Source organism: Lutjanus erythropterus, chromosome 3, assembly GCF_056507025.1.
Source record: "Lutjanus erythropterus isolate fLutEry1 chromosome 3, fLutEry1.hap2, whole genome shotgun sequence".
NCBI classification, from domain to species: Eukaryota; Metazoa; Chordata; class Actinopteri; order Lutjaniformes; family Lutjanidae; genus Lutjanus; species Lutjanus erythropterus.
The window spans coordinates 7075177-7146801 of NC_139319.1; the positions used below are offsets into that span (position 1 = coordinate 7075177).

Sequence of the window (71625 nt, forward strand, 5' to 3'; positions counted from 1 at the left end):
ACTAGCAAAAGGCAGCTTTATTGTAAAGTTTAAAACCCATCATCATTAATTAATAGCTTACTACCCTTTATAACTGACAAAGGAGACCCTTACTGTAAAGTGTAAAGCAGTAACAATGCTGAAAATGGTGTAGGTAAGCAGTATTGTCAAAGCCTTAACGGTGGTTTAATGCTTGTTAAATATCTGGTAAAGCTGACAGATACAAATGCCGAGGCTTAATAGTATAAATAAATGGGATCTCTACTTGGCACGCAACGGATCATTGTTGCTCTTTTATCTGATGTGTTGTAACAGATTATTAATTATTTAAAATTCAATTTAATTTAGTAAGATTATTATGTATCACTTATTTATTAGTATTATTATAAGTATTATTATTTTAAAAGTATAATGAAGTCTTACTGTAAAGTGGTACCTTAAACAGTTTTTTTCCCCTTTAAATGGCTATAATTAGGTAAAGTTATGCTCATAAAATAAGATAGTGCTGATCTAAATCAAAAATAACGTTCTTAACAGATGGAAAAGTGTCTTGCGGTATGTATTACGTAATATTTGTGGTATGTCCCTTCATCCGTGGCTGACATTTGTAGAAGACTCAGAAAACTGCTCCCTCCTTCCTCAATGTTTACGTTCTGCATTTGACCTACATTTGACGTAGGCACGTGTGTTTAAAGCTCCGTATGGATCTATTTTGTCAGCTGTATAGACGTTATACATCTAGCCAATCGAAAGCGGGACTCGAGTGGAGCAATCGCAGCGGCGTTTGCAAATACTGCCCAGCTGGAAGGAGCTTTGCTCGTTATTGCTTCCGAATTCATTTTTTTGATACGGAACTCCTCTCACCCGTGCTGTTAATACGATGAAAACAAACGGCCCCGCGGAACGCCCCTGCGGAGCGACACAGCGGAGGAATGCAGTCGGCGGTGCTTCGGTCTTTATATTCGCCAGTGACTCCCTCCGCCCGTTCTTCATTTCCACAACAGTACAAGTGATTATCGACTCTCCGTGGAAGCTCTCCCGCGCTAAAATGGCAGTGTGAAGGCGTGCGGCTATCCTTGCAGCGGCAAAAACCCGGCAGTGCAACGGCTAACTGCACTGGCTATTTCTGGCAAAATGGCGTAAGTATTATTTATGTTTTTGGGACAATTTCACCACCCTGAGTATGTGTGACTTCAACAATCGCAAATGTCAACTCCACTGTCTAGTGTTGATAAAGTTAACAGACTTGTTGATTTCGGTTAAACGGCCGGATTGTTGTTCATCACTACTTAATAGAACTACTGGTAAAATAGCAAGTGTATCCCGTTGTGTGTAGACAGATTTCCTGGTTCGCAGCTGGGCATAGTGTCAGATTACAGACTGTCACTTTTAATAACCAGCCGGCGAGACAGTGTGTGTTGTGTTGGCATTAAGGAGGCATGTTGACGGTTGACTCGGTGAACCCGGTGAAAATTTTTCAAGCCCGTCATTAAAAGCTATATATTTTACAATGACAACAAGGCTGTTGAGTATTTTTCAATATTTGGTAGTGTTTGTGTGTATTTAACACTGACAACGTGGCGTGTCCAAAATGGCGCGCACTGTCCTTTTCACTCAGCCCTCGCACAGATGGCTCTGTTGTGAAAATGGCGGTTCCCCTCCCACATCTCCGTGGTGACTCGCTGAGGAGGGCGGGGTTACCGGCAAAAGCATGACCAAATTAGGAAATATTATCTCCCGGTGGAGGGCGGACCGTTTCCCATCAACCCATCGCTTTCACACTTCAGTGGAACGGATTAGCCAAAATTAGCATCCCCTCCCCCCACGTGCGAGACATTAGCACCCCTAATGACCCCAAAGCACAGGCTTAGAAGAAGGATGGATTGACAGTTGCAGTGTTTGCGTTAGGGTTGTCACAGTTACAATATGTGTACTTTTTCCAGGAAGTGCATCCTCTGTGGTGTTTATAGATATACAGATGGGGCTGGCCCATTTAACCCCCCCCCCCCCATTTTACAATGGTGGTTTTTATTATTGCAGTGTAATTTCTTGGAGTATTTGCAAATGAGTAATACTCATATTTGTACCCCTCAAATCTGTTTAACCTGAAGTGTTACATAATGCAATAAAAAAAGACAAAGTTGAAATGGTGTTTTGCTGAATAAACACCCAAAACTTTGATCGTGCTTTGAAGCTGCAATAATTGCAGTGTCGGTGAATATTAGATTAAAATAAAACATTTGCACGATTTAACATAACTTCTGGTATAAACAAAGCCGACTGCTGGTCTTTTATCCTAATACAGGAACAGATAATTTTGTTGGCTGAGCAGACACACATAATCTCTGTGCACCTTCCTGGTTTCCATTTTTATGTAATGCAGTGACATCACAATGAGCGTACACCATGATGGCAAGATGGAAGCCTTAGTTTTCTGCTTGAAAAAGAGTTAATGTTCTAGCTATTGTGGAGTTTTACATTTAATAGATTTAAACGGAATTACATGGGGGTCTGTTTTCAAAGGGTTAAAAGTGTTACCAGTCATGTGGCATGATTTTGTAATAGTATTTCAATATGTTTGTTTTGTCCCTACACCTTTTTCTGAAGGATAAAACATGGCTGTTCAGACTTGATTCCCTTTGTGATGGACATTCATTAGCTTAGTGAAAACTCTCAAAATGTTCCTGCCCATATTTCACCTCTTCAGTCAACATTCAAACTGTATACAGTCATCACTTTCTCTCCATAACATGGCTCGCATCTCTTTTTGTCCTTTACACAGGTCTCTCTCGGCAACCACCCTCAGCTTTGCTGCCGTCGACAGCAGTACCGAACCGCTCGACTTCCTCACGTCACCAGACTCTTTGTTGTTATTCACCCGTTCACGGCTATCACTGACCAGCAGCAGCCATGACACTCTCCCAGCTCGCCTTGGAGGACGTGGAGGCCCTGTACTTCGGTTAGTATTATGATGAAAAATGTTCACAAAGCACAGCAAACATTATTGTACAGCCCACAGAGCACCCATTATAGACAGGCTCGATAGTGTGGCAAATCCTGGACTTTTGTTTAACTTTCCAACGTTTTTGTTTTTTTTTAAATCAGATTATTTTAGTACGATATGAGATGGCTAGATGGCTTCACTGGGATATAAATTCAAACTAACCTATGTTAAGTAAGTATTTTGTGCAGAAAATTAGATATCTGATGAGGAAGTTCTTGTCCACAGGGCACTCGTTTCTGATGGCTGACCCCATGGGGCCCCTTCTGGACCAAGATGAAGAAGAAGCTCTTTCTCCCTCCTCCTCTCTAGAGGGGAAGGCGCCAGCTTCGCCCCCCCTCTCTTTCTCCTCCTACGCATCTTCCCTGTCTCCCTACCAGACCTTGTCGTCCTCCCCTCTCTCTTCTGCCTCCCCACCTCCCTCCCCTCCCACGTCCTTGTTCCTGGGAACCAAGGCTGGAGTGGACTCACTGTCCCTCCCCTGGCTGGGTGCCAGCGAGCTGCTCGACACCCAAGTTGGAGCAGACGATGGTAAAGGTGAGACTGAATTGAAATTTAATATTTAAGATCAGTCAGCTGAGGTGAACAGAAACTACTTGAGAATGAAGTAAAATCAGTAGCTTAAGTGTTGCTCATGTACAAAGTAAAATCTTGTGACTCCAGACGCACATTTTTAGTGTCAGTGAGTTCTTTTGTGGAAAAAGAACTTGAGGGCCAAAATGTTTCCACCACTGTTCTTAGAGGCAAAGCTGGGAATGTTAATTGCTTTCAGGCAAGGCATAAATATTTTACATGGGTGGTGGTAAAGCACTAATGGTTGGCCTGCAGGCAACATGACCTAGATGTTAAAATCAGGCTGCACTAAGTCACATTGTCCCCTTTTAAAAATGTTACTACATTACTACACATTTGATCGAGTCGAAAATGAAGAATGGTGGAAATATCTTTTGCAAGATGGCACGCATTGTCAAACACCAAAATTAAAGACATGAGTGAGTAATTGGTAGGTGTGGTGGGCAGTGGAGAACAGCCATTGGTTAGGAGATGGCAGGTGTGGCTCTGAAGGGTGTAGTTGAGACTGCCTCAAACTGGTTTTGTTAAGTGCGTAATTTCACAATGACGTGTATCCCTTTGTTGCAATATCCCCAAGGCCTGGTGTGAAGCTCATTGTGGTTCTTGGCATCTGTTAAGCTCAAGGTCCCTTGTTTACAATCTGAGGTCTTAATATGCGTCATCAAATCATAACAATACAGTGTGGCAGTCAAACGTTAACTTGCACTTAAGGTCATACAATAAATGAGTATCAAGACTCACATGTGATGTGAAACAAATTCCAGCGCTTGTATTATTTTGTGTCTGTATTCACTGAAAACATGGGTTTCTACAAGATAAATTTAAGACCATTATAAAGGCTATTTAAAGGGACAGTTCACCCCAAAATCAAAAATGCATATTTCCCCCCTGGTTTGCAGTGCTATTTATCCATAAACATTTTATTTTTGGTGTGAGTTGCAGAGTTTTGTCATTATCAGCTAGCTCCTTCAGAAATCTGCTCACAAGAAAGGGCTATGGATTATCTTGAATAGCTGTGTATGATTTTTGGAAAGAACTTCACAGATGTATTTTGTTGGTGGTTTGAGCACCACAAGCAGAGTGCCATTATGTCCCATTATATTAAAGAGAAGGCAGGCATCTCTACAGCTGATGTCTTCAGAACTGAAAATGTTTTGTTGTTTTGGGTGAACTGTCCCCTTGAGACATATGTCCCAAACTTGCTGGCAGAAAAGTAAAAATTATATGATTTTTCATGACTGATGTTTCGCTACAGTGTGTAAAATCCAGAGCACATCCACTTTTAATGTTGCAGTAGATCCAAATGCTGCCAGGTCGTTGCATACTGGAGTTGCAGGAGTTTATGTTGTCAGTGCAGATTAGGTCACTATGGGACCCGACATTGTTGATACTCCCAATACACAGAACACTGTTGTGTAATGGCAGGCATTTGCTGGTGGCTTTTTATGGAGGTTTGATGTTTGTCTTCTGTCCCATGTAACTCTAATGCCTTAAAACCAAATTTCCTAATTTGACTATTTGCCTGTACAGCCAGACTATTTTACTGTGCATCCACCTTCAAATTTGTTGTTTTCAGCAGGCCTCAGTGAAGCAGTAAATGCGCCGTTCTTAAGCCAGATGTGGCTGAACTCACATTTGCCTTGAATTACATGAAAGAATCTAAAGCATTTCTACTTAAAAGGTTTAAAAGTGCTATTATTTTGCTCACGAGAAGACACTGTTAGCTCATGCACCACATCACAAGACACAAGCTGGGTGTGCTCTGATAAATTTTGACCAGGCTGCACGGTTTGCATAAATGCTTATTGGTTCCATTTTAGTTTTGTTTTGTTGTAGCTGTGTGATTAATAAAGCTTTTCCCCTAACACCTTTAAAAACATTTATTTTAGATAATGCAACTTTACAAAAATATTAACTTCATTTTTAAGACACTCTAGGGCCTAAGTTTCAGATCACTGGAGTCCATGGAAACCCTGAATACCCAATCACCTTAGAGGACCTTTAAAGTGCCTGAAGTGATTTGTATCACTTATCTACTTCATCATTGTTTTGATCAAATATTAATGAATACTTCTCTCTGTCAGCAGATGATGCTTTTGCTGGCATGGACTGGATGTCAGAAAAAATCGACCTGAGTGAATTCGACCTGGAGTCCCTCATTGGCTCCTGCTCCTCTGATGAGTCTCCCAGCTCCCCCGAGGATCTCCTGGCCTCCCTCGACTCCCACATGGATCTGGATCTAGATTCATTTGACACATCCATCCCCATCCCACACGACAACCTGGAGCTGGGTCTGTCGCTGCCCAACATCCCCGCTCTCCCCCTGGACCTCCCCCTCCCCGGGCCAGCTGAGGCCAAGAAGACAGAGGTGGCTCCTGATCAGGAGATTGTCATGAAGTCTGAGCCTCCCTCCCCGGCTCCCTCTTCGTCTCCCCCCTCTCCAGCCTACACATTAGAGCTGGGGAGTGAAGTGGATGTCCTGGATGCAGAGAAAACTGCCACCTCCCTCACAGCCACCATCATTCCAGATCCCAGCGGAAGCCTTCAGACCAGCAACCCCATTGTGCTCTCTCTTCCCACCTCTGGCCACATTGTGGTGGTGCTCACCAACAAGGATGAGCCCTCCGTGGTGTCTCTCCCCGACCAGTCCGTTAAAATGTCTCCTCCATCCAGCTACAGTGACAACGACTCCGGCATTGAGTCCGTCGCTGGCTCACCTCCCCGCCTCCCCTCCCCTCCTCCCACCCCCTCTCCGACAGCTGGATCCTCCAGGACCAAACCCTACTCCAAACCAGAGCCCACCTCTGCCTCCTCCCCCTCGGCCAAGACATCCAGGGTCAAATCGGCGTCCGGCGCTCCCAAGGTCGTGGAGAAGAAACTGAAGAAGATGGAACAGAACAAGACAGCAGCTACTCGCTACAGACAGAAGAAGAGGGTGGAGCAGGAGCTCCTCGGCACAGAGCTACAAGGCCTAGAGAAGAGGAACCAGGAATTGACGGAGAAGGCTGAGTCCATCAGCCGAGAAATTCAGTACCTAAAAGACCTGATGGAGGAAGTTCGGAAGCACCGCCGAGGAAAGACCAGCTCAGTGGCTTAGTGACCAGATTGTCTGCTGTTGCAGAGTAGTGACAGCGTTGTTTCTGCTCCAATACTCACATGCCATTTAAAAAAAAAAAAAGTACACTTCAGTATTAGAAGTATGTGTTAAAGAGATTAAAGAATGGCATGTGAGGGCGGATGTATGAAACTCGCGACTGAACAGAAAAGAGGGAATGGCTGGATGAGAAATGAAAAGCTTATGGAAGTTGAGCTTATTAGTGTAGAGCAGGGGGCTGGGAGGTAGTCAGGTGAAGCATCTGTACATGCTTGTCTCTCAGTCCCCTGTTAGAGCCCCAGAATATACTTCCTGTCTTACTAGCAGTAGACTACTTGTACAAACAGGCAGGTTGTGTATTTGTAGACTAGGCATGCAAATCATGAGTCACCATAGCTCCTGGTATTGTAGTCTTGTAACCCTTTGACAAGAGATTCCCTCACACTCCCAGAATTAATGTCCAGACCGACCACACCCCCCCAGCTAAGCTTCAGTGAAGTCCTGTGTCAGTAAAGTGAGATACCACTTCTACCTTGTTGTTACCCACTCCTCTTTAACCCACTGTCACCCCCATTTTGATCTTCCTCTTAACAGCTTCAAGTCCAGAAAGGGGCCTCAACATATTTATGAATTCTCGATGTTACACTGTCGACATTTTTTTTTCTTGTGTATATACAATTATATACAATTGTGTTTTGTTATTTAATGCTGGATAAAACCTACTTATTTCTGAAGTAGTTCAGACTCTTTTAGCGCAGCTGTTTGGCTTGTAAAAAAGCTTTTCTTTTTCTAATAAATATCTATCAGTGCTCAAGTGGCGTGTGTCGTGTGCTTTACTGATGGCAGAAAAGCAGTAATGAAAGTGGATTTTTTAATTACCATTACTCAAGAATGTTTAGTTATGAGTGCACTATAAACTACTTTAGAACTGTGCAGTATGGTAAACATATTGCAATTACGATTCGTTTTTCATTCAGTACTTATGCTGTTAATTTACAGTTACCAAAAAAATTACAGCTTTTGTTATTTTGAAAAGAAATTGTTGCCCTAATTTCTTTGAATAATAGACTATAAAATGTTTGAGAAGAATTCTTGTCACGGTTACACAGAACCAAAGGTGAAATATATTAAGTATATTATTTAAGATGAATGAGTTTAAATAATAAAAAGTTCCTAACAAAGAAAGATGAAGGTGTAAAGAATAAATAAATTTATATAACTTTTTCACAGAAGATGTATTGATATATGTAAAAGGGTAAACACAGGTGTTTCCAATGATACTAATTAAGGTCCAGTTCCATTTAGTCTTTCCAGTTCAGAACTGTATTTAGTATCATTAGTAACACCTGTTTACAGTTTCATGCTAAAAAGGCTGCTGTGAAAAAGGTCTATTGACAACAAAAGATTGTTTACATTATTAGTGGGTTATTATAATGCTGATTTGCTTACAGTAGAACATCAGGAATAAAACCTATAATCTCAAATATGGTCAAAGTAGAAACAGTTAAGATTTATTGTTGGAAGTCAAGCTTAAATTAAATGTTAACAGGCAGTCATAAACAGTATGTACACAAACTAAACTTGGCTGTAAGAACGGAAACATGAAGTGTGTCATGGAGACGAGGTTTGGGGAAGTCTCATACTGGTTTGACGGTGCTTTTCAAGAGTTGTACCATCCTCATATTTACATGATCCCTGCATGAGTCATACAGTGTTTATTACCAGGTTTTGTTTGATGTGTCAAAGTGGTTGAACAGTGGTGAAATAAAGATGGATTACTGGCACAAAGACAAGGGTGTGAACAACATACCAGGTAGTTAGAAAATATTTTAAATTCTGCAACAAGACAAGGCAGCAGCCACCAATATTTACATGTTGAGTGATTCAAAGCTGTTATGTATCTTATTTGTTATTGTCAGTCTCGCTAAAAATCCACAAACTAGATCACTGAGCGTTTGTGTTAGCGTGTGTACCACTTCCTCTAACTTTATCAGGCAGACCAGTTCAAACTGGTCAACTTTCAGCTGTAAAAAGCTGAAGTGAAGTCCCATGTCGCTGCCCTGGAGCTAAATCTGCAGCTTTCGATCAGGAAACGAGAAACTAGGAGGAAGAAAGCGAGAAACACCTGGGCAAATGTTTTATGGGAAGGGCCTTGTAATTGCGAAACCAGACTGCACTCTCGAGTCTCACACCATTCAAAGACACGGGGGTGGAGGGAGGTGGGGGATCAAACCACAGATGTCACTGCACAATTTGCTTCAAAGCTTGGAGTGCCACAGATGTGTGTGTGTGTGTGTGTGTGTGGTCACATTTGGAGACATATTTTGGACATCAAAGCAGTTGATTTCAGCCTGTATTGCTGTTAACCATAATTACTATCTTAATTTCTGTCTTAATTGTGATAACGTCTAGGTGAGGGTTTGGTTATGATTACAGATAATGGGACTGGAATAAATCAGTGTAGTATCCCAGAAAGTGATCCTAACTTGTGTGTGTTGCAGAGTCGGCTCAATGTGAGGACTACTGTCAGGCAGCTGTGTAAATTTAGTCTTGGCAGTAAAACCACTGAAGCACACACGCAGACACACACTCCTCCCTGACAGATTCCACAGTAGTGAGGCCTTGCCCTCCTGAGAAGACAAAGATAAGAGGAGTGATCGAGCTGTTAGGCAGAGGGAAACAGATAATACAGGCTGCTTTATTATGACTTTAATATGTTGTCTACAAATGAGTTCTTCTGAAGATTAATATCTGAATGTGAAATAATTGTTGATTGACTGCATGTAAATTAGGGATGTCCAGATGTGTCAAAAAAGTACACACATTCTGTACTCAAGCAGAAGTACAGATACTTGTGTAAAAAGTGCAGACTCTGACATGTACTCAAAGTATAAAAGTAAAAAGCAGCCCTGTCTGTCTGTTACCTGTTCTTAAGCCTTTTACATCATTTTTCTTTTTACATCTTTTTCGTCTTATTGCATCTTTTGCATCTTGTTACATTATTTTGTCTTTTATGTTTTTGTTACGTTTTTTTCTCTTGTTGTCTTTTACGTTGTTTCTTGTCTTATTATTTTTTTTTTACATCTCATGTCTTGTTACGTCTTGTTACATTGTTTACATCTTTTTATGTTTTACGTCTTGTTACATCTTTTACATCTTTTTACCTTTTTTTTATATCTTATGTCTTTTACGCCCTGTTACATCTTTTGCATCTTTGTTATGTTTATGTTACCTGACCTTCAATCAACTTGAGAGTTGAAATGGACTGAACTTTAATTTTTGGGTGAACTATCCCTTTAAAAACATTCAGTACATTATCATTACATATAAATACACCATGTTGTTTTTCCTCATTGGTTATTTTATTCCTTACATACTTGTCTGAAGAAGTAGCCTATGTGTACATATATCTGGATGATGCATTGACTAAACAATCTATTAATTAATAATATTAAAGGGCCACACACTTCTCAGTGTTGGATTTACTCTTATTAGTCAGCTCTGACCTTTTTCCCCGGCAAACATTTTTGTTGTATAGCAGGAAAAGCGGAGGTGTGACTAATAATATGAACTGCCTCCATTTCATTTAAGAGTTCCAGGAAGCCAGTAAACAGTAGCTGACTGTATCCCAATTCACACTACATGCTGCACACTCAAAAAAAACCTGTTCATATTCATACTGACTCTTTAAAGTATACTTTTTTGGCAGTTCTGTAATGTGGATGTACTGCAAACCTGCGAAGAATTAGTATGTCGTATGAATTTGTGACTCAAGTGAGTATTTATGCTCATTAGTAACTGCCATTATTAATGTTACTGATTACACCTGTGCTCGTTCTCGGACGTGTCAAAATGGAATATGAATGCTTTGCAACCTGTATGGATGTTTAAGGTATCGATCAGAATAACCCAGACCAAGCAGTATTGAAACTTCCACTAGTGCACCGGTCTAGAAAAATGACCATTTGTATGGTTTTGCAACAGCCAATCACTGCAAGCGTTCTTCAGTTTAATGCAACATGTGACTAACACCGCTACTGCAGCAGCTACAACCCATACAGTCAGTGGTGGGATGAAGTCAATGCACTGTATTTGACCAAGCTGGCAGTTCAGCACAGTGAAATGCCACTAAAACGTTGAAAAGTATGGCATCTGATAAAAAATAAATGCATAAAATGCATAAGAATTATTTCAGGAATATCCCATTGACATGATGTGTATTGAATGAACTAGAAAAATATCAAATGGCACAATCTGTATGTGTTAGTATCACTTTAAAGGGACAGTTTTCAAACTCAAAAATGCATATTTCCCCCCCTTCTTTTTATTTGTGTAGATTTTTTTGGTGTGACTTGGAGAGTCGGGGAGTTTTCAGCTGTAGCGATGTCCGCCTTCTCTCCAGTATAATGGGACTAAATAGCACTCGTCTTGTGGTGCGAAAAACATACGTTTGAAAAATTCAAAACCACTGTCTCTTTCCAACAATCATGACAAGGTTGCTCGAGATAATCCACAAACCTTGTTGTGAGCAGTTTCATGCAGGAACTACTTTCTTTCTGCAGTAGAATCTCTCGTGTCTTCTTTAGAATCAGCTTTGTTTCTACTTCTTACATTGTGTGCAGTGATACTGACAGTGTAGAGCAGTATATATGCAGATTATCATGTATGTATGAATGTATATGTACATTGCAGACAGAATCTGTACAGTTGGTTGTATGTGCAGTATAAATAAGTACAAGATGAGCAGCACAAATATGAAAAGTACTGACACAATGCAATAGCAGGGTCACAGCCTCAGGGAAGAAGCTCTTCCTGAGCCTGATGATGTGGGAGTCGAGGCTCGTGTAACACAGGCCAGATGACCTTCTTTCAGTGGTCGTAAAAGAACAGTTTGGCACATTTCCATCTCTAGTAGATAGATTTATTTTTTACTGTCATCATATGAGACTTCATATTATCTGTGATGAAAGTTTTTTTTTAGCATACAACTTGAAATGCTGTTTTTACCACTTCTTAAATTCTGAACTTCAGAAATTCTTCCTCCGACTGCCTCTATCTAAAGATATCTAAAAATCTAAACAGTATGATCTCATTTTTGAAGGTAAAATAACCCAGTTGTGTTTATGTGTATCTAAGAGGGGAGCAGAACGTGCTTTAGAGATAAGTTTCATCCTCACATGAGACGTGACCTTAACAATCCAGGCTAAAGCTGAGGTTTATGTGCATGTGGGGTCTGGTTACTGTAAGAGGAACCTCAAACATACGTCACACACAGACCCCAAAAAGAGATTGAGAAGTTTTTGATTTTTTTTTACAAAAGTGAGGATTATTTTGAAAAGTGCAGGGTGAAATAAAGTGATATTCTGTACTTCAGACAGTTGACTGATGGAACAAAACTTTTTTTCAACCACAGATCAGATCATGAGAGGAGATCATGGGTGTGGTGGCTCCCAGCAAAGCACCACTGAATATTCTTGTCTTGTCACATTCTGCGGTCTGTACTAATCAGGATCACGGCGGTTTCATTCAGTTCACTTACTCACATTGACTGTGGTGGCGTGTTAGACGGTGTCTGTGCATGCTTGTGCGCGGCCGCGTGTCTTGATGGGTTTTTCATGACTGAACTGCTCAGAACTAAAGCCTCATTCTACGTACGACGCACAAGAGGCTGCTTTGTTGGCGGAAGATTTCAAAGTGGAGGCTTCTGTATTTAGAAAAGGCCAGAGGGAGTGATACATGAATCACTAAATTTACACTTCTGATTCAGTGTGATGCTTGTTTTTTGTTTTGCACACATATTTTTAAAAGGGCAAAACAGTTCATTCATGGATTGACGCATGAAAATCTCAGAAAGGATCTCGTGTGCTAAAACGTGCTATTGTTACAAAGCTGCAGACCATGAAATCTTTTTATCTCTGCTCTTACATTACTGTTAGTATGAAGTGTATTAAGAGTGTCACAGCTCATGGAATACTGTATTTATGATAACTGTGGTATTTAAAAAACAGATATAAAATTAATAATACATATATGATAATATTTTGTAAATCATGAGTCTTTTTTTAAATTATGTGTGAAAATACACATCAATATGAATCCTTATGAAAAAATAATGAGGTAATATATATCAGCAAAATATAAAGACAATTAATAAATGGTTTAGTAGATTTTTATATATAATATATTGCTAATTAGTTGGCTGGCTTGTATGTGTGTCGTTCTGGATTTTGTTGTTATTTCCTGTTTTATTTTGACATTCTAACCGCTTGTGTTGTTGCAGTTTCCTGAGTTTTCCCGCCTTTCATCTACCACACCTGCTGCCACTTACACACCTGCCCCTGATTATCCCCTTAGGCATCCCTGTGTATATATTCCCACTCTGACAGATTGTCTTTGTTCCTCTGTGACCTAGCTTTCTAGCATTTTCTGTGTTGGTTTTCCTGGATTTTCAACTTTGCCTATTTTTTTTTGTTTGTTTGTTTTTTGGGGTTTAAGAATTTTGGCCTACTCCCTGTCAGTTTTGTTAGCCTTTTTTTGGACCCCTTGTTTGGGTTAATTTCATTAACCCCAAAATGGGACCCTGCTACCCCTCAGCGGCATCACAAATGCCTTTTTTTTATTCCAGGATGGTGATGTTGCATTCATTTTCTCTATATGTGTGTGCAATCTGCAAGCCCACTGATAGTCATCCTGCACAAAACTGAAGTATAAAAACAACTGTCAGGTTTAGGGGTGTGGGTTGGCTGATTTTGTCATTATTCTAAGATAAGCTAAGCGTCTTTTGGCTTTCGCTTTATTTAATGTACACATATGAGCTGATAACTTCCATCAGAGCAAAGTTATCCAATCTCTTACTATATAATACACTGAGTTAAAACTAATGCTGTCCAGTGAAGAGCCCTGCAATAAATCTTGTCTTCATGAATGTTGGTATGTTCAGTTTTTTGTTGAGTCTGGAGGTGTTGATTTGGCCTAACTCTATGCTCATTTTGGAGGCTGTAGTTTGTGGTGCTGTTGAATTACAATACTGACAGATGTAATAGTTTTTCTTGCCTGAGTTGATAAAATATAACCACATTAAACGTTACTGCAGAGTAAATGTACTAGAGTGCATTAGCCTAGCTAGAGTGAGGAGTACCTAATAAAACGGTAGCTAAGTGTGCGGCATTAAGCCCTGCTCTAATTTCTTTTCCTTCTGATAAACGTTGTGTGTGTAGACGTGTTGCTGGGAGCCAAAGCAAGTACAACCGGTTTTGCAAGGGTACAAACTGAATTGTAGCCTTGTACAGCCTGAACTGCTGCAGGCTGTCGAAGCTATCCTCGACTATATTTCAAATTACATTACATGTCTTGATGGCATTTAGCTCACCAAGCCAAGGGGGTGAAACCTAGTAAGGCTGTAGGGCTATTCATAGTTTGTCTACTGTAAGACAGTGATAGCAACACAATCTGACACATTCTAAAATTCTGACCTCGGGCGGTTTGCACGTCTATTCCTGGCAGATTTTAACTATAACATGTACAACACGTGATGAATACTCTTGTACGAACATCTGTGGATATGACACATTATGTCACCTGTTGAATTGATTTTTATTTATGAATGGAAAATCCACCATGAACAAACTGGATTTATCTTGTACTGCAAACAGTTGACCACAAACAGATCAACTGGTTCCAAGTTTTTGCTCCCCCCACCCCACACACACACACTGTAAATTTACATTTCATGAACAACCTTGACATTACTCAACACAAAAACACAGGAAAGTCCTGGACCTTTTAACAAACCATTCACTTTTGTTTTCAGAAATTTCCCCTGAAAAATACATGAAAAACAGTAGATAACTTAAAGCTGATGATTTTGGATCGGTTGTCCTGTAGAAATTGGACGCCGTTCACCACAGTCTACGGTAAAAAATGTCCTCTGTTGTGGTGAAAACATCTCAGAATATGCTTATTAAGAGAAAGTACAAGTATTTATTAGATATCCTTTAACCTGCATGAGGACACGGCTGTCCTGCTAAAACAACTTCACATTTTTGCCAATAACTTCTGAATGGTGTAAATCAGCCATTCCAAACTGCCACAGCCAAACTTGAAATCTGAAAATCTTCTGCGACCCACCTAAACCTTTAATCAGCCCGCTAGACGAATTGTATCGATGACAAGATATAAGATACATTCTGGTGTTAATGTGACAGGTCACCAAATATGGTGTAACACCTGTTAAAGTAGGTCAGAAAAATGAAGAATAATACATAATTTAAATCCCACGGCTTTGTTTTATTAGTTCTGATTACTTTTTAAAAATGAATTACAAATAATCTATAGTAATTTCAAACTTGTAAAATTGAAACCCACCTGCAGGGCCTTCACAGCCCACTGGTGGGAACCACTGGTACTGGTGTTGGTGGTGAATCATTTTCTCTCATATACATGGTTCATTAACAGCACATCAAACGTGCTAATTTTTGTTTTTAAAAATAATTCCTTTGGCATCTTTGCAGTGTGGCGCCAGATGAAAATATCGCAACTAGCAGATAGATGGTTGCAAAATTGTGTGCAGACATTCATGTTCCCCAGATGAATTATAATGTAAGTTTGGTGATTCCAAGACTTTTCATTTAGTCATCAAAATCAAAATTTAAATTTGACACTCGCTTTACAACTAGCCTAAACAGCTATGGGCTATTACAGCCCTTTTTTGTCTAGCGCTAATTAACAAATGTTAGCATGCCGCCACACACAACTAATATGGTGAACATGGTAAACATTACACTTGCGAAAAATGAGCGTGCTAGCTTTATCACTGTGTCGGCCTGTTTGATAGCATGCTGATGTTAGCATTTAGCTAAAAGCACTGCAGTGTAGGTGTAGTCTCACAGAGCTGCTAGCCTGGTCTTGTTTCGCCCAATAAACCACAATAAAATCTTTTGTGCTGCTGTTCCTCGATCAAAATTTTATACAGCGACCCTGAACATGACAGCAGCTGCTACACAAATCTGAAATAAAGCTGATACACAAACAAGAAGGTTTTAAGCGCACTGAAACTACACTTCACAGATGCCGTGGGATGGCAGCGCTCCTCAGCTCCTTTGTTTTTACTATAAGGTTGACTCATACTCCACCAAGAATATAATTTGTCTGGCCTGGTTTTAAGATGATCTAAGTGATGATTCAGAGGCTTTTCCCACACATGACTTCAGCAAGGTTCTTCAGGGGACGCTGCTCTCTTTTACTGTTCCCCCAGCAAATGAGCAGATCTGAATAAATACTCTCATGAAACTCAAAACTTGAGTATCAGTGTTGGTATTGACCTCTAAATATCAGTTCATGACCACAACCAAACCATGGTGAAGCCCAAAACTATTTTAAGATTCGATGGAATTTTTTCCTGCGGGGATATTTGGTGACCACAAAAGTGAAAAAGCTGACAGGACATGGAAAGTGTGAGAGAAAGCTCCATCATGCTCTGTATATGCTTTCTGTGATGGAAAACAGGTGAAGGCAGGACTACAGGCGCAAATCCACGTCAGCAGGCTTGAACACACGACACTTTACTACGGCTACTGCCATTTGTCACCATAAACCATTAGGTCCAGATACACTCATAAACTACATGTGGCTGAAGCATTAAACAGACCCTAAACACAGTAAATATGTGAGTTAGTTACAGTGACACAGAGTGAGGAAAGAGGCCTCTTCCTCCAGAGATCTCTTAACCCATTCATGACCTCAGGAGCAGTTGCATTAATAAGAGAGAATCTGAAATCCTCCTACAGTCAGTGTTTATGGCTTCGTTCGTCATTCGTTTGACATCTGGCCTGAATTATGGCACAACAGTTTGTTGCATCACATCCTGCCAGTAAATGTTCCTACTTCACACCTCCGTTCTGCACCCGTAAAACCAAGAAGCTGTGAGGCAGTAAAAGTAATTTAACCACCTGAATACATTTATGTCGCTGTAACTAAGTAGCTTTTTTGTGTAAAAAAAAAATATACTTCTTCCATAAATATAAATTGAAGATGTATTGCAGGAGAACTAGCTGATAAACTTGTTATTTTCTGAATCCTTTTTCTATCTAAAATGAAACAGGTCTGGCTATGTGAGACTATGACCATGAACCTAATAGGGATGTAACCAGATTATCTTCGACTATGCAGCTCTTCTATTGGTAAGAATTCCTGTTGAAAGTTAACCTGTTGATTTTAAGCAGATTTTTATTTTTTACACCGGAAACTTTACACACATAGTTGAAACACTACAAGAGCACTTCTAAGTCACGTTGAGAAAGATATTTTGGTAATTCTGGACTCCTCTCCTGAATTTCACCCGCTGTGACCCTCTGCCCACTCTGGCTGAGTGAATCATCGCGCTGGTCTTCAGCTGATATTCTCTGCAGAGGATCTCTGAGCAGCTGAGCTCATTACTGAGGTCATGGGCTGCAGATTAGGAAGACAGATTTACTACCAGAAAGTGGGACGACACATTTGTTCACTGTACCTTCAATGCCTTTCATGTGCGAACCAAAGGAATGAAGATTTGCTTTGACATATATTGGAAGTAATGAGAAACCATATCCCCATATATATTCCACAACATGTCAATGAACTGTCAGTTTCTCTAAGAACGCATCACTAAATAAAACTAGGGGATGCAATTTCCAAACAAACAGCAGTGTGCATGTTGTACGTTGAAAAGCTGACGCTAAACTGCACTGCTGGCCTTGAAAGTTAAATAAATACAATAATGTATGAAAGATGTGGAATATTTTAAGGTTTGTTGAGAAGTTAATCATAAACTGAACTGCTGGCTTTAATTTGTATGAGGAAGCAACTGAAGGAGTATGAATAGTTGGAAAAGTGGAAAAGGGATGAAGAGTGCAGAATATAGTGTAAGCTGGGAGCTAAACTGCATTGCTTCTCTTGTCTTTGGGAGCTAAACTGACTTTAAAAGTAAAATAATAATACCGACATTGCATGAAAGATGTGGAATATTTTAAGGCTTGTTAAAAAGCAGACACTAAACTGAATCGCTGGCTTGAAAAGTTGAATAATACCCAAAATGTACAAAAGATGTGGCACATTTTACACTTAATATTTTAAGATATAATTTAAAAGAGCACTAAATAAAATTGCCATACATACAGAACACAACTATACAGAAAACATATGGCTGATTGATGCTTTCTGCAATATATGAGAATATATGAGTATTCTACCATTTGTTTGAGGGACAATGTGTGACGACTCCCCTGCATAATATATCTATCTATTTTGCATTAACAAAGAGGCATACAGTAACTGTGTTGCATGAGAGCTTTACCTCTTCCTTCTATTTACCGCAAACTTTACCAGGAAGTTCAAGTGGCAGAGGGCAGTGGAAACCTCTTGACTGCTTTGTACATACAGTAATATCAGTGTGTATGTACGTCTATATTTGTGAGGACCAGTGTGAGTTTTAGAGCGATAGAGTGACTTTTTTTTTGAAAAGTGAGGACATAAGTCCTGTCCTTACTTTCTCAAAGTGCTGTTGAAGTGTAAGTGACTTGTGTAAGGATTGAGGATAGAATCATTAGGTTCAGTTTAGGGGCTGTTCAGCACAGTCGTGATGGTTAATGATTAGATCAGGAGCGAGGGAATGCATTATGCCACTGGTCCTCACAAGCATAAAGGCACAAGTGTGTGTGTGTGTGTGTGTGTGTGTGTGTGTGTGTGTGTGTGTGTGTGTGTGTGTGTGTGTGTGTGTGTGTGTGTGTGTGTGTGTGTGTGTGTATGCGTGTCTGTGGTGAGTCATTTCGTAGTAACCGAGAAATGGGTGTAAAGGGGAGAACCATGTTCACCAATGTACTCTGGGTTTTTTTATGTTGACATTCCGCAGAAAGAGGAAGTGAGCGCACTTCTGAGAATGAACCAAAGATAAGAAGAATTCACGCTCTGTTGCAACAGAAAAGATGACAAGTTGATGTAAATAGCATATGTGTCTGACAAATGCTTATGAGTCGAAAGGTTTTCTGAAAATGTGTTAAATTAGTTTCTGAACCTCTACCACAAAAATTCAGTCCTCTCTGTATGCAGCTCAAGCGCGCCCTCTGGTGTCATTCCCTTAAAATGCAAAAAAAACGATTTAATTCAGGAGGCCCTAAACTACAGTCTTTCATGGATGTCACTGTTATCAACATTCCTTGTTGAAGAGTCAACACACTCAGTCAAAAGCATCTTGACACTGAGGACGTTGTAACTTTTTGTCAGAGTGTTATGATGCACTTTGGGAGGTGTATGTCAACAGGTCATACTGACCCTGTGGTAAGTGGGCAGGTCAAGTCTTGTTGATTTGTTCAGTTCCTCTAAATGATTTGAACTTTTCAGTTTATTAAACGCAGGCGTAGAAGTAACTAATTACAGATACTCCAATTACTGTTTTTTGGATACTTGTACTTTTATGAGTAGACTTTTAAGTCTGCACTTTTACTTGTATTTAAGTATGCATTACACTATGTACTCTACTTATCTCTGCTGAGAGGGTGCAAATATCTTTTAAACATGTTTTTATTTTTTACAATACTTTTCTCTCATGTTGTTCTTTCACATAACCAATAAGTGTAAAAAAAACCAACTGGCAATGTAAAATTATTCTAGGGAACATACAAGAGGGGGTCCCCAGTGTATTTTCTATCTTGTAAGAGGTCTTTGGCTGAAAAAAAAAATAATAAGAATCTCTGATTTATAGGTAATAGGTACTTAAAACAGGTTTAAATAGAGAAATTAGTTTTTCCAGCCACGGAACTGTAATTTATACTCCAGTCCAGTAGGTGGTGATGCTGCACCTGGTTTCCCAAACGCCAGTAAATCTAATAGCGGAAGAAGAAGCTGATGTCAAGTGACTAGTGGGAGGCATGAAACAAAACTTTCAGTATGTGTATCAGTGTTTTCTTCTGTTAGTTCGTTTAAAACATATTAGTGTAGATTGTCTCAACACTAACGGATGTGGCAAAGAGGAACCGCTGTCTCTGTTTTCATAGCTGTTTCTGCTTATTACGCGACGTTTTACTTCAAGCTCAAAGAAGTAGAGAACAGGTCGGTGTTTCAGCCCAACTTCCAACGTTAATGTATGCTGTTTACAAAGTTCATTAATAGAAGGTAGGTCGGCTCAGTTTATGTGAATTATTAACGTTAAAATAACACGTGCTCCGGGCGGTCTTTCGAGTGGACCGTGTAAACCAAACCCCATTCGAAAAGCAGTTGTTTTGTGGTAGTCCCATACATTTTCACTGTAAAAACTGTAGTTACACCATCAATGAGACTGTTTTCTGATTGTCTTATATCTGCAGACAAAATCGGCATACATGTCGTTTATCCAGTGGCCTGTAATTCAGTGCAATGAGACCTTTCGCTAGCTATACGTTATACAGTCATAATAGTTTGATTGATTTTGACATATTTACCAGCACTAAAAGCCTCTGTCGTGTCCAATTAACAGACAGTTGTAACTAACCATTATGACTTCAAGTGAAAACTTACCTAGCAGTTTTGTCTTTGTGACTAGCTAGTTAGCTAACTCCACATATGTTGGGCTAGCTGTTCCACAGATCCTCACGGTCCTACGGTCGTGTCTGGAATGGAACCCTCGATTTGCGAAACTGTCGCGAGATTTGTACGCGATGTTTCTTCATTGTGTACCTTATACAAACTAATTATGTTTAATAATGTGCGGACGCTCTGGTGATGATTTGGATAGGGTTAGGAACAAAAAAACAAAAACAAAAAACAAAAACACTTTGTTAGCTTAGGGAATGATCACGGTCAAAATGATCATTCTCGCGAGATCTTTCGTGGGTCTGGGGTTCCCTCCTAGAATGAGCCCGGCCCAACTGTTAACCGTCATCATGTAATTATGATGTAGCTAATGTGTGATCAGCTGTTGGAATGTAAACAAACAATTTTAAAACTGATATAACTATTTTCTGATTAATCTTTGTATTTTGACATAAATAACCATATTTATAATGCTTTTCTAAACATTTTTAAAATTATTTTTTAGCATTTTTTTTCCATTTCCATAAATACAAAACTTTCTTGTAAAACTGTTGTGTGTATCCATCAGTGGTGAGAGAAGTGCTGAGATCCTCTGCTTAAATAAATACCACACTAAAATATTCTATTAGCTACATATTCCAAGTCCTGTATTTATAAGTACAGAAATGTTTGTAGAGAAAATACTATAAATATCAAAAGTAAAAGTACACATCATGCAGAAAAAAGCCTTTTTTTTGTTAAAGTGAGAGGGATGTAACAATAGATAAAATAGTGTGATAACAAGAAAAAAATGTCTTGATACAGACTGTGATGATTTCTGCCATAATATTACATAGCTTTTTTTTAATCATTATCATTATTATTATTTTATTCTGTTTCATAAAATGACTGTTAGTGGCTGTTTAATTGTTTTTTGTTTTGTTTTTTTGCAATTGTACATACATAATTCAAACATTCATTGTCAAAGACAATTCATGCTCATGCTTAGTACACGTTTGACTACTTTTATTTTATTAAAGATGGAAAGCAGAAGCACTGTAAGTTAAAAGGAAACACATTTTATATGAACTAAAAATGGTGTGCGCAGCAGATTCTATATTTTAAAAAGTGAAGTTGTCATTTGTCTTTGTTTTTTTAATGTTGTGATAGATATTGTAAGGACTAAAAAAATATATATCTATATATATCATTATATCATTTATATCTTCCTCATACTCTTCCCTCGGCTCCACAGAATGTCCTCCATTCTTCCCCGTCATGTCATCTGGGAGTCAGAGGGGCTGGTGGCCTACCTTCATCCCCGGCCGTGGACCCCGGGCTCCGTTATCCTGGAGCGCAGCACCCCCGGCAGCCTGGGAGGCAGCATCTTCCACTTGGAGAAGCGGGAGTTTTTATCCTGGCTGTTGGGGGCGAGAGCTGTAGCAGAGCTGCTGTGTGACAAGCTGGCAGTTCGGAGGTGTGCGCTGGTCAGCAGACCCCACAGAGACAGACCTGCCCAGGTGAGGGTTTCTTTCACCAGTGGATAGACTGCTCGGCTCTGCAGTACAAACCAGCGCATGGAAAGTGTTGCACTACTAGAGTTTTTCCCTGGTGGTACAAAACAATTATTTTATTAGTGCTTAGAGCTCCCATGAGTCTTAGATGTAGGTGTGCTCTTAAAGCCTCATTGGAGGTGTTATTGTTAACAATAATGTGCATTCTTCTGACAGCAAAAAGCAAATGTGAGCAATCAATAAAATGTTCATAAATGTTCATATATTTTACCATTTGCTGAGGGATGTTTAAAGCAAGGAAGTTGAATTTACACCATTATACAGTCTGTTATTAATTACTAATTTTCAACAGCATCAAGTTTAGCTGCAGGTTTGAAATGAACTTTTTTCCTCAGCGTCCCACAGCTGTCCTGAATCTTACGGTCTCAGATCTTTCTATTTTGCAGCGTTCATTTTTTTGTAACCATTTATACACAGAACCAAATGTTACATGCCTTGTTCAGCTTACCAAGTGTGCAGCATGTAGAGGAACTACTAATCTTTATAAATAGATATCAGAATGCAGAATCTATATGCCCATGGGAATGCATATGAATCATCATATGAATCATCATCACATGATAGCCGAAGGGTTCCAAGATTGGGAAACTACAGACTAGTCTGCCCTCAAGTCTACTACTGCCAGCTTGATGAATTTACCTTCTCTTGGCTAAAAATAGCGCACTGATACAACAAACAGTAGCACTATGTATTTTTCACAAGCCTACTATGAATGTAAACTTACATGTTACATGTTTTAAGAGGCGAGTGAGAATTCAGAGTTGTAGAGCCACTCCAGGGTGTTATAGATGACCAGGGGTGAAATATAGTCAAGACAAGCAACCAACAACATTTATAGGAAAAGCTTTGATTTACTGGCTGTAGACTGACCCACTCCTGTGTTCATGTTAATCAAATTAATTAAATACACATTTCTTTTGATTCCACAGATCCGTGTCCTCCCTTTACATGGTTTGGATGCAGAGTGGCGCCCTCACCTGGCAGGAGATGAGGAGCACAACGCGTATGACCCTGGGTACTGCACCTCCAAGACAGCTCCCAGATGGAGCGACTCCAGCCTGACTGAAATCCAGGCCAAGATTCGAGCCAAGCTCCCGTCACCCGATGCCCCGCCCAACCTCACTTTCCTTGGGGACGATCCGGCTCACCCGGGCTTGTTTTCACGCATCGTCCGAGGGGAGGAGCAGCAGTGGCGTGTGTGGGAGGACGAGCGTCATGTAGCCTTTCTCACTCCTTTTCCCAACTCTCCCGGCTTTACTGTGCTGGTCCCACGCCGACCTTTGACCTCTGATATATTCAGACTAGAAAAAGGGGACTATGAGGGACTGGTGGAGGCAACCTGGGAGGTGTCGAGGCTTCTTGAGGAGGGGTTGGGCGCCTGGGGGGCGGGGCTTATTTTTGAGGGGTTTGAAATTGACTACGCTCACGCCAAGCTGATACCACTGTTTTTACCGTCATCATCGGAGACCGGAGAGGACACCACTAAACCAGCACCTCCCCAGTTTTACCCCACTTATCCTGGATATGTGACCTCAGAAGATGGACCTGAAGCCAGCCTGGAAAGTCTGAAAGAACTACACGTCAAAATTACTCAGACGTAATTCTGTTACCTATAATTTGACTCCTATTCTGGTGCTGAAGTGCTAATAGTTCATTTTAGATGAGAAATTAATTCTTCACTGCCTTATAAATTAAGAAGAAGGATGTAAACAAACAGAAAACACTTTCATTTTCTGCTGCAAATTCTACAGGCAGAAATGGTCAGAATAGTGTGTAGTGTTTTCCTTGAATACAGGAGATGTTGGAAAATGATTGGAACCTGGCGGAAATTAACTGTAAAATTAACTCTAAAATGAAATGAAGAATTCAAGTGATTTGAAGTGAAGTCAGTTGTAAGGAGACTGCATCTCCTTTACGTCTGAGTGAAAGCAGGATGAAAAGATACTGTATCATCAAAACTAAGTGATTCCTTAAACATTTATACATTTATTTTGAATATAATATTTACGAAATGAGACCAAATAGTTCCTGTGTTTAAATATTAGGTTGTTTTTTTTAGTAATTGATAGAAATATCTTTGTAGAATAAGGTTTTATATTTGATATATCAAAATGGAAAAACAAATCATGTAGCTCTTCACCTTCTTTCACACACAATACAAACACTTGTATGAAACAATTGATTTATTAAGGTTTGATCAAAATAAATATTTGTTTATATCTATCTGCGTCAGTGGGCATTAATCATACATTTTTATGCACCCCAAAAGTAATTGATATTTAAAATGGAAAATAATACATAACCATAACCGCCATAAGCACTATAATATTTGACTTTTTTTTTTTTGTTCTATGTCATTTATCATTTTGAGAGCTTAAATCATATTTTTCCATTTTTAACTGTCTCACTCTTATTAGGAGAGTTATGTAATACAGCCACACTGTCTATTTGTGTTCCTTTATTAATTACAGTATGTTATGTATTAGGTAACCAATTACATAATCTGCATGCCCACTCATTATACTGTTGCTAATTGGTCCCACAGTGCGTTTGTAATTATGAGGCTTAATTAATGACCGGCTAAGTGCTCAGTCAGTGCTCTGCACACCAGATTCTGCCCCAGGCTGTTATTAAAATGGACACAAAAAGGTGTACGTGTTAATGAGAAAATTTTGTGAACAAACAGAAATGTTGCAGCTCAGGTCAGCTTTTAGGCTGATTATTTTGTCTTAAATAGCACTGTCATAGAACCTGAAATATGCCAAAAGATTTTGGATCTGCAAGTAACCCACAAAATATGCCATTTCAGCTTTCTTGTCCATTTTAACTAGTCTGTTTTAGAAAATATGTTGATAATAAATTAAAAGAACAGTGTGCAGGAGTTAGTAGCATTGAGCTCACAGACTGCAAACGCATAAAGTAACCCTCCCATTCAGGGTTGCCAGGTCTATGTGACAAAACCAGCCCAATGGTCAATAAAACCAGTCCCCACGGGCAGAGGGAATCACAGAACAGGAATTTAATGTTCTTTCACTAAAAACTGTGCACTTTTGTGGCATAATAATTTCATACAGGGTGAAACAGACAACAAAATGTCAGATGTTAGTCTCAATTTTGACCAAATATGTAATTACTGTATTTTGACTCTAGGGCACATTTGTCCAGTCATCCAGGAAAAGAATGTGAATATTCACAGGATAAATTCCCAAAATGAGGTTAATTCATGATCAGATCACACCTTGACATCAGGCGGCTTCTTGGCGAAACTCCGTCCGCAGCACCTGCCGCCCACGCGCTCCATCTTAGTGATGTAGAGGAGAGGCTCGATGCTGCAGCTCAGATCCATGATGGAGAACACACTGATGCTGATCTGGCAGCGGAACACCAAGAAGGAATAGTACGACACGAAGGGCATGAGGGCCACGGGCGGCAGGTAGTTGGCCACGATGATGGCCAGGATGGTCAGCACCATCTTGAAGGCCTTCTTCTTCACCGGGTGCATCTCCTCCTTTCCCACCACCGAACGTCTGAGGACCCAGATGACGGAGATGTTGCAGAAGACCATGACAGCAAAGGAGAAGAGGATGACGCCGCTGAAGACCTCGTTGACGCTCATGACCCCCAGGGTGCACTTGGTGAGGCCGTAAGCCAGGATGAGGCCCCAGACCACCACAGAAATGCCAATGCGGATCTTGTTGTCACGTATACCGGTGAAGAGCACTGGGTGGACCACTGCCATGTAGCGGTCCAGGCAGATACACACCTGGAACAGCAGATCAGATTTCATGTTGAAGAAAGTGGAGAAGCTTTTCGGATGAACAGCAGACTTCTATTCAGCTTTTCTATTCAGTTGTAGGTTCATCCTGATTATCAAGTACACTGTAGCAGTTCTTATACTTTTCTTTTTGGATGCAGAGATTTATCATTCCATTTATCACTGCTCTGTACAGTATTAGAGTGCACTGGCTACAAAAACTCACCAGAAACAGCGGTGCTACGTCTTTGATCCCATATGCGAACCTCTGAGAGTGCCAAATGCGACTGTCATCCAGCAGGAGCCGGTTGACCATCTCTATGGGCGTCATGAGGCAGAAGTAGGCGTCCAAGATGGCCAGGTTGAAGATGAAGATGTCCGAGGTGGACGCGTCGCTTTTCTTGGAGGCGATCTGCCAGATGACCAGGACGTTACAGGGCGTCCCCACCGCCAGGTTGAACACCTTGACGCCGAAGTAGAAAATGAAGCCGTAAGGGGCCACGGCGCAGACTGGGAACTGGTACCACGGCGGAGGTCCACGGGCGCCTGCGGGCGTGGTGGAGTTCATGTAGAGGCTGGTGGTGGGAGTCAGAGTGGTGTTGAACATGTTGAACAAGGAGAGGCTGAGATGCTATGTGGCAGAAAAGACAGTAAAAGGTTAGTTTACAGTTTAGTTTATAGATTACATGTAATTCATACTTAAGTACAAGTAAAATTACAGACTTGGAAAAATACTCATAACAGTACGAGTACCACAAAAGAATTCTTAATTGCAGTAATTTAAGTAGCTGTAATTTGTTAAAATTTGAAGTTTAATGCTCCTAAAAGCAAAAACTTGTTATTTATCCTATAGTGACGCATAAACGCCCCACACAGAACACCTCACAGAGGCCTGTGTAGTGGAACCAGACATCACATCACTGCTTCTTACCTTAAAGTTTGCTGTGTTCTGCAGTTCTAGTCCTCTTCTCTTACTGCAGAACTTCATCACTGAGTCCAGGGGCTTATAAACACACGGCACATAACGGCATTGTGGGATTGGGCCAGTCTGCTGAGGGACAACAGCCAACTCAACCCAACCAAGACAAGCTGTGATTGGACCGTAATGCAAAATAGTGGCAGAAACCTCTTCAGTCATTGGACGGTTTGGATGCGCACAAAGGGGTATGTTTAGGTTGAGTTAGAAATGGTTGGCATTGCATCCATTTAGAAGTAGATATACACACTGCAGGGGGCAAATATTCATGTGCGAGGTTAACTGTATTTTCCTTTAGGGCTCCCTGAGTTTTGAGTCTTCACCTTCCTTTAATTTTGCTATTTTGTGTGGCAAGAATGTGTTTGAGCTCCCAGCTGTTGCATTATAGAGACATCAGTTTACAGTTTCACCAAGCTGCTGCAGGCCTGTGGATGGTTTTCATTTGTCTAATTTATGATTCATGTTAAGGCATAAAAGAGTGATCCTAGTTATGTTCCTACAGGTAATTTTTTTTTTATCCACAGAAGCACTGTTTGCAGCTGAACATTTGTTCTCACTGATGCAACTGTACTGTTCTGTAAACAGGTGATGCAAGGTAAGCATAAATGAGAAATCTAATGCAAGGTGTTACTAATGTGCCCAGTCTGTGTTTTTCTCAAGTGTTGAGAGAAACCCCGTGGGGAAGACAAGCTTGCAAAGTCACGACAAACACCCACTCACATAAATAAAGCTGTGTTTCATAAAATGTTTCATTGCACAACCAGCACCATGGGAACTACTCAGCCTGCAAAAGCAGCTGTGGTCTGAGAAAATGATAAAAAATAATAATTTCCAGAAAATCCAGACAATCTCTAATGGGGCTTGAGATGTTGAATTTCTAACAAAAAGCCTGCCCGACAAACTGAAGGAGTGGAGGTTCAGAGATTGAAAGGTTACCATGGTTACGCCTCATTCACATCATTCTTTAAAGTCACAAAACAGCATTATTTAGTTGTTAGCTACTTTAGCTAACACATTTAGTTACTGTGTTAACTAGCTTCTCCAAAATGGACAACAAAGTAAGTAAATTAAAGTAAATTTAAACTACACTCTAACAAGTTTCTGAGATCAGCCATAGTGTCTGGTGGGTTTTCTCCGTCCTGAAAAATATGTCTCAGTATTTCTCCCTCCTCGTCTTCAGTCACCATGAATTCAGCCAGTGTCTCATGTTGCACAAATTACAGTTATGGGTCCCTTAAAATGTTCTGAGGAAACTGCCTGCTAAGAACCTTCTAGCAACACATAAGGGAATAATAAGTAGTTAAGGGCAACTATTTATAAATTAAAAGATTTTCACTGAAACCGCCCTAATCGCTGACTGTATGCACCTCTTTTTTTTTTTTTTCTCTAAGGCAAGACTAAAACTGCTTTTATGAATCCAGGCACATAATGTGTCAGGTTTGGTTGTAAGTATTCACATGTCAGAAGTCTCGGGATCACCTTTGATTCAGCTGTAAAATCTCAACACTGTTGTGAAAGGTGGTTTTGTCCAGCTAAGAAATATCTCTCAATGACCTTAAGATTTTCATGAATGCCTTGAATTTCCTCTCTGGTGGATTATTGGAATTCTTTTTATCTGGAGAGTAGCCAGTCATCCCTGTCTCAGTTGCTGGTGCAGAGTGCTGCTGCATCATGCCTGGACTGGTGTCTCTGCATTGACTATAGGGCTGCGTATCAGTGCTCAATACCTTTAAGATATCGATTGAAATAACCCAGAACCAAGTAGTATCAAAACTTGTCCAGTTAAATGATAACTGCTTTTGGTACCCAGATCTGTTTAAAAAAAATACTATTTATACAGTTTTGCTTGCAGCCAATCACAACAAGCACAATTAATGAAAAAGAATTTCAAAAGTTACGAATGAGGTAGTCTGTTAGTATCAATATCACTTTATGAGTACTGGTATCAGCTGTGGCTCAGGGGTTGTCCACTTCATGGAAGATTGGCAGTTCGATCCCTGCCTCCCTTGAGTCTGCGTGCCGAAACGTCCTTGAGGAGCACAGGCACCTCGCATGGAGTCAGACATCTCTTTGGCCATTAACTCCAAAATTCTGCAACTCACACCAAAACAATCTAGATGGACCAAAAGCACTACAGGCCACAGTAAAAGTATGCATTTTTGTTTTTGCAGTGAACCATCCCTTTAAGACCCACATGTTTTCTCAGGCTTTTGAGTGTCCTTGAGGCTTTTGATTCCCCTGTGTGCCACATTTTCTCTGGCCCTCCACTTATTTACATGCATGGGTTGCTATTTTTTATTTTGGTCACATTTGGTTGTTTTTAAATTGCTTCATAAATACACTTGTTTTGTTTTGACAGTCAAATGTGGTTAACACATTTCCATGAAGAGTCTGGTTTCTGTCAGGAGGCTGTCTGTGTTCATCCACACTGCGCTGATCTCTGCATGAATCCTGGGACTCCTGGTGACGAGAACTGTGATTTCTAAAAGGTAACATGATAAAATGTTGATATGAGGGAACTGTTATTTTTTTCATTCACTTAAAATAGCCAGCTTCTTGAAACTATCAGATCATTATTTTGCTGAAAAAAAAACACAGTGTGAATGTCTGTGCTGCTTATTTGTTAGCTTACCATTTAAAGGGATAGTTCGGATTATTTGGAGTGGGGTTATACGAGCTTCCTATCTATATCCCCAGTTTGGAGAAGCAGCAGGAAGCTAAACAATGTAGAGTTTGCCTGTTTGAGTATGTATATGTAAATCTTTAAGTTTACCTATTGTTTTTGTTTTAATTTAGAAAAGATCAATACATATCAATACACAAAAATGCATCATGCAAAAAATCTGAACTATCCCTTTGGTGACGATGGTGACTTTATTAACAAAATGCATGACAGGTATGTGGTTTGGATTACAAAAACATATTAATAGGTTGTTTTATAGGTTGTTTTTTCCCCTGTGTTGCCATTTATGCATGTTTTTGAGATGACTTATTTTTTAAAAAAGGTGCCAAAATACATTAAAAGTGCAAGTTACAGACACATCTGCAGTATAATGGGATCTATTAATAAAATATAAGCCATGAAAAAAGATGAAACCAAGTGGGAAAAAAAACTGTTTTGCTCAGTGTAAAGAACCTACAACACATTTTAGCAACATATAAAGTGGTTTAAAAGACTATTAAAAGTCTAAAATGTATTTGGTGTTTAGATTTAAAATTGATACATGGCAGCATCCTCAGTGTCAGAGAAGCAGGGTTGTGATGAAGTTGGATTTAATTGAGGCAGAGACGCTCAGTAAAAGGCAAACACTAACTGTGGTTTTATTTGGCAGCTCAAGTGTAACTTGAGCGAATGAGAAGCGGCATGTCTCAGAATCAACATGCACGCTCAGTGATAAAAAAACAAAAAACAAAAAAAAACATCCTGTTGCATGACTACATGTTTGACACTGGAAACTGTCCCACGACTATGAAAACAGGACAAGATAACAATCATGCAGTGAACCTGCGCCATTAGAGGGTATTTGCATCATGTCTACACGCTAGATAGACCGTGCAAAAGAACACCTGGCACAAGGTAAATGTAATATGCAAAGTAAAGATGTAATGTTTGTTCAGACTGGTCACTATGTTTGTGACTATGTGGCAGCAAACATACAATAGCAGTTCAATACATACAGGCAATACATAGCAGGATTTTGCATGATATGGAGGTGTTAGAAACCTGACAGTTCTAAAAGCAAAATCCAGTATTACTTCCAGGATCAGCATTAAAGAAATGTCTAAGATGTGTGTTGGTGTTTCAGAATTAATTTACGCTTTTCCTATAGTGTCATGTAACACTATCAAACAGTCTGTTAGCTTGGAGCTGATGGAACGCTAATGTTAGCTGTGGCGTAATGGTAAGTACTGGGTTATTAAAATATGTTTGAAATATAGCACATCTCTCCAGGTTTTCACTATCCATTGTTGCTGGGAAGTGATGACATGGTAACGATTTACCAGATTTTCTGTTTATATGACTTGCAACCTGACTTACTTTGACAATTAATTAATTAATTAATCAATCAATTAATTAATTGGCCAGAGCCATTGTTAATGTAATTTACACCTGTGATTTTCTTGACAGTAAGTGTCAAAATGCCTTCTGTGAGAAAGACCTATCGTGGTTGTACTAAATGGCTCCAAAGGTTTAAGGTCCTGGACGTGGTTCCTATCTTATATTTTAAAGGGCAATACTAGCTCATTAAGGTATCACTTTTTTAAAGGTGCCTGTATAGTGTTCCACTGCACATTACCTGCCCAGACAAGATAACTTTACCAGTCAAAAAAGTTTCAGTTTGTCGTAGTTTTTTTTTTTCTAATTATGTATCCTCACAGACTGAACAGTTTTATGACAAACTGCAACTTTCTTCACATGAAAAATTATCTTGGACAACATATATGAGATCTGTGGCACAATTCAAACAGGGTCAAAAAATTATTTGTCTCCTGCCACAGACTACAGTTCACAATTTTCCCAAAGTTCAGCTCTGTAGTGGTCCATGTCACGTTTATCTTATTGGACTGACCCCAAGGGCCAAAAAAGACAATCACTGCAGGTTTAAAAACAAGACGTAGCAGCGCTATAAAAGAAAAAAGTTACATGTAGTCAAACTAACCTCTCTTTTGATTGACATTCAACATAGACACCGCCTTGACTTCAGCTCCACCACAGCGATGGAACACTTCCAGGCAAACAGAACCATGGATCAGCACAACGAAACAGAGTCTACCACTATTCTCATCTGGTACATCCTGCCTACCGCGGTCACAGTGCCACCACTGGGGTTACCAACCAACGCTCTCGTCATACGCCTGCTGCTGGGCAAACCCGGCATCTGCTCCACTTCAGAGATCTTCACACTCAACCTGGCACTGTTCGACATGCTGTTCTGCTTCTTGGTCCTCGGTGAGTTCGTCCGTTTCCTGTACCTTCGAACAATGGAGGCCTCTAACTTCATGGCTTGGGGTTTGAATCAAGCAGGGGGGCCGTTGCTACTCTGCATGCTGGGTTTGGACAGCTACATGGCCGTCTGCCATCCGCTGGTCTTCCTCCGGCTCAAGGATCCTAAACTGCGATTGTCCTTGTGCTTAGTGGTGACCACCATAACTGCTGCTTGTTGCATTATGGTGAAGCTCCGCTCAGATTTTAAGTGGCAGGTGATACTGGTGCTCCTGAGCAGTTGTGTAGCGATCATATCAACCTGCAACATCCTGATTCTCAAGTCCCTCCGCCAATCAGGGCCCAGCAAGAAGGAGGTCCATCCGGTGAAAAAGCGAGCAGTCAAGATAGTCCTGACCGCGTTTGTGCTGGTGAACTTTCACTACCTCCCCCCTGTCACTGAGTACCTGCTGAGGCAGTTTGGTCCCAGTTACTTCAGGCCCCTCTCACCCTACACCGGTTGCACCTACTGTGTCCTGTCCTTGGGTAGTTTCATTCAGCCTCTGAGTTACCTGATCCGGACCAAACAGCTGCCCAAGATGAGACATCACCGTGGCTCAGCTGCTAAAGTACGAACTGTGGCAACAGTACCCTGACCTACGAGGAAGATCTGGGGCCTCATCACAGAACAAAAATCCTAACTGCTTCTATCTTTGAAAGTTAAATGGGAAAAATCCTGTCTTCCTATTACAGAAGCAATTCCTAAACTCGTGGCTGCATCATATGTTTTACCAACTTAAAAAATCCTAACGAGGACTAGAAAGTCGACTCTTCAAATGACATTTTTTCTATCATACCTGTATCTGTGTAGAACGTACCCAAGACTGCCTTGAGAGCGTCTGTCTCAACTCACCTGTGTCTGCAAGTCATTCGATTTCAAGAAAAGAAATTCTCATTCCCAACTCTTCAAATACCAAAGTTTTGTCACTGACCCCTGAGCAACTCCTACAGACACGTAAGGTCCTCTTTAGCACCTGAAAGAGACGCACCAGACTTATAAGTGACTTCAGTGCAAACCCATCTGCCGAGCTTTGGACGTAGTAAAAAGAGGGAGAAAGTCTGCCTCTGGAGGAGGTGGAGACCAGGGCTTGTGTCCCATGTGAAAATCCAAACGTTAAAGTTGTAAGGTACAGACATCAGGTTTTGTTCTTGTGAGTCATTTAAGCGACGTCACATGCTGTGTGTAATTAAATGTAACCCCAAACATGGAAAAGACAATTTGAGCTTTGATGAGTTGGAAGCCTTAATTGTATTGGATAAAGACTGAAGTAATAACGGTGGTGCTGCCTTGTTTGGGGTCTATGCCATCATAACTTAGTCTTCTAAAAGGATATTTCTGTAATAACTAAATTCTTTTCCTAACATATGATAGGATTTTCTTCCTAAACACAGTTGGGAATAGTTCACCCAAAAATGAAAATTCAGGCATTCACCATCAGGCCACCATTCACTTCAACTGTTTCAATTCTGCAACACCATTTTCCTGTGAAACTCCAGCAGTGTTCTGTGGAATAAAAAGACAAAACCCAACCTTCAATCAACATGTAGGTGAGTATAATGACTGAATTTTCACATTTAGATGAATTAATAGATAGGTAGTAAGATAGGATAGATAGGATTTTAGACTGGGAAGTTTCTGTAATGAGGACCCTGGACTGTGGGGTGATAATACAACATTTCATATATAAGGCAAAATACTATATTGTTGTTACTTTATGTAGATATTTTTTGAGAAATTACAGAATAACCTCTAGTGATACTTGCAAGTGAAGTTATATATAAGCCTGAAATTCCTTAACATTTTTTATTTATCTGTATGTTTCCTGATGAGATAACAAGCGACTATAATATAAATTATGCCACTCAACTCAGAGAGGTGTCTAAAAAAAGTTAAGACTTTGACTGTTTAGAAATGTATGAAATTTATCGTATGTTGTTATAGTGCGTGTATATGCTCTGTAAATATGGATGTTTCTGCCCCAAAAGTCTACAGGCAATATCAGAAAATAAGACTTTTATAAAACAATCCATGCTACAACAAATATAATCCAATGTTTTATTCAATGAATCAGACAAACATTTCAGTTTGGCTTACAAATAGGCATTTATAGTGAAATACTCCGGAGAACACCTCAGGCAATATCTGACACGTGAATCTGTGTAATTAAAAGAAAACATTTGTCAATAATGGCAATGAATTTATTTATTGAAGTTGTCTTTTAATTTAGATTTTTTTGAGAACCTGAACCTAATTAACTCTAATAAACTAAAGCACTGTTCTCTGTGTTGCTTGTACGGCTTTACACTGACAAGAATCTAAGAGAATGTACACTGTACACACAGTACGCTGTCTGTACTGTGTGTACAGGAAAGATACACAAAGATAAGTGCACGATGAAAAAAAAATCCACCTCTTATTGGTTATATAAAGCTGTGTTTTTTACCCAAAGTTCCCAGAACTTGTAGCCTCAGGGACCACGTCTAAAGCTACAAATGACAAAGTTCCTTCAACCCGTTGTTGCCTTTCCACTGCGGGCTAAAGACCGGTGAAGATTAGGCAAATTAGACTGCTGATGTATCAAAAAGCGTCGGCTGCACAACAATAAGGCCTGGACTTCATCGTCCATCCATCTACGTATTGTGTTTTCTCCTGTTACTTCATGTTGATGTGTCGAAGCACAGTGAAAGAATAACAAACTGATTTGCGGCTGCAGATTTTTAAAAATGATGGCTGAAATAAATGCTGCGAGTACTTGATCAATCAGAAATGTTCAGTGCTGCATGCTCCACCCCCAAAGTTCCTGTACTTTTGGAAAGTGCTAACCCTGAGCAGGGACTGTTTTGGGGTAAAATAATGCCCCCCAAAATTAATTTAGACCCTGGTCCCTGTGGTTTGTTGTCCCAAAGGTTCCTAGCCCCATGGGAAAGTCACTGCGGTGGAAACGTGGCTTAAGATACACTGTATTGTGTACACTGTATTATTAACACACATTTGACATCATAAGCATCTCAAAGCCAGTCAAGTTTGAATTGAATGTATTAAATAAAAGTGCATCTACCATAGGAATGAAGAGATTGTTATGCACTGCAGATACTAATTCACGGTTATGCATAATTAAAATATTTAATGAACTGAATAAAATGAAAATTAAAACTGTACCAAAGACCAGAATTATCACATTTAAACACAAAATGCAAAACATAAAGACTATAAATGTATTAAACCTGCACAAACTATTAAAATAATTTATATGCATTCCACACACCACTCAAAGTTAAAAATATGATTTCATCTTCAATAATGTATATCTTGTAAAATAGCTTCTTCTATCTCATTGTCTTAGTTTTTCTCCTTTAAGACTAATATACATTAACAGAGGAAAAGAGCAAAAAATTCTGGATTTTTCCTGGATTGACCTCTAGTGCATTTCATAATAAAAAAAAAAGTATCTGTACTGTACAACAAAAAGAATACATGAGAAATGGCAGAATGACACTGACATACTCAGCGCTGACGTGCTCAGGTACACAGGTATATTTTAAAGATGGTAAACACGAGTCTAGCATGTTGGAAAGTAATAAAAACAAAAGACATGACTTGAAACATGAATTCATACATCAGTATTTTCATTTTACAAATAAATAACACTTTCCTTTCCTGGCTGTGTAGCTCATACAAAATTGAAGAGTTATGTACAAGGAAATAGAAACTCAGACGTCATGAAGTCAACACGACATCTTTTAAAGAGGTTAGAAAAAGAGGTTTTCAAGTATTCAAGTACCAGTAATGAAATCAAAACTCAGAACGTAAAAGTTTGAAAACAAAAGACAAGTTACAAAGCTGCATATATGATCTTTCATAGGGATATTAAATCAAACTGAACTTAGAAATAGGGATGCGTGATAATATCGGCGTGTCGTCGGTATCGGCCAATGCAGGCTTTAAAATTAAACCCAAAATTAACATGTTTAGTTTTCTAAAATGTTCAAAGCGGATAGCAACATTTCTATTCGCAATGATTGCTTAGAATCAGCTATGCGAGGCAGAGCCAGAGCCGTCATCCTGATCATGTTGATGAATTTGTCAAAGAATAAACAGAAGCAGGCACCAGAGGAAAATCAGTGGTCCTCTTATTTTGTTCAGTGAATATGTACATTTTAAAAAGCTCTGGGTTTTACATGTGCATGTATCAACGGGCCATCACAATATCAGCATCAGTAATCGGCCATAACGAGTTGGAAAATATTAGATAATTGTAGAAATCCAAAGTTGTACACCCCTATTTAACAACAGCAAACAATACTGATTAAAAACATTCACTGCTGCGCTCTAAATCATTTCTACCTTTTGTTCATAGGATGGTACATCCTATCAGTCAAAAATGTGAACAGCTGTTTCAACCATTGCAGGTAACAAGAAACTGACACGCGTGATTGAGGAAAAACCAGATCTTCATATTGTAAAGATATTAAATATTAAACTGAATTTAGTGGACAGATCATCTTAGAAATACATTTCTTTTTAAACTTCATTAATGTCACTTCATGTCTTATGTGCGCAAGCCTGCAGCCAGGGTCAGTAAAGTTAATTCAAAAACACTGTCCTTCCTTTCTCTTGTCAGAGTACCACTGAGTCAGGCCTTTAACACTCAACTGCTCAGTGGTAAAACAGAGAAAAGTAATCTTTTAACACATATTAAGTAGGAAAACATGACAAATAACAATGATTCATAAAAACAAACAGTAAAAATGAATCTGTGGCACTCTCATTTGAATGAAAGCATAAAGTTTCCAGAACTTTATGCTCCCAAATGGTTTTACTAGGTAGATTTTTGGTTTTTAGAAACATGTTTTACGCTTCATTCTATACATTTACGCTAAGCCGAGTGTGCACTTAAAATTGTGCACAAAAAATGCTCCTATGATTTCTGTCACTTTAACATTAAGCAATCCAAAACACAGCAAAACCAGCTGACACACAGCAGTGTCAGTGCTCAACACTCAACATTTTTTTCAGTAGCATTTGGCCCCTGAACGCACCTTGGACCACCGAATTGAATTTGAATAGCGTACGCTGTAAATGTACTTTCTGATGTGGTGGAATGAGTTGTCAAGTCGCAGTGGCTGAGTCTCATGTGGAGGGCATCTGTCCGTGCACACGGAAGCGGTAAAGACACGTATATTCAACGTGACCCCAGTTAGTGAGGACGCGCAGCTCCACAAATCGATACACCTCATCGCTGGGGTTCTGCAGGAGGTGGGGTGGGAGGGGCAGGAAAGAAAAGAAAGAGAAGAAGAAAAAGGGAAAGATGAAAGAAGACAGAAGTTATCAGACTGTTTGCATTCAACACATAATGAGAGCAGCTCACGCTAACCTCACCCTTTTTATATATAGAACAGGAAGTGGTTAGGTCATGTTGTATTCTTATTTATCAGTTTCAACTCACAGGCAGCTTGAACGTCTGCGTTGACTCTCCATTTTCATCGTAAGTGAACGTCCCCAGCAGTGTTCCTTCTTCTGTGTCATTTTTCATTCCCTGGGAAAGAGAAAACAAAGCCATATCACTTTAATTTATAAGTTTTTCCTGAGGTTTAATCACAATAGTTGTGCTTCCATCCAAATGTATCACAAATTTTGATCTAATTTTGAGTAAATCAGCAAAATGTTTCCATCTGCTTCAGTTATATGATTATATGGAGTTGGATCATTGAGATAAACAGTAGGTGGCGCCAATTCTTCAGTCAGAAAACCATCATACTGTTGCAGAAGAAGAGGGCGCAACAAGATGATGTGATTACAAGAGGCCGATTCAAACTTCAAAGGGTCAAAAAAGTGTGAAACACAGTGGAAATGGGACATTTCTGTTTGTTTCATGTATTAATGTGAGGAGGGTCTGTGTGGAGCGATCAGAGGAGACTGTCAGAGCATAAACAGCTGTTCAGTCATGTGACTTAAATATTTTGCTTTATGAGAATTTATTCAGAAAATGTGTGTTCCATCTTCCATAAATGCATTAACTCTTTTTTGACCTAAAGCGAGTATAAAAACTTTTTTTCCTGCTAAATTAAGGAGTTTTTTTTTTTTTTTTAATTTTGTCGTTTCTATCAACCTTTCTTTAAAATGTTTATGAAACACGGATAGTGACAGGACTTCAAAATTAAAGAAAAATTAAGTATGACCAAAAATTTCTTCAATTCTGACTAGAAAGAAGAAAAAAAGAGGAACATTTTTGGCCACTTGACAATTGATTCAAATGGTTAAAAATCCCTCCAAAATACCACATTAAAACACCAAGACTGGGAGGATCACCACTGAAAAATTCAAGCTGTGGTTTTGGCAAAAACTTTAAATATTTTGAAATTTCTGTATGGATGAAGAGGACTTGTTCTGCTCAGTAAATTAATTACAAACCCCCTTACTGTCAAAATACCCAGGGAAAGCCATCCATCCTGTGATTCTGAAATCTCACATGGATGTGATTATAAGTCATTTTATACAGTGAGGTCAAGTTTTAAAAAAAAAATGGTCTCACTACAATTATATTGGGCTCACTGAATCCACAAGAGTCTCAACTTTCCAGTAAGACCCAATATATGGTGATTCATTATATTCCAACACTGTTCAGGGACCTCAGTATCATATAATATTCAAATACACCATTTTTAGAATAAGTGAAAATAACTTTTTAAATTCTACTGCATGTTATAAAGTGTTTCAGAGAGTATTAAGTGTTTCACTTTTTAAACAGCAGCAGTCATGGACTCCTCTCTAGACTTGAATCACTCACATAGACTTCAAAGTCTTTGGGGGCGGAGTCGATGCGGCCGGTGGGGGAGTTGTAGCGAGGCAGATGGTCCAGTGTCACGTGAGTTATCTTGATGGGGTGAGACAGAGAGATCACAAGAGTCCCCTGGACGCCGTGAAACGCCCAGCATTTCCCTGGAAGCAGCACCGGGTAGCCCTGAGAGGGAAGGAGGACACAGAGATGTTAGTATCTGAGCCAAGTAGTAAAAAACTGTGCCAATTTTTTTTTTCTTACTAAGAAACGTTGAGAAAGATGGAAAGAACAGAAGATCAGATATTTTCAGAGGATTGAAGATAGTGGAAGGTAATGGATGATCACTTGTTTTGAGGAAGTAAAACAGATTTAAATGATGATTTAAAACACACAGAGAGCTTCATAATACCTGAATAACGGTGCGTGGACTTTCAGATGGATACCACAGAGGGAATCCAAACAGGGTCACACACGCTGAACGAATACGATATGTTTCTGAACACCTGGTGCTGATCACACTGGCACCTGCACACACACACACGATGTAAAATAAGTGTTTGTTTAATCTTAATAAACATATTCATATTGAAATAAGACAACAAGACAAATCAGGACAAATAATTATTACTGCTTTGTTGCTTCTTTTCCCAGCCATAAAAATATCCAAAACTTTTGTTTTGTATGCAAAATAATTTTGCAAGTGTGACCATAGAGAGAATTAAATAGTGAATAAAGCAAAGTGACAGTGAAATCATTAAGACGTTCCCAACCTTGAGTCTCAAGTGCAAAGTCGGCCATTTTGTCAGCCATGGGACGTCCGCAGTCTGAGCAGCTCCCTCTGTCAGCTGATAGTCTGATAGCATCGTGCTCCTGATTCAGAGTCACAGACAGTACGTACAGTCAGTATGAGAGCACCGAGTCAAGCATCAACATACGCCAAGATACAGACACATCAACACTGAAATCAGATCATATGAAGTTTTCTACTGAATCTATTCCTCGACCCACCTTGATGCGGTCAGTGAACCACTTCTCCATGGCCTGTTGGAGCTCTGGAGTGAGCTGGTTCTGGACAGGGGTGGAGCTTGTATCAGGACAGGGGGCTGGAGGAGGCATCAGCTGGATGGACGACCACTCCTGTGACAGCTATAAGAAACACGCAGTCACAATACAGACCCACAGTCTCAACGGAGTACAGGATTAATGAGCGGCTCTGTCTTTTCCTGACAAAAGTCTTTAGTCTTTTAGTCTGTGTACATCTCGACGAGCGCTGTTACCTTGGCATTCTGGGTCTCTAAAGCTTGGATCCTGAGGTTGAGGCTGTCAGCAGCAGAGTGGCTGTCCGTCTGGTAATCCACCAGCTGCCTCGCCAACACAGCGAGCTCCTGCTCCAGACGCAGTCGACTGTCTGAGTCTACAACCTCCAGCTTGGCCTTCATGTCCTGAATGTCCAGCTGCAGTCTCTCCTTCGTCTGAGAGAAAGATATGATCAGGTCAGTCATTACTGTACATGAAAATGTATATATAACAGCCAAAACGCCTGGTGGGAAATATGTCAGATAGACCACGTAAAATATCTAAAATAAAAGAAATCTATGACAATCATTTCTGATAATTTTCTCTTCAATATTGAAGTTTGCTGCATGCTGCGTGGGGATATGAATGAACTCTTGTTGAATTCATGTTTTGTTTTATTATATATGACCACATCCCCTACGTGACGGAATGAAGAAAAGACAAAGAACTGAACTTATATGAACAGTTAAAACATATGTCCAGGGCCTGCTTTCACATAGATAGACTTTGGTGTCTAAATTCATCTGATGTACAAAGGAGTTTGGTTCTTAACAAATAAGTAGGACTATGGCAAAACGAAAATCTAAATAATAAAAAAATGGATGACCCCAGCAGAATATATCTGTCTTTTTGGAGGAATTCAACAGTTACAAGTACATTTTACTTGGAAACTTTAGCAAAGAGTGTAACAATACAAATAAATCCGATATGGAAAAAATTGCAGTGACAGTAAACAATGTTAATCTCACTGTTGAGAGGAGCATCAAAGTTGTTCAAAAAAGAAATAAAAATATGGCACAAGAAGCAAAGAAATCATTGCTCTCTCCATAGCAAACCACAAATTATGAGCCATGTTTTCCTATTTTTTGTTGTTGGGTGCTACTGATCAGCTGATGGCACTGATTGTCACCATGGTAACATGGGTCATAAGCCTGAGCCAGCCTGGGGGTAAGGTTGTTAGCTTTTTTAGGCTTACAGTTAGTCAGTCTTTATTTTAGTGAAAAATGTGCAGCCGACTAATCTATGAGCAAAATTAAGACTAGTCTCACACTACAGACAAGTCTAAAATATATATAAAATATCTAAAATATAAATTTGTGAAGACAGACCCAGTAGTTCTATGTGGCAGGAATTCTGGAATATTAACAGCCATACAAGCCATCAAGCCTCTGGCCACAGGTCTGATTAAACACTACATAAGTAAAAGGAAAAGGTTCAATATTCAGACGTATGTGTTCATTAGTTTATAATACAGTTTGGAAGCTTGGATGAGGAGGAGGAAACCACATATCTGTAAGTTACACAATACAAAACAAGAAAGCAACAAAGTCATGCAGAAAATCTGCCTGTAATCCTCTGCAGAGCCACATCACCACCACTAGATGTTACTCTAGCACAGCCGGGCTTTGACCCTGCTGTTACTCCCCGCTGGCTTCCTTTCTGGCCTCAGCAGGCAGGGACTTTTCACCACGCACAGAGCAAGTTTGTCAACAAGAGGAGAAGAACGAAAGAACACAGAGACACAAGGAATGACAGAAAAAGAAACGGAGAGTGAGACTCACTCACCTGAGAGAGAAGCTGTTCCTGCTTCAGCTGCAGCTCCTTCTGCTTCAGCTGCAGCTCCTCCTGCAAAAGACACAGATACTTAGATGTGCATGTGAGGCGTCTGTGTTATTTTAGCCTCTTCCTTTTATTGCTATTTTGATATTGTTATATTGAGCAGGCTTAATTTCTGATGGTGGAGATAATACATCACATGTGCAATTTTTTTTTAATAATTTGACAACAATCTGCGGCTTACCATAACACGCTGCATCCTTGCTTCTACAGCAGCAGATACAACAGCTTGATCCTGGAGGGAAAAAGGAACTCCATGTGAGAAACATTTTAGTTATTTATGATTTTGTGCATTCTTGTAGTCTTCCTCTTATATTCTATCATTATGCTTATAGTATATATGCCATATATAGAGTATATGGTCTCACAACAGTCAAATTAATCAGTCACCTGTGTGTTTGTGAGCTTTTATAATCATTTAAAGAGGAAGTTTGTTAACTACAAGAGGTGACAAACAAGAGAAAAACGCAGAAGGAAACAGGCAGAAACAGGTAGCGAGATTCCCTCACCTGCGAGAGAAGCTGTTCCTGCTTCAGCTGCAGCTCCCTCTGCAAGAAACACACACACACACACACACATATATATATATATATATACATTCAGGTTACACTCTAGAAAAACAGGAACTCAGATTCGCATATGAGGCCTCAAAGTTATTTTAGCCCTGTCCTTTTATCACTATTTATATTTTGTTATATTGAGCAGGAATAATTTTGAAGATGGTGGGGCTAATATATCACACCTTAAAATTTTCTTCTGCCTTTCAATAATTTGCAGACAATCTGCGTCTTACCATGACATGCTGCATCTTTGCTTCCACAGCAGCAGACACAACAGCTGGATCCTAGAGAGAGAGAGAGAGGGAGAGAGAGAGAGAGAGATACTACTAATAAATCAAGGTAACATAAAGACAGCAGATTTTCATGCCAACAACCCCCAAATAAGTTTGTGCTTGTCAAAAGGAACTCTGTCATTATGCTCACAGTTTGTACATTTTTAAAATTCTTTAACGATGGATGAGGGTGCCCCCCCCCCCATCAGCAAAATAAATGATGTAATGACAAAAATGACAGCAGTCTTCTTCATTACAACCTGACGCAGGGGTTTAGTTAGATAAATTAAAAGTTTTTCAGACCTTTTTAACACCCTTATATACGCAATTTAAGACCTCAAGATCAATTTGTAAGGGCCGGTCAGGCCTAAAATTCAGATTGTTGGATTTTAGATGAGTGAGAGACTTTCAAAGTACTCACAGAAACCCTGTGATGACTTAAGACGAGGCAAAATAGCTGGTAAACACACTCATTTTAAAATATAATTTATGATTACTTACAACCTGTAAACAGACACTAAGTCATTCAGTGAAGATTTAACATAATTCAGAATTTATTTTAGCTCCATGTGAAGTGAATAAATGTGATGTCTCCCAGATAATGCTCGACTGCCTTAACAACACAGTCACACATTATTATACCTGCTGGTCTGTTAAATTGGAGTTCTATGGAGTGAAACATGATGCTGAGTTTAGCAGAAAACCTCAGACCGGTTTTGTTTACACAAGTGTCTGCTGTTATTATAACAAACTTTAGGCTTTCATTTTTATGTGATATGAAAGAAGTATGGTAAGTTACTAACACATTCTCAGCCCTGATGACTAAACAAGCTTACTTCTCACTGGAATTTTTACAACAGGAGAAATATCTTCCAGCAAAATCCAATCAGGGTATTATGAAACTGTCTGAGAAGTTATGACTAAAACATTTACTAAAACACTGACTAAAATTAGAACTGAGCGTTTAAATTTAACCTCCACACACATACAAAAACACAACCAGTGGGATGAAGATGATCTGCCCTACCACCACAGGTGTACGATGCATGGTGTTGAGCTGAGGAGGAGGAGGAGAGGCAGGGATAACAGGCTGACTCTGAGGTTTTGTCTGTGATGGGGTCTTTGCGACAGTCATGCGGGAGATGAGAGAGGTCAACAGAGGAAGGAGGAACCAAATACCTGGAGAGAACAGGAGGAACAGTGCCTTCAGAACAGCACTTCAGAACAGAGACACAGTCTGCACAAAGTAAACATCGCCATGAACCAAAGATCAAAGGCTCTGATGTGTCAGACTTGTAAATACTGACATTTACTGTGACTCATTCAGCCACACTGAGGTGGGGACATGAGGAAAGCAGAGGAGTCAAACACAGGCATGTTGTTCGGGCAGACCCTCCCACCACTGCTAACCAGTTTCCTGGGGAAAACCTGAACATTTCTAATCTAAGATGTCTTCAAGAAAGTAGATCTGGTAGGTCTAGTAGGTCTTCTGTTGTCATGCTACAAGAAAGGCAAGTGCTACTATTTGAAAATATGTACAAATCTAAACAAATCTCTTTCTGACAGGTAAACATGGACAACAATATTTCAATATTTAAAGGATAATTATGGTAGTTTTAAAAACTGGAACTGGTCCAATGGATCGCCTGAGTCAGCAGCCATGTCTGGCTTTCATCAGCAATAACTTACACGACTCCTATCAGCTGAAGTGAACGTGAAACAGTAAAACAAAGCAGATACCTGAATGTACAAACAGGGACGCAGGAGGGAAACTAAACTTCAAACCACAGAGATTCAGTTAGAAACTACAAAACTGAGAGTTGAACACAGACAGGTTTAAAACACCTTTCTCTCTGCTCTCTTGCACAGGTACGTGTTGAGTGTCGGCTTTCCAGCACACATCAGAAAAAACAGAAAGGCAATCTTGTCTACTGGCAATGGGAGAAAGGTAAACTGTTTTTTTTGCTATTTTTAGGAGGTTTATATGCATTTAAAAAACCTGCATATATACGCTAAACATCTCACAGCATTATAACTGAAGCCGTTATATTGCTCTCGTCAGAGCCACAAGACTCCTTTTAACAAAACAGAACACAGGAGCTGCTGGTCTGCTGCTTCCTTGATTGATTGGTTTGCTTGTGTTATTGTGTGACTTTGGCGTTTTCAAGGGCTAGTTTGAATCCTAACTAACAAAACAAACTGACCGTCTGAGGCAGCAGTAGACCAGTAGATCCTGTGTTTTGTGAGGTAAAACTACTGTTTTCTGTCAAAGGCCTTTGATAAGAGCCATATAACTGTTTCAGTTCCTGGTCAGAAATGGCTCAGCATAACCAAACAACCCAGACATCCAAGGGGATGATGAGGTGTCTCCAAGTTGTGGGTGAAAAATCTGCCAGATGACACAGAAAACTTGACTCTGTTAAATGTCACTTACATAAAAGTAAGATGAGGAGGAGGAGCAACAGCCCACAGGCCTTCTTGATGTGACTGCTGTATGAAGTATTGGCTGCAGGGACGAGAAGAGAAGTTGATCTGGAGGGGATTTTGATAATCTTGAGCTAAATCACATGCAGCGATTGTGAAAACACAAACCTACTGACATGTGAAAGCAGCAAACATGAGTAAACATGGACACATAGAGCACAAATCCTCTTAACAAAGCTAGAAAAACAAGCACATGCATGGACATGCTGATGATCACATATGTGGAAATATACATAAATACAAACTTCAACATGGACATCAACACCATACCTAAAGATGCCAGATGCATTATTTTTGACCGTGCTGCAATGGCCATCAGTGAGAGTGAGTCTGCACAAAACACATGAAACAATGAGGTTATTATGAAGGCATGCAGAGACACACACATGCAAACAAACACAGTCCACACTCACCCATCAGACTGAAGAAGGCACTGCGGATTCTGCTCCTGTATCCAGCACTGGGAGCTCCGCTGTTACTGTGGATGCTGCTGGCGGCAGCGGCGGCGGCTGCGGGCTTCCTGTGAGGGCCCTCTGAGGACGAGTACCCTGAGCTGTCCACTCCGCTCTGACTCAGCTCCTTGTGGTTGGGTCTGTGTTGTAATCCTGGTTTGCCGGAGCCACAGAGCCCAGTGTGGGGGCAGCGAGTGGGTGTCTGACTCCGGCTCGACGGGACCAGGGCGGGCCGAGGGGTGGCCACGGCGGGAACGTAGGGTACGGTCCTCATGGTCGGCTGGGTCTGAGTGCTCAGAGGAGAAGGACCCAGGCCTGAAGGGCGGAGGGGAGATGAGAAGGGACAAAAATAGAAGTAGCCAGCGGTGATTAACTTCAATAATAAAATAATAAATAAAATATCTTGTTTTTTTGTGCCAAAAGTTGCAAGACTACTTTTCTGCAAGTTGTGACAAGTTAAATTTTAAGACAACAGACAAAATAACTGCAATTTAGTCTCTGTGTAAAAAGTACATGCACAGTTTGCATTAGTGGTTATTGGTTCAATGTTGGCTCTTTTTTGGAGTTGTTAAAGCATGATTAATACAATTTTGCCCAAAAACATGTTTAAAAGCGAGAATGAAGTTAATGCAGCTTTATAGAAGTAACTTTTATTTTTTTATTTCATTATTTAAACAGGTAATTTCATTGAGATCGGAATATCTTCAAGACTGAATACATTGTTAAGACCTGTTAAAATCATATTGAAGACATTCAAAGACATTTTAAGGCCTAAAATAGAATTTTTAATGAATCTAAGGGCTCACAGAAACCCTGTAAAGAAGACTGATACTTTATCTTGTATTGATTTTTATTGTTTATCATTGTATCATTAAGCAAAGACTAACAGTTCCAACTGAAATGTAATAATGTACTTCTGCCTTTATTTTTCAGACATCCCTCTCACCTTAGTTTTTTTCTTGTGAAATAACAATCATAGTTCTTATTTTTTTAATTCTTTGAGCTATCCAAACCCCTTCTAATGAACAACAAGGGTCAAAATGATCCATATTCCTTTCCTATGTTATTTCATGCATGGTTGAGTGTTTCTCAGTCATTTTTGACCCATGTTGTGCATCAAAGGGTTAAGAATCCCTCATTAGTTAATCTGATGGCAAGCAGGCTGGTTTATTATATGGGATCATGAGCTTAAGAGTTTTGAAGCCACTTCTTCAATCTAAAATGCTAGAAAATAATAAAATATACAAAGTACAATTATGTCCATCTCATTTTGACATCTCCACTTTGTTTTATCCAATCAAAGTCCAACCAATACTCAAAATAATTTAACTTGCACTGGTAAAAAACAGCAATAAGCAGCAAAAAACACTTGAGATGCTTTCATTCATGCTTCATTTTTGTATTAACAGGACAATATGTCTTTTTAAATTCTGTACTGGTAGAAAGCTTGATTGTTTTTACCATCATACTGGCCTGTAGAGACGGGCGACTCGGCGCTGGGAGAACTAGCATTGCTAATGGCTCGAGTGGGGGTACGAGAGCCGGCCTTGCGGGCCCCCGACTTCTTCTTGAAAACTCTGACAATAATAAACACAACATCACACACATACAGTACACAGACACACACACACACAGAGGTGGGGGTTGAGTATTACAGGACAAAGGACAAAGATTGCTTAACATTTCTGTTTGCAAATCACAGCTGGTGACTAGAATCCAAGCTACAGAAACATGAGCAGACACACGTGTACAGACTTAGTTACATACTTGACAGGGTTTTCACGGTAGGAGATGTTCGTCACGCTACTCGAATCAGATTCTTCATCTGAATTATAGTAGCCGCCGGACACCAGACGAGAACTCCTACGAGACATGACTGAAAGACACAGAGAGAAAAACAATGAGACACGATCACAGGAAGGCAGTCAGTGCAATGCCATATACACATCATGATTTCAATGTTATAGAGTCTATAAGAAACACTGTTGCATTGTGTTTACAATTGTATACTCATATCTCTAACATTACATATTGAGCAAATTCCTTTTCCACCAGTTACTGACTAAATTTATCCCACAGACTCAATATTTTCTTAAAAAATAACTACATACAGAAGCTAACATCAACTAACAAAATTGCAATATGGCCAACTGTGATATCCAAATCAATAGAAATCACATCTGCTAATTTTTGATAAAGGAAAAATGTGATAAAACAGCATTATAATGAAATCCTGTAGTGCTGCAGAGATGCTCCTATAAAGCTTGTTCTCCAGATGTAAGAAAACATGTTTTTAAATGTCACGATTTTAATAGTTTTTTTTTTCTGTGAAAATGAAAATTGAGGCAAAAATATAATTCCCACTCATCAGATCACATATTACAATATCAATGTAGGTCAAAATAATAGCAATATGACTTTTTTTTACCATAATGTGCTGCCCTACTTTCTTTACTAATGTCAGTGGTTTTGACAGATTTTTCTTGCAGTTCCAGCAGCTGCATGTGTTAGCCTTCAAGTTGTCAAAAACATCATTACCGACTAGAAATACATACTTTACATAAACAAAATAATGATCAATACACACCCACAAACACACACATACTTAAATACATAAATCTTAAAAATTACAGGCCCCTTAACCAGAACTGAGAGAGTGAGGAGATGGTAGGCTTAATAATATATTTCATACAAGTGTAATAATTTCTTTTGACATGAGCAGAGATGCTGATTGTTTCTTGTGAATGCAAAGCAAGAAACCCTGAATGAAGCCATTCAACCTCTCATATTGCAAAGAGTAGCAGCAACAGATAATAGTAGCATGCTAATTAGCAGCAGCAGTGGTGGGTGCGGTTGTTACTTTAGCAGCAGTGGGTAATAATATTCTAGTATTAGCAATACTGCTGACTGATAAATCCCACAGCCCAAAAGACTGCCTGAAATGTGATGAGGCACGCTGAGCAATTATGGCAAATCAGTCATATATTAGTTAAAGTAGCAGTGATAATAGCAGATGAAGCAGTAGGAGTTTTAGTAGCATTAGTTAAAAGTTATTACCAGTGCAGTAAAAGATGCAGCAGCAGTAACAGAGGTGGTATTGTAGCAGCTGATGTTGTAGTGGTAGTTGTAAATATTAGCAGAAAGTCTCTGACAGATGCTCTCTTGGTTAATCTCAACAGTCTGTAATCCAACTAATCTACAGGAGCCGTCCTGCTGCTCCAACACTCACTGAGACTCACAGAGCAGGAAGAAAACACCAAATCACACAACAAATGGATTTAAAAAACACAAGCTTAAAAAGGAAAGACTAAAACCCTTTTTTTACAATGCTACAGTGCAGACACAGTCAGAGCAGAAATAGTTTGAAACAATACTGCAGACTGAGCACCACAAACAAATGCAGCATACCTTAACTGAGCCACCATACTTAAAATGAAGAAAAATCTTGAGAAAGTATTACTGTTGATGAGAGCAGAGATCTGAATTCAGCTGCACTACGCTGTGGTCATGTTTGTTAGAAAGTATCCGGTTTAAGTTTGCCATCACAGTTATTATGTAACAGCCGTCTTAAGATAAGCAGTCTGATTGGTCAGTGTGTTCTTACAGTGCAGATGATTAGCATAAACCACAGCTCATGAGCTTTACTGCATGCTGCGCCAGCCCCTGTTGCAAGCAAAGTTTCATGTTAAATTGAAGAAAATAGAAAAGGCCTACTGCATCAACATTTTCCAAAATACCACATCTTTTTCAGATTAATATCTAACACATTTCAAATAGTCTATGCTGCATACTATGAACCTTTGCATATTCCCATGTGAAACCTTTGTACATACCTGCACAAAACTGTAAAAAAAATATTATGTAAATAACATATTTTATCGCCTCTCTTGTTATAATATTTTTCCATATCTTATTATCAATTTTCTATTTATGCTTCTCCTCTTGCATTACTTGCTTCTTATATATTTCAGTTATATTTCAGTGTAAATCTCTTCTAGTGATCACATCTGTCCAGGTCAAATTAAGCAGATGAATGTTATAAATTGATTTTTTTTTCTTTATTTCACATGCACATTACTGTCTGATTGACATTTGTATATTTTAGTATGTAAATCACAAGTTTCATCACGATACGATATTATATCAATTCTTCGGACAACAGTATGATATTTAAGGAATAATGTGCACCGAGGTGTATTTCACAATAATAACCTGCACAGTTTCCACATTATCATGCTTCTTACATGGTTACTTACCAAAATAAATCAATAAATTGACACAATATATTGATTTTAAAAATGATTTTGCTGATTTAAAATTGATTTTCTTCCTCCCCCAGCCTCTGATTAGAATTGTGTCCATAGCAACAGCCTGGTTTTCATAGCAACAGTTTGTTATGCATAGCAACAGTCAGCAATAAATAAATAACAGACTTCAGTATACTGACACTGACTTATCAGAGTACTTAACAAAGTCATCCCGAGTCGTCCCTCAGTGAGGGCCCGCTCCGGGAGCATTACGTGACTGGGCTTCACCACAGGTGCTTTCCCCACGTGCATTCGATTTCTGGCTCCATCACTAGCAACCACGACTGTTTCTCCCTGTTTGACTTGACTACACGCGACAGCTTGAGGAACACCAAGTTTCGATGCTCCATCTCGTTGACTTGTTTATGGCAGTTTGTCATAAACTTCGAGGACACTGTCTTTTTCGTTGAAAGAAAATGTACTCCCTTTTTTGTCCATGATCACTATTAGAGGTTTCCACTGTACATGTTAATTGTTATGCACCAAAATCACAAAGGCTAAATCCTTTGTATATGTAAACACTCTTACCAATAAATCTGATTCTAAACTTGCATGTACTCACATAGAAAAAACAACATATTGTACAATGTTAGCATTTAACTTCATTTCTTACAGACTATTACAGTTTCAAGACTTATTGATTCATTCGACTCCAAGCAAACTGCCTTTCCTGCTAAACTTCATTCATGTAACAATTTTAACATCTTGGATTTTCTGGCTCACTTCTGCTCCATTTATGCAACTTATGTTGCAAAACAGTGTGGCTATTACAAGTGAGATGTTAGAAAGTAACCTGATTTTGAAAGTTTGAAACTTATAAATCCGCTCCACTAGACTCCAGCTCTGTGACCACTGCTTCGGTTCGAGTCTGCCTTTATTTGACTCCACAGCATCACAGAAACCCACTAACCTTTAGAATCTGCTTTGAAATCCAGTCTTGTATCTTTACAGTATATCCTGCATCCTACTGAGCCTCCTCTCCATCGAAAGAATGAACCTGGTTACAGTCTGAATTAGCCTCCTGATATCATTAGCTGGGGACAGGACTGCAGCTGAGCAGAGCAGCAACTAAATAATGTCATAGAAAAGAGCGCCAAGAGATGACAGAAAGGGAAGCTGTGGCTGGTTGTACTCAACAGACAGACAGGAAGTCAGCGTGAAAGCAACACATGCACACAGAAAACTCCACTCCCAAAAAGGGGCGTTAAATTTAGCTAAACTTTATTATCTTGATCGACTATTACACTCAGATGTTTTTCCACTAAAGCCCTTCTCTCTGTACGCCTTCTCAGCATCACTGTCCACATCTTCTTCTTTAATTTCAACGTCCTCCACTAGTTGTGTGCCTGCAACTGGAGGATTTTTAGTCTCACTTAAAATTTGAGCTGACAGTTATCATCAAGCTGTGATGCAGTAAACAGGCAATAATAGCAACATCACTTTGACTACGCCTAACGGCAGTCCATCACTGTGGTTGCCACTGAGCGGAGCGGACAGGCCCTCTCTGTTTGTTTACTGTTCATAAGGACAAAACACCATCATACTAGAAGAGACTTCTTCTGCAGCAGCTACAAATGATCCATAAATGAGGTCTCATTTCTCGCAACTCGTCCCGTCACTTAAAATATTTTTCACATTTTTTAACTAGGGCTGTCACAATCATGAAATTTAAGTTGATGATTAATTGCCATGCAAGTAATTGTGATTACCAATTTAATTGTCTTCATCTATTGATTTTATGCTGCTATTATAATATAAGCATATCTCTGTAGGGCAGATATGACATAAATACTTAATCACTGCTTAATATTTACATACATACATACAAAGAAATTACTGACAATGACAGGTATTGATAATTAAAATAGACAATGGACTTTGGCCACGTCTTTGTCATCCATAAACAAGTACAGCAAAGTTAAAAGAAATTTACAGAAAACTGACAAAAGAAAAGTAATGTAGAGGTGCAACAACTAATTAATTAGTTGTCAACTGTTTAATTAATTGCCAACTATTTTGAGAAGTCAAAATCCTCTGATTCCAGCTTCCAAAATTTAAATATTATTTAGTTTTTTTTACTCCTTTATGACAGTTAACTGAATATCTTTCGGCTGTGGACAAAACAAGATATTTGAGGACCTCATCATGGGCTCTGGGAAACCAGTTCTTCACTCAGGTGTTATTAAACCATAGCAGAAGAAGGGGGCACAACGATATGATTAAAATATTGCCAGTTAAACCTCAAAATAGTAGAAAACGTCATGAAAATAGTGATGGAAACAAAGCATTTCTCTTAGTTTCATCAAGCTATTTTTATACAGGTGACTGGAACCTGTTCTGATTGTGCAAAATGACTCTGTTCAGTTCAATTAATCACCGTCACGTGATAAGAACTGTGACAGACCTGTTTAAATTTAAAAGACAAAAATGCTGTATTGGAACTGTAATAACAGCATGAATTATCAGCCATTTCTCAGCTGTAAATGTGTGTATTTGCTGCGCCCGTCCCTCTCATGTCTATCCAGCCACCAAGCTGTTTATGTAAATGAGTCTCTTGCATTTTCATTTTGCATAGTAGCCTGTCATGCTCAGATCCTCCTGTGAGATTTATCAACAGGGCAATGGCAGAACTATCATAGATTTCTTTGTCACAGACCTTACCAGCAGCCGATATGAAAGAGGCCACTGATAAGAGATTTAACTCTTTATTTTCCTTAGAATGTTTCAGTGAAAACAGGATCTGGCTACTGAACTGTGGAGGGTGAGATATTTAACACTGCTATCAGACGCAAACCTTCAAATCTCACAGATAGTATTGATAAAAACTGAGAACACAGAGTATTTTTAACACTTGAAAACCATTAAGCAGATCCTATTACACAAAACAAACAAACAAGGGTCACAAATATTTTGACTCCACAGCAACAACAGCCCGCATCTGTATTGAGAAGCCAAACGCCTCTCTGTCACACTAATAGCATTTCTTTCTTCACAGCACGTCGACGGGCTTCGGCTAAGAGTGTAGAGAAAGGAGCAGTTTGCACAATAATTCCCTCAAATCCTCCCGTCCACTTTAAATGGCAGCTCAGTGCAGCCTAGCTCAGCACTTTTCCCCTCGTGAAAGCACCAACCCCCTCCTTGTTGAAGCAGAGGGCACCCCTGCACAAAGCTGTCTCCTCCGTTTCTTTTTTCCCTTCTTCCTCCTCTCATTTCGCCTCCTCATCCTTGACCGATTCTTCCACTAAAACACTGTAGAAACGTTTGATCCCATCCAGCATTCCTCTGTAGCCTACAGTAGCTTGCTCTCTTTGTCTCTCGCCATTTGTCCTATCCCCCTTGACAACTGCTTATTCATACTCTTAACCAGGGAGGTCTTTTTACTCTTACATGGGTTGCACCGACAAAGATGAATTTAATCTGAGATTAGTTCCGATCAGAGTTTAGCTCAAAACTGACTGATGATAGCTTGGGAGAAAAGCTCTAGCCTAATTTCTCCTCCTTTGTGAAATCACAGTACTGCACACACTGATCAACAGACAAACAGAAGAATGCAACACAGCACATAAGCTCTAAACCTGCGCCCAAAGGTTACTAGGGTCAGATGGTGGTTGAGTGACTGTGTGATGTTCTGTACTATTGTGGTTGCAATGTGTGCTATGGCCTTATTGTTTAGTTATGTGAGGCTGGGTGTGGGGAGACCGATTATTCTGGCAGCGGTATCGGTTATGTGTATGAGTTCTGGTTTGTAACAGATTACATGTTAAAGAAGCAGGTGGAGCAGTACAGGTATGGGCTGAATTATGCTCTGGTACAACAGTAGGAGGAAGCGGGGGGCAACATATAGTCCTTTAAGCTTACAGATGGCTGAAAGTCTTTGGTGGCTCCTTTTTTGACTGTCAATAGTGTGCTGGTCGAAGCTGAGTTTATTGTCCGGTGTGACTCCAAGGTATCTGAAACTGCCCACAGTTTCCACAGCTTGTAGGCTGAATTAATTGAGCAACATGGCCAAAAAATAGAAGATTTAGAAACGGACAACAGCACAGCAAGGAAAAAAAGAGACTGTCTGGCAGCCAGTGGCGGATAGTTGGAACAGATCGTGGAGTGAAAGAAAGAAAGAAGAGACACATCATAAAACTCAGTGAGTAGCGACTGTCTCTTAACTTTGCTCTTAACTTCATTATTTTGCCCGATCCATCATACGAAGGACAGAAACAGAAACTTAAGGTGTGACTCCTCCATGTGCATGTGAGTGGTCTGTAAAGTTCTGAACAGGCAAATCTCGGTGGAACGGGAAAATCCCCTGATAGACAGAGGAAAACCTGTTTTAGTTCCTGTGGGAATCATGTGTGTGCAGACGCACACAAAAGGTGCTGTTCATCCAGAGTCGGGAGCACAAACTGCTAAAATTGTTCCTAATTCATGTGACATTACAGCCACGTTTGCTGTGATTCTCTTGAAAGAACTAACCAGTCTTAATCATGAAGAGGGACATAACTAGAGAAGCATGTCACAGTTCACCCCAAAATCAAAAGCACATATTTTTCCTCTTACCTGGAGTGATATTTATCCACCTAGATCTAGAGTTTTGGAAATATCACCCGTAGAGATGTCTGCCATCTCTTGAATATCTGTATTTATTTATTTATTTATTGCACAATATAACTGAGCAACAGAAAGATAAGAACAAAAGAAAGAAAAAGATGCAGGCAACAGCAACGTCTCTTTCCAGTAATTACCCAGTTACTCAATATAACACCCTGCTGTGAGCAGCTTTTTGTAGAAATTGTTTTACTTCTATTAAAATACATCCACCAACAGTATCATCACGTAGAGTGAGGCGCGCATCTACTCATGGATGAGAGGCTGCAGCTCAGCCGAGGAGGACGCCATTAACGTTTACATCCTGCAGTGTCACGGGTAAGAACCTCTCTTCCATGAGTAGATGCACACTTCCTTCTGCACGGTTATACTGTTGATGGACAGTAGAAAGGAAATAATTCTACTTTGTACTGCTTTCTTTCTGCAGTAGAATATACAGAACTACTTTATTTTCACTAGAAAGGAAACAGTTTCTATATGAAACTGCTCACAACAAAGTCTGTGGATTATCTTGAGTAACCGGAATTTCTGGAAAGCAACATTGCTGTTGAGTTTTTCAAATGTTTTTTTTGAACACCACAAGCCAAGTGCCATCTAGTTTCATTAGACTGGAGAGATGACAGACGACTCCACTGGCGATAAAATTAGCAACTCACACCAAAACAATCTAGATGGATGGCGTAAATAGCACTACAGGTAAGAGGAAAAATATGTTTTTTTGATTTTGGGATGAACTAACAGTAGTAGAAGTACTCTTAAAGAAGAATTCGTCCACATGAAACTTGGCGTGCCAGCCAGGTATCAGTGCTGTGCCCACAGGAAGTGACTTAGAAGTAAAACTTGAGAGTGAAACTGTCTCCAGAACACCAGCGTGCTGCCTCAGTCATCCCTTTGGTATCTCACATCCCCTTACAGGATGTACTGGTAGTGAATTATCCTATGAACAAATGCAAGTGAAGTTCTTTTGGCTGTGTGAGCACTGCTTTAAACACTTTGGTGACTTAACAGCAGTGTCAAATTACTAACACACACATTTAAATGTACATCTAAAAGTATGTATGAGCCCAGTAAGCCAAAGTAAGGCATCCATACTGGATGTAAATCTGAGGAAGCAGAGATCTGGACGTAGTGGTGGTGTTTGCTCAGGGCTGGGCTTTGCAGGGCGGGGCACTGTAACTGGTCCGCTATCCTGACCGCTGACACTGACAGGGCACAGACAAAGAAGGAAAAATGACAAGAGCACAGTGGTAATGAGGGGAAAAAAGAGAGAAATAGCCAGAGCAAAACGGGACAAAGGCACTGGGAGGGTGTAGAGAAATATGGGCAGCGGAACAAAGATGAAAGCATGAATGGTGGACAAAGGGATAAAATGACAGAGGGGAGAAAAGGTGAAGCAGGGGGAATGTGTGAGAGAAATTTTAGCCTGAATTCACAGGAGGGAAAATGTGTAAAACACTCTTGTAGGTTTAAAAGCCAGCAAGTGAGTTAAGAGTTTTCTCAATGAGTGGAAAAATGCAGTAAAAAAGGGAGAGAAAAAGCACAGGAATGAAAAGCTGGGGAAAGAAAAAAAAAGTAAATACAGTGGGAAGGAGCTGGCAGCAAGAGGAATGCAGAGAAGAAGTCCTCATCAGTCCAAACCAGACTGGCAAACGGTTGTGGCTAACTTTAGGACACTGCCAATGAAATATGACTCAGACATACAGAGCAGATGAGTCATCTGTGTGCACTAGCTTTAGACAAATTACCCCGAGCTCTTCGTAAAGGAGAAGGGGAAAACACGGACTACAGTCATTTAGCTGAGCAGCTCAGCTACCTAATAAGGCCTGTTTAAATCAATGTGAACCAGATGCTTTCATCGCATTCTCTCTGTCTCTGCTCCATACGGCGAATACAGGCACGCTGGTGAACGCGAACGAGCCCGAGATCCGGTGGAAAGAAGTTCCGCAGCTGCCGAGCTTTTGTTGTCTGAGCTCTTCAGCTGTCTGGGGATCCCTGCCCGAAAATCTCAGGCAGGCAACATGCCCTCTATCCCTCCTCAAAGCTCATTTTTGTCATAAAGTCTTTCCCTAGTTGTTGTAACTTGTTGTAGTGTCTCTTAACGTCTTTAATTGATCAATGTTTAACCATTTGTTACACGATATCCTTGTTTTAGTGCCACGAGCGGGTTAATAAATAAATAGACCCTGGCAGACACACTGTGTGTTTGGCCTATCACAGCTCTATCAGTCTATCAGTATCGGCCTGTATGTTGTTTGATATGTGCCTACATGAAAACTTTTTTTTAAAATTATTTTTCAGGTCAAAAAACAGTTGCTTATTAAGAAGAATATGTTTCCTTATACTTAACAATCTCAGGATAGAGAATGATATTTTTTCTTTCAGATCTAATTTTGTGAGAGATTTCAGCAAATATTTACATTTATCTTTAAATGAGACAACGGAACAGCATATCAGAAATCTCTGTAATAACGTCATTACAATGACAGCATGGTTCAGTGGAAAAACAATAAACATTGCTGCAACATTAACACAAACAGTCTGTAAAGAGGGAGGGGGCTGATATATTATAGTACTGTGATATTCTTTTGCCGTAATACTGTGTCATTATACTGATGTCAAGTATTGATTTTTCTTACATATATTATAGACGAGATAGTGTGAAAAAATGTGAATTAAAGTTTCTGGTGAGGTCAACAGAAATCACAGTGATGTGCAAAACTCTTGCAAGACTTTTATGCTTTGTTTCCTCATTGTACAGCTTGTGCAAACCATTCTGTGATAATCATGTTTTATAGTGGAATAACACTGTGGGTAAGGTTTGGGTAGGACAGAAACAACTAGTTAGGGTTACAGAAATATCATGATTTAAGTTAAAACGATCACTCTCCCGCGACCTTTCATGAATCTGGGGTTCCCTTCTAGACATGAACAGACTAGATTAGAAATAAACAGATGTAGTTTACCTGTGGGGACATAATTTGCAACAAAAACAAAAAAAATCAATATATTGCAATATTAATGCAATAATAATGCGTATCACAAAATGTTTAAAATCCAAGTAATATTGTGACTTAAGTATTGTGATAATATTGTACAGTGGGGCTTCTGGTGATTCCCAAGTCTTACGCTAACTTTGGTACAATAAATCATATGACCAATTACCCATTACAAACAAATTCAATAAATTAAATTCAAATATACAGCCCACTAACTCCACAGACCAATCAGATGCATCTGGTTTAGACCCTAATTTAATTTTGCCATTACATTTTAACTTTCCATAAAGTCGCTGGAAGTTTAAAACAAAACACTCAACCTCGTCCTCAGTTTTGTTAAGCTACTTCTCACTATCAAAGAGACTCCGCCTAAAAGACCCCTGGTGGTCCCCAGATGGCCTTTAAGATCCCCTGACCCATACGACAGCTATACACATGAGAATAGAGCAGGCTTCTGTTTATTTTACCCTATTTTAAGAAGTTATAATGATTAAGAAATGTTACACCCTTGTTGGTTACATGACAGTTGCATAATACAGTATGTAAGACTATGACACGCACTATTGACACAACATGCTCTTGTTTCACTCTTGACAGACGTAACAAGGTTCATGAAGTAAAACTACCGTGCCCAGTGGGAACATCAAGGTAAAATTTACATTAAACAAATAAAGCATGTTTCATTTAACAGTAGTAGAAGTACTCAGATCTATTATGTATGTAAAAAAGTGGCAATGCCACAGTGTAGAAATACTCTGTTACAAGTAAAAGCCCTGCGTTCAAAATGTTACTTAAGTTACAAAAAAGTTAATAGCATTAAAATACACTTTATTACACTTAAAGTAATAATCTGTTATACTATTAGATTACCCTATAATTATTGATGCAATAAGATGTAAGCCTCACTTATGTTGCAGCTTTAAAGGTGGGCATAATTTTAACTACTTTATATACTCTCGGGTGGCTTAAAGGGACAGTTCAACTGAAAATACAAAAGTAAATACTTTTCCTGTGGTGCCATGTATCCATGTACGTTGCTTTGGTGTGACTTGCTGAGTTTTGGAGATGGCTGCAGAGATGTCTGCCCTCTTTCAAATATAATGTGACCAGATGGCACTCAGCTTGTTGTGTTCAAAGCACCAAGAAAATACATTTAAATAAATAAATAAATTGCAATGTCTCTACAGAAATCATGACTCAGCTACCTTGTTTTGAGCAGTTTCATGTAGGAACTACTTTTCCTTCATCTTTCCTTTAAAGAGAGGGGTTCCTAATTAGATGGATAAATAGCAATACAGGCCAAGGGGAAATGTGTATTTTGGGATGAAAACGCCCCTTTAATCCATAACCTAAACTTTTATTTTGTATTAATAACCTCACTCTAGAAAGTAACTTGCAACAAAAGCTTTCTAAATAGTGAAAAAATCCAGTAAAGTACAACATTTGCCTTCAAAATGAAATGAAGTACACGTATAAAGTGATATAACGCTAAATGGAAATACCTCGAAACTGTACGAACAGTAAGTACAGTAAAGTTAACGTTACCTTAGTAACAAATAACTTGACTAATCCAGCCTGCACACTTGCTAGTTGCATGAATTACTATCTCAAGCAATTTAACACATTCTTAGCACCCTACTAATGTAATATAGAGTATAGCAGTGTTTTAAATGTAAGCTAAATGTGAAATGTAGCTGGTATCTTCAGCTAACTACATCAACGGGTAAACAGTAGTCTAGTCCATCACCGCAGCAGGCAACGATCAACTAACAAAAGCATCCCAGCGCAGCTCACATTAAAACGGAACAGTAACACACGAAAATTAATATTTTATTAGCGAAGTTAGGAGGCGAATACAACATTAGAGCAGAGTTTGTCCACTGTTTTCACTCTGTGTCCTCAACTTACCTCGTTATGTTGTGAGCTCCGTCTGTCGCAGTTGAACAAAAAACACCAACCAACAGCCAGGAGGGTAACTGTCAAATTCTCTGTCAGGAAACGATAATCCCTGTCTTCGGCTCTCACGACCACCGAGCTCCGGTTAAAGAAACATCTCCACTCGCGCTCAACTCTGATAAAGTCCACAAAATAAACATGCAGCAACTCAGTTAGTGATGGAGCTCCACAAGTAAAACTACGGAGCTGAGTGGCATGACTGTCGGCTGAGGAACAGAGACAGACTGACGCTTGTTGTGACAGCTCGCTGGTTTCGCCGCTACAAATGTTGACAGTAGCGGAGGTGGAGTCAAACGGTCGCGACTAGAAGGAAACCCTTGATTTGCAGAACTCTCGCGAGATTTGTACGCGTTGTTTCTTCTTTGTACACCTTGTGCAAATAATTCCGTAGGAATTATGTTTTGTAGTGGAATAGCACTGTGGGTAAAGTTTGGGTAGGTTAGAGGACAGAAAACACCCGGTTAGGGTGAAGGAAATATCACGGTTCAAGTTAAAACGACTACTCTCGCGAGATCTTTCGCGGGTCTGGGGTTCCCTTCTAGACAGTGCCGAGTCAAGCTAGCGAGAAATAAGATTAAGACTTCCGGTTAAAATATTACAATATAAAGTTCTGCATCACGATACCGAGCATGGGTGCATAATTAATAATTAACAATATCCATGATTTCAAACGATGGACATTAGATATTTCTTTACTCTATTGGTTTGTCTTCTTCTTCTTCTTCTTCTTTTTATTATTATTATTATTATTATTGTTACTACTACTACTGCAGCTACTACTATTAATACTACTACACTTCACATCCACCTGCGCAAACTGTACAGCTCTTTCATCTGGTGGTCATACATTTTCATCTATTGTGTCTATTTCTATTTTTTTAAATATATTTTAATGTTATTCAGAGTTATCTATTGTTTTTATACTTCTTGACTTGCAGTGCCTACCTTCATGTTCGTTTATATTTTGTCGTCTTATTATTAGTATTCTTCCTCTTCAAATTATTATTATTATTAGAATTATTATCACCAAAAGACAATTGGTGAATTATGTATATTTTTCTTTCAAATATACTTTTTTTTTTTTTAACTAGGAAATAGGGCACATCGGCGAGTGCCCTTTTAATTCTTCTCTTTTTTCTTTCTTTCTTTTTTGTACACGACCATAGGAATGATGTTGCACAGTTTTAAACTGTTTCCGGTCTCGTTCTAGCCGTTTATGGCACAGTCATCTAGCAATAATAAAACACACGGCGCCCTCTAGTGGTGATATATGTACCCTCCATGAAACTCTTCCCTTCAGCTGCTGTTCAGCCCTGCTGACACACAGCGGAGCCATCTGGCTTTGAATAACTGTACACTGAACACTATAAAAAAAAAAGCCCTTAAGCGCCATTAAATTGCCAATTTAACAACTTTTGCCCTTTTACTCTGAAGCTGCTTATGAGCCCAAAATCTTTCTCTGTGAAATCTTAAAATGAGGCTGCTCCAAAAGATGCTGCAGGATTTTTTTTATAGCATCTATAGAAGTAAGCTAAACTCTGATATCACCTCATTTCAGAGGGAAAACCCAGACACAAGGGCAGGAGGTGAGAGATATTAAGCTACTAAACTATTAAGACATTAATAGTTGACACTGTGATATGAAGCAAAGCAATGATATAGAGCAGGACTGCCGATGGCCGATACATAATGCTGATATCAAAACATATATCATTCCATTATTCCACTCAAATCAGTATACATGGTTATATTAGCCAGTATCATGTTTTAGATGATTTTTTTTATTAATGAATGAAATAGAAAAATTAATTGGGTTATGCTGAAGATTACAGAATAAACGTTTCTTTTAATTTGACAGACATAATTTAACTGAATTAATATATGTCTTATGAAATACATTTAATACGAGACAGTTTTAGATTAGATTTGATGGGATAGGATGAGAGAAACATGTTATCATTTAGAAAAGATGATGGTGACTGAGGAACTTTAGGCAAAGAGAGTTATATGACAGGGCCCTGAACTAACTTTTTCACCTCCTTCCTAAAACTCACAAGAGGGAGCAACCACAATGACAAGGTTGCCTCCAGATGTGTCTGAGGACATTTTCTGTTGATCTGCCATGTGAACTCAGGCACTGGCTGAGGTAGACTGTGTAAAAATGCCAGATAATCAGATTAATCACATACTAATCAATGTACTATGTTTAAAATATTAAAAGTTTCAATGCAAAAGAGAACATGAGACACTGCAGATTTATTGTTCTCAAAAAATGTGTGTAAAAGCTTTCTATATATTTCGATTGATTAAAGAGAGAAAGTGACAACACCAGCAGCAGTTAACGCAGACAGAAAAGGTCAAAGCTCTCAGAAAGTGAGATCAGGTTTTAGAATTGTTCCCTCTGACTGTTCGCCACATGTGAGGGACCAAATCCCCCCCAAAACACAACAAAATGCTTTTAAGGGAAACCCGCAGGGCTTTGGTACTCTTTGCTGTATTGCAAGCAGCCCAAAATAAACCCAATCTGACCTTATCACTGGGCAGACAAGGTCCATGCAGGGGGAGGGAAGGAGGGAGAGGGATAATTCTTTATTCCAACGGGTCATTTTAGAAAAAAAAAAAAAAAAAAAAAAAGAGCTCTGAAATGCGTCTGGTATGTCCGGATTGTTCCATATTTGATAAATAATTTCAGAGGGTCTGGAGAGTATCAACAGCAGAGGCAGAACCCCTGACCCCTGAGCTTCACCGGCACAATGTGTGTGTGTATGCATTGTGCATGAACATGTGTGTATTTACGCCCGTTGAACCCATTGTCTCCGAGTCTGTTATCATTATGCAGCAGTTTCCTCCCGGCTGGGGTGACGGAGAGCCAGAGACAGAGAAATAGGAATACACTCAATCATCGGACGCTCAACAATGAAGAGTCTATAATGCTGACAAGCTCATCACTCCTGAGGCCAATTCCACTGACTTTCAACACAACACTTTTTATGCACTCTTTCATGTCTGGCATTTCCCTCCTCTCCTCACACACACACACACACACACACACACACACACACACACACACACACACACACACACACAGACTCCCACCCTGCTTATCTACCAAGCTAGTGCCCCAGACACAACCATAGTGTGCAAACAAACAGCTGACGTCATGGGCACACACACACACACACACACACACACACACACACACACACACACACACACACACACACACACACACACACACACAATATTTCCCATTTCTGCCCTTAAGTCACTGGGTTGGAATGTGATTAAAAATAGAGTGAGAGTGAAATGTGTGTGCGTGGGGGGTGTTTGTTTTGAGAGTGTGATGGAGCAAGGGGAGGAGTGGGGGTAAAAGGGGACACAGAGAAGGGGGGGGGGGGGGCATGAGGTGGCTAAGAGAGAGTGAAATCTTTCGCAGACACGGGGGCACACCTAGAGACGGTGACACACACTGCCCACACTGGCAGACGCACACAAACACAACACACAGCATCTGAGTCATCGCCAGTGATCTCTTATCAGGGCAGCACATAGTAAATCCAGCAGTCAGACATATGCACACACTGTACTGCAGGTGTGTACACTGTATAAGTTTAACATTATGCAATGCAAGTATTTGCACTGGATCACTTTTATTTACATTCTACAGATCTGATAAGACCTGGACTTGTTTGTTTTGTTCCTGGATGAACAAGAAAGTTCATTCATCCAGCTCATGGGTAACAGATTGTCATGTTTGAATACTGAATATATTTAAAGTTGATATTTGGCATCTATAGCAACACATTCTTCATAACATAAACATTCGTCACAGTCAGCAGACACTGGGGAACTGAGAGGGACTTACAAGAGATGGGACCAAGTCCAACTGCTGTGCAAGTCACAAGTAAGTCGATACGCTCAAGTCCCAAGTCAAGACTGACAAGTCCCAAGTAAAGTCCCAAGTCCCAGACTCTGAGGTTTAAATCTTAAATAAGTCATAATGAGTTTCCAGCCTCACTGGGCCTCATGGAAGAATATTTTCATATTGTTATTTTAACTTTCTCTTGCTTTTCTTGTCAGATTGACTCATGTAATTCAGCAAACATTCATAACTTCAGATAACTGTGCAAATGACCCCCTGTGGATCTGAATGCACATACATGAGACTTGTAAATTTGCATAAATAATGCCCAATAATATCGTATAAGGCTACACTTTCCTTTTCCTTTCACAGCTCTGATCTGAGAACCTACAGGTGGTTTGAGAGGGTGGAGGTGGGAGTTAAAATGCTTTTTGAGCAGCAACAGCGATACTGAAGCGGAAAACTTTACGGCAGTGTTACAGCAGAACGTACAGATCATTAAACTGACAACCCTACTGCAGAGGGCGTGTTGGATATAAGTTGCTGAGAATAGTGCGAGTCATATGAGCGTCGCGCTCAGGCTCAGTGTCTGCCTGACGTGGCTCGCAGGCTTTGCTTCATTTATTCTGGGTCACATTCGCTGAATAATTTACGGTGCGAGTCTGGTGAGAAGCTTAAATTTAGATGGTTAAATCTGGGAAGGAGTCCAGACATCTACGGTCACTACCTGATGAGTTCTCACACTGTAATTAACCTGCCTGGATAAGAGAATAAGAGCTGAGAATGCCTTCTAATCAGTCATTTTCAACATTTTGGCAGACAACCACCCCCCCTACCTCGGGCTCCATCTGCAAAGTGGTGCACAAATCAGCCAAAAATGATTTCCCCTTTGACATTTCATTAGGTCATTAGGTTTTAATTACCAGAACAAGGCAAGAGGCTGAACACTTACTTACAATAAATGAAAATCTAGGAAAACAATAAGAAACAAACATGATGATAAACTGGTGTGATAGCTACATTTTTTTCTGCCCAATTAGCCATTATGACTTGCAAAAACTCGCTCACACCCTGTATGTTGTGAACCGTCCTCATGGCAGTGGAACATCAGTGGGGTTTCCCTAATAGAGGAAATAAAGAATTACCGGTGAAATGTTGACTAAGTTACCATGTTAACAGCTGCTTTTGGTTTTGTTTTTTTTTCCCATGAAGCACCCTGATGTACAGACCTTCATGAGAAAGATGACCGGCATTTCCGGTCTCAAATCTGTTTTCCTGCACGGAAGACGACACAGAATGACCTTTGTAATTTTTTGGAATGTGCATAAACAGGATGGATTTTCCTTCCATGGAAGCCAACAAGCATTTTCAGCGACGCGGTTTCCTTGAAGGGACGGCTCACCTGAACAACTGAACTTTCTCACTTACCTCCAGTGGCTGTTTATTTTACCCTGGACTGTTTTCGTTGGAACAGAACTCAGCTGAAGAAACAGTCAAGGTGTTGACAACTTGTTGTGAACTGGGGACACTGTTAACGGGAATTGATGACTGTTTTCCTTATTTAAATTCATGTGTGACAAGTAGTCTGAGATAAAGAGTAACTAATTTTCAGACAAAAGTAATTCATTTGAAAAGCTAATTTCATTATTTTCTACTTACAGTTATTACAGTACTCTATGTTCTGAACATATAATTTCATATTTGGTACTACATTCATTCATTTCCTCTTACCTGTGGTGCTATTTATCCATCTAGATTTTTTTTTTTTTAGCATGAGTCACCGAGTTTTGGAGATGTCTGCCTTCTCTTAAATATTATGGGACTAAATGGTGTTCGGCTTGTAGTGCTCAAAGCACCAAAAAAATAAAATTTTAAAATTTCTTCCAAAAACCATGACCCAATTACTCAAGACAATCCACAGCCCTTGTTGTGAGCAGTTTCATGTAGGAACTACTTTATTACGAATAGAAAGAAAGCAGATTTGGTAGATTATACTGCAGAAAGAAAGTAGTAGAGGGCAGACATCTCCAAATCAATGCAACTCACTCCAAAAAATCTGGATGGATGAATAGCACTACAGGTAAGAGGGGAAAATCTGTATTTTTCAATTTTGGAGTGAACTGTCACTTAATGCACTGTTTAGGCGGCCAGTGATACCGTAGGATGATGGCGCTCCTCTCCCTCACCAAATACAGACAAGCGAAGGTAAGAGCTGTGCGTGGTTTCCTTCCTTCATCCTCTGTCCCTTTATTGTTCCCCTATATTTAAGGTAAAAGGTTTAAGGTATCATACACCAAGCACTTTGCGCTTATTAACACATGTTTGTAAGAGGTTTTGCTCTGTTACTGTGGTTTTTATATGGATGAAAAATTGTGTTTTTGGAGGAGTTTTTGCCAGGCTCAAACTGTGCGTAATCCAGCAACGGGAGACCATTTATGCGTTAAGGTTTAAACTGTCCTTTCATTGCTGTAAAAACCTAGTAGTCCATTCAAGCGTAAGAATGAGTTTCCATTTTTTGATAGATTAGTTAAATATTATTGCTGTCAGACTTGTCTTAACCATAAAATGTTGTAGGCCTTATACATCAATATTTCAAAGATCAAGATAGTTCAAAATCTGGACTAATGAAATGTCTTCACATAATTTGTAAACTCATCCTTTAACATACGTTTTTGCACCATTACTGAAGGAGAGGACCACGGTGTCTACATGAACTGCAAAAAAAAAAAAAAAAAAAAGTGGGATCGCATGCGATGTGGGTCATGAGCAGGGCTCAACATGACATCATTGCAGCGTGGCACACATTTTAATCTTCTGAGCCTCACGCAGTGCACTGGGCCCGTGTGGTCATGCTTAATCTACCCCGAGACCAGTGTGACAGCGGCGGACAGCAGGATTAATCCGCTCCCAGTCTAACAGGACACTGACCTCACTGCAGTGATGTCATCAAGGTGAGTCAGAGATGTCTGTGAGAGAGTGAGGGCTGGGAGGAGGAGGAGGAGGAGGGGTATTATGGTAACAGACATACAGCTGTGGAATGTCGCAATGCCCCAGACACAGTATTATCATCCTGTGGAGACATACAGATTGACTGTGCGTAGTGTTAAGACTTGTTTTTTGTTAAGCTGCACTAATTCACATTTTCATATCAACATGGAACATATGACTTTGCGTATGAACGACCAGTACCACATCAGTTTGTGAAAGTCTTGATTTAAGTATCAATACTAGCAGCGATAGGATCAATAGGAAAAAATGAATCAATCACATGATAGATGACGTCCCGAAAGTAGTTAAGAGTAGATAGGTAGATATTTAACACAACACATGATGCTCATGTGTATGTGATAGGTGCTGTTTGTAGTGACCACAGAGATTCATCACCCGGCCCTGTAGTCACCCTCAGCTGGTTCGCCTTTACTGCTCTGATCCATTCTCACTGCGTTCACAAACCTCATTTCCAAAAAGCAAAAAAGCTCTCATAATCCAGCACCAAACAGCGCACAAAGTTAGCAGCTAGCGGGTGAACGCAGCAGAGCCAAAAGAAGAGTAAATGTTGAACTTAAGCCCATGAGGTCGCCAGAAACAAGACTCTATAGATGAATCTGACGACAGCTTTGTGCGTTCCACCATCTTGCAGCGCCGCCATTGCTGCGGTGGCACATCACTCTCTGTGTCTGCTGGTTGGGCCTAGAAGGGAACCCCAAATTTGCGAGACTCTTGCGAGATTCCTCATGGTTTTGGTTTAAATGTTCACTCTCGCAAGAGCTTGCTGGTCTCCCTTGTAGACACTGTGTCTGCAGTTGCCTACTGACTCAGACAGATGGATAATTGGACTGACAACAGCAGCCCTAAGTAACTGACGATGGTACCTTTTAGGATGGTGATATTAACTTTGTTCAGACTTGACATAGTAGTTTGACGTTGGCTGTGACAGTAGCCAGAAATGGAGAAGAGAAAAACTGACCTCTTCTGCTGCATGTAAGTGATGAAGTACTGTGTAATATATATTAAAAAATACATATAAATTCACGTTTTTCATCAGGTATTCAAGATTTTCAGGAAGGATGAATCCGCTATGATACATTGTGGTCCTCTGTACACTCAGTTAAACTGATGGCAGCACTTGTCATGAAATTTGTGTGTTGTTCATTCTTTTTTTTTTTCCCAAAGCTGAATTTGACATGACTGTTGGAGCACCTGAACCGCACAGGTCACTACCACCTGACGTTTACAAGACACTGGCAGACAACAGTGGTGATATTTAAATTTTTTAATAAAAATGTCCCTAATGTTAGGGACAATTCAGTAGTCCCTAGATATTAAGTAGAAGGCATATGTCCTCGCTGTCCCCGAATAATTGTACGACCTTGTGTTGCTCTATGTCTGCTGGATGTGTAAATATGCAACTGTTTGCTAAAACGTTCACTGCGACAACTTTATAAAGTGATAATGTGTTAGTGTCGTGTTTACAGCTTGTTTGGGTTTCCGTAATGCAATGACAAAAACGTCTGTGTGTGTCTGTGTGTGTGTATTTAGGTGGGTGGGTGTATGAGCATGAGTACAACAGGCAACAAACAGAGCATGACATAAAATATCAGACGTTACACACAGTTATGTATGCCTCCATCTGTGAGACAGACTGAAGAGAAGGACAGAAATGAGACAGTGTCTCTGTGTGTGTGTGTGTGTGTGTGTGTGTGTGTGTGTGTGTGTGTGTGTGTGTGTGGTACAGGGGCCAGTAAGTCCTTGTCACATATTGTCACTTATTAACTAAAACCTCCCTGCAGTCTCGCCGGTGGGGAATTCTTTATCAGTGACATCACAGGTAGTGGACAGACAGACAGACGGAGAGGAGGAGGAGGAGGAGGAGGAGGAGGAGGAGGAGGAGGAAGAGAGGTGAGGGGGGTTTCAGGCAGCCAGCGGAAAAACTCCTTAAAAGGAGATGTATATTGTTTTTCGTTTCGGTCCGCCGCTGTCAAACAACACGATCTCCACTTCCTCAGATTGTCCTGAGGATGAGTAGACCGGTAGGTGAGTGACAGTCACCTCAGTTATTCCAGATCCACTCACTGTGAGAAGAATCAGCCACAACCGCCTCTGTGATTTTTTACAGAGTGAGTTTCGGAAATCATATTTAAGTCACTGGTTGTCAATGGTAATAAAATCAAATGGCTACTTTGTTTTGACTGACTTAAGTTCCTGTTTTATTCCTGTTTTTTGTTAATCATAATTTTACGAGAGATCAGTGAGCCGTTAGGAGACTAATCTAGGTCTGTGAGTATTATCATTGGAAGGACTAATGCAATGTCCAGTTGGGTATAAAATTTTATTTTAATCCATCAATTTGTATATTCCAAGATATGTTACAGGACATAGTGAGGTATTTACACAGTTACTCTTTTTTCTTCAAATGTATTAAAGAAACTTATACCTAAAAGACTGAAAATCTACATACTCTTCACACTGGAAAAAAGATGTCTTATAATATGAATATGAATATGGAAAAGATGATAGCCATGGAAAAGAACAATTTAACTCAATTTGAAATTATACAAGGAGAAATATTACAAGCATTATGTGCATCGGGAAAATAAATAATGAATAAATAATGGAGGAGTGTGGACCATGGTATAATATAATATAAGGCAAACACAATTTGATATCTAATGTCTCCTAGAAATAATGTTTTTACATTATATTCACTGACAATATATTTGTTTTTCCAACAATTTGTAGCAGCTAAAGTCTGGTTAAAACTGGTCATGTTAAGGCTCTCACAGCACTTGGTTAAGATAAGAGGAAAATGGTCGGTTTTTGTGGTTAAATATTGAAACTGACTGAGCATTAGGCAAGAGGTGTTTCCATTATTAACATTTAACTTTAATCACAATCTTTTTCTCAGCAGGACTCAGGCTGGAAACCCCGGTTTCTAAAGTCTTGAGCTTTGTTATCATACTATTCACATATGTGCTGCACAAACAAATCATTTCCATCACTTGAAAAAAAAAAAATGCCAACAAATATGGTTCAGGCAGTAACTGTTTCTCTCACAACATACAAAGTGTAATTTCTACATCGAGAGATGGGTTTGTCTCCTCATATGATCCACTATTTATACTTAGAAGATGCATGTTAGATATCTTCAGCTTTATGAATGATTATATCAGATTCCCATAATCCCTCCATCTTTTACTTCAAACATTACTTCAACATATTTCTCTCTTTGACTTTTATGCAAGTTTGACTTTGTTCTAAGATCACCATCATTTAAAGGATAAGTTGTGTTGATTTTATGTGTAAGACACTGATTTTAATTAGAAATTGAATTTATGTGGTTATTTGACATTAACAAACAAAAACAAACTCCAGGGTCGCGAAAACAGCAGAAAAGACAGGAGGTCGCCAACAAAAATCATTGGATGGCCGTACACAGTGCAGCTACAGAGGAAAGCTTTGTAAACAAAACATCCTGTTAAGTTTGAGAGTTTGAGTTACCACCCTCATAGTGATGCTACCTCTGCAAAACAAAAAGATATAAAAGGAGGTTTTTTGTTCCTAGCGCAACATATTTCATGAACAAAATGCATTTATCTGCCCTTTTAATTCTTGAGTGTGTTACGTGATGAGATTTGTTGTTTTAATGTAATGTGATGTTTTTTATTGTAGCCGGTGAGACAAAATGTGACAGCAAAGTTGTTTTCTAGTCTGGTAATATTCCCTCTGTGCCATAAACCTCCACTGCCAACCATAAAACTGTTGAAAACATATTTTTGGTGACGTCTGAAACTGGCAGACTTTCTCCTTTTTCTCCTCACTAATGTAAATTCACTACCTAGTCAGCTAGCAGTTTGCTACGGTGCAAAAGTCCTTGCTAACAAGGTAGTTAACGAATACAGATAACATTTTCAAGTTAGACAGACAACAGTATGAGCAAGAAACCAGTGAGTGAGATGTCTGTCACTCATAAACATTAAAGGTGAAATCTCAATTATGGTCATTTAAAGGTGCAGCTCCATGAATCACGGCGGATAATGACAAGCTGTGTGAACAAGGGATGCCTCACAACAAGAGTGTTTCAGTCTATAAATAGTAAGAAGGCTGTATGGTGTGTAACGATGGATACAACCACATCAATAGACGTACACACAGACAGTGATTTCGACATGTAAAGGGGAACATTGGGTCGTAAAAGTGTGAGTTTAGACAATACGAAGGGAAAATGTGACATGATACGTCTGATGTTTGCATGTGTGAGTGTGTGTTCCATTGAACCAGAAAAGCTGACTAAGAGAAGATTCCTTTTTAATGACCTGAGGGAACAAATAAATTGCATTCTGCCTGGTAAAACCACAGTCCTGCTGTCGTGCAGCTGCGGGACTCAGCGCCTTGCTTCATGGCTGCGTCTTTGAACGGGCGGAGGTCATTTACTTCTCTGGTCCACTTCTGGGGATTTGAACCATCGACATTCCAGCGACATGTCTGCCGCTCAGACTGTCACATACTCTCCTTTTGTGCGCACAAGTTTTTTTATGCGCTCATTAAGTATTTTTAAGGATGAATGCACATGTTCAAGTGTGTGCATGCACAAACGTGGGCGGGTGTGCTTCTGAGCATTTGTATGCAGGTATGATTCTATGCACGTTTAAAAAACCACGCACATTCACCTGGGTGCTGCAGACACCACAAATCGCAACACCTCAACCCCTCCACCACACCAAAGGGAGTCTCCCTGTGAGCTCATGTCTGGAGCTCTGCCTGCCTGCTGTCTGACACAAGATAATACAGCAGCATTGTTTTTTATCTGTTTCATCTATATGATAGATAGCAGATCCTAAATAAATTCACTGCTCAAGGGCACCTGGTAAACAGGGAGAGGCAAATGCTGTCATTTACTTTCCATGCCCAGATTTATCCTGCCGGTCAGGGGACTGAGCTGGTGTCCTTCCAGTCCTAAGCTCGCTTCTCCAACCTTTAAGCGACCTCTGTCCCATAATTATGCTGCATTCAAATGGACTTTAGGAACTCATAATTCGAATGCAACAAGAGGAAGTGATCATATGAAGTCTTCTTGTAAACACAGTAAACATGACCCAATTGGAACGCACCCTTAGATTTGGGCGTGTTATGCTGGTAGTGGCTAATGTAGCCTCGAGCCACTGGCGTCAAAAAGACGAGGTCTGGTATGCTCACATTTTTTTATAAGTACACATCCCTTTTTCCAATTTTTTCCAACTGACTCTGGAGCCACAAAAGCCTTTATATAACTTTTTAAACTGCAAAATAAGACAATCTATGGTGGCAAATATCACTTCACCTCAGATATAATTAATCTCTTCATTGTTTGTTACTTCTATCAGCACAGCATCTGGAATATTATGATCAAAAATTCACTACATCTAAATGGCTAAAATGGCCACATAGGGAAAGTACAACTTTTTAATTTATCATAATTATTATATTAACATTTTTGTATCCATGCATGACTATGTGTGCATGTGTACGTGTGTGGAAACTAAGGGTCAGGATGTCTAGTGGAGGGCTAAACCCCAAAAGCAGGATCCACCCAGAGAGACTCACGCAAGCCTATCAATGGAGCCATTGATACATGAAAGGCCACGATGGATGGAGGGAGTGTGTGAGAGAGCGCGAGCGTCTGAGTGCGCTAGAGTGAGTGTGCGTCTGAGTGTGTGAGAGGAAGAGATTTACGAGAACAAATCCACCAGATGCAGAGTTGTGAAGTAAGCTTCAGACATTCATGTTTGCCCGGGTCACGACCTCAGAGAGAGTTTGATTTTTCCGTGACCTGCAGACACGAGACGCATGTTTTCCTGCAGCCAAAACCGTTGAACTGTCTTTCTTTTCCTCGACCGCTTTTAACTTTCATCCTTTTATCCAGTTCGTGTTCAGGTTTCTCAAGTCGACAACAAGCTTTTACATTCTTCATGAGTTCTTTTCCAATGAATCTCACAGTGAAACCCATGGAAACAGT

At 39.7% G+C, this 71625-nt stretch overlaps 5 protein-coding genes across 8 annotated transcripts; 3 read left to right on the forward strand and 2 right to left on the reverse strand.

The window, feature by feature from the left end:
- Positions 1-954: 954 nt before the first annotated feature.
- Positions 955-7461, forward strand: atf4a (activating transcription factor 4a). Of its 2 annotated transcripts, none has more exons than XM_084714824.1 (4): positions 955-1118; positions 2762-2938; positions 3209-3517; positions 5638-7461. In XM_084714824.1, exons 2-4 carry the CDS (start codon positions 2890-2892, stop codon positions 6648-6650), a joined length of 1371 nt encoding a protein of 456 aa, XP_084570950.1. In that variant the 5' UTR covers positions 955-1118; positions 2762-2889; the 3' UTR covers positions 6651-7461. The 2 variants fall into 2 exon arrangements, with proteins under 2 accessions (XP_084570950.1, XP_084570951.1); XM_084714825.1 differs by having other exon boundaries at positions 5641-7461.
- Positions 7462-19485: 12024 nt separating this feature from the next.
- LOC146329551 (uncharacterized) lies at positions 19486-24437 on the forward strand. Of its 3 annotated transcripts, none has more exons than XM_084714829.1 (3): positions 19486-19563; positions 21421-21685; positions 22669-24437. In XM_084714829.1, the coding sequence occupies exons 1-3, from the start codon at positions 19547-19549 to the stop codon at positions 23338-23340; spliced, it is 954 nt and encodes a 317-aa protein (XP_084570955.1). In that variant the 5' UTR covers positions 19486-19546; the 3' UTR covers positions 23341-24437. The 3 variants fall into 3 exon arrangements, with proteins under 3 accessions (XP_084570955.1, XP_084570953.1, XP_084570954.1); XM_084714827.1 differs by having other exon boundaries at positions 19513-19727; XM_084714828.1 differs by lacking the exon at positions 19486-19563 and adding an exon at positions 19590-19790.
- Positions 24438-24631: 194 nt separating this feature from the next.
- LOC146329552 (G-protein coupled receptor 4) lies at positions 24632-26682 on the reverse strand. Its single transcript, XM_084712301.1, has 2 exons — positions 25720-26682; positions 24632-25502 (listed from the first exon to the last, which is right to left on the reverse strand). Exons 1-2 carry the CDS (start codon positions 26098-26100, stop codon positions 24972-24974), a joined length of 912 nt encoding a protein of 303 aa, XP_084568427.1. The 5' UTR covers positions 26101-26682; the 3' UTR covers positions 24632-24971.
- LOC146329553 (uncharacterized) lies at positions 26020-32267 on the forward strand. Its single transcript, XM_084712289.1, has 4 exons — positions 26020-26150; positions 26994-27064; positions 28829-28958; positions 31158-32267. The coding sequence occupies exon 4, from the start codon at positions 31189-31191 to the stop codon at positions 32047-32049; it is 861 nt and encodes a 286-aa protein (XP_084568415.1). The 5' UTR covers positions 26020-26150; positions 26994-27064; positions 28829-28958; positions 31158-31188; the 3' UTR covers positions 32050-32267.
- A 1228-nt stretch (positions 32268-33495) lies between these two features.
- sun2 (Sad1 and UNC84 domain containing 2) lies at positions 33496-59046 on the reverse strand. Its single transcript, XM_084714830.1, has 18 exons — positions 58724-59046; positions 46681-46789; positions 46375-46490; positions 44875-45228; positions 44732-44791; positions 44412-44483; positions 43005-43156; positions 41939-41989; positions 41655-41693; positions 41330-41380; positions 41095-41154; positions 39510-39704; positions 39241-39378; positions 39003-39102; positions 38642-38757; positions 38242-38415; positions 36901-36990; positions 33496-36701 (listed from the first exon to the last, which is right to left on the reverse strand). The coding sequence occupies exons 2-18, from the start codon at positions 46785-46787 to the stop codon at positions 36585-36587; spliced, it is 1992 nt and encodes a 663-aa protein (XP_084570956.1). The 5' UTR covers positions 46788-46789; positions 58724-59046; the 3' UTR covers positions 33496-36584.
- Positions 59047-71625: the final 12579 nt, after the last annotated feature.

Coding starts and splice junctions, on each gene's coding strand:
- atf4a (XM_084714824.1), top strand. CDS start 2,890: ATGACACTCTCCCAGCTCGCCTTGGAGGACGTGGAGGCCCTGTACTTC. Junction 2,939..3,208: donor CGTGGAGGCCCTGTACTTCG/GTTAGTATTATG, acceptor TCTTGTCCACAG/GGCACTCGTTTCTGATGGCT. Junction 3,518..5,637: donor TGGAGCAGACGATGGTAAAG/GTGAGACTGAAT, acceptor TCTCTCTGTCAG/CAGATGATGCTTTTGCTGGC.
- LOC146329551 (XM_084714827.1), top strand. CDS start 19,636: ATGTGGCAAAGAGGAACCGCTGTCTCTGTTTTCATAGCTGTTTCTGCT. Junction 19,728..21,420: donor CTCAAAGAAGTAGAGAACAG/GTCGGTGTTTCA, acceptor TCGGCTCCACAG/AATGTCCTCCATTCTTCCCC. Junction 21,686..22,668: donor ACAGAGACAGACCTGCCCAG/GTGAGGGTTTCT, acceptor TTGATTCCACAG/ATCCGTGTCCTCCCTTTACA.
- LOC146329552 (XM_084712301.1), bottom strand. CDS start 26,100: ATGTTCAACACCACTCTGACTCCCACCACCAGCCTCTACATGAACTCC. Junction 25,503..25,719: donor ACGTAGCACCGCTGTTTCTG/GTGAGTTTTTGT, acceptor CTGCTGTTCCAG/GTGTGTATCTGCCTGGACCG.
- LOC146329553 (XM_084712289.1), top strand. CDS start 31,189: ATGGAACACTTCCAGGCAAACAGAACCATGGATCAGCACAACGAAACA.
- sun2 (XM_084714830.1), bottom strand. CDS start 46,787: ATGTCTCGTAGGAGTTCTCGTCTGGTGTCCGGCGGCTACTATAATTCA. Junction 44,792..44,874: donor TGCCTTCTTCAGTCTGATGG/GTGAGTGTGGAC, acceptor TGTTTTGTGCAG/ACTCACTCTCACTGATGGCC. Junction 39,379..39,509: donor TAGAGACCCAGAATGCCAAG/GTAACAGCGCTC, acceptor TGTTTCTTATAG/CTGTCACAGGAGTGGTCGTC.